Source organism: Cupressus sempervirens, chromosome 7 (genome assembly GCF_028749045.1).
Source record: "Cupressus sempervirens isolate cs-2001-9-10 chromosome 7, ASM2874904v1, whole genome shotgun sequence".
Taxonomy (NCBI): Eukaryota; Viridiplantae; Streptophyta; class Pinopsida; order Cupressales; family Cupressaceae; genus Cupressus; species Cupressus sempervirens.
In genome coordinates this window covers 889,646,181-889,718,269 of record NC_143124.1, presented here as the reverse complement: position 1 = coordinate 889,718,269, position 72,089 = coordinate 889,646,181, and the positions used below count along the sequence as shown (strand labels likewise).

General features: G+C 35.6%; 1 protein-coding gene across 2 annotated transcripts; it reads left to right on the top strand.

Annotated features, from left to right (window-relative positions):
- Window positions 1–33,372: 33,372 nt before the first annotated feature.
- Window positions 33,373–62,958, top strand: LOC149550352 (uncharacterized). Of its 2 annotated transcripts, none has more exons than XM_089793387.1 (3): window positions 33,373–33,753; window positions 33,941–34,794; window positions 62,302–62,958. In XM_089793387.1, the coding sequence occupies exons 2-3, from the start codon at window positions 34,304–34,306 to the stop codon at window positions 62,510–62,512; spliced, it is 702 nt and encodes a 233-aa protein (XP_089649513.1). In that variant the 5' UTR covers window positions 33,373–33,753; window positions 33,941–34,303; the 3' UTR covers window positions 62,513–62,958. The 2 variants fall into 2 exon arrangements, with proteins under 2 accessions (XP_089649513.1, XP_089649514.1); XM_089793388.1 differs by having other exon boundaries at window positions 33,387–33,770.
- The last annotated feature ends 9,131 nt before the right edge of the window (window positions 62,959–72,089 follow it).

The following is a 72,089-nucleotide window of genomic DNA, read 5'->3' as shown; positions in this document are numbered from 1 at the left end:
CCCTTTTTAAATAAATTTTGTTTATTTAATCCTCACATCCCATTAATTCCTCTAAACCCATGATTAAATTAAATCTCATTTAATTTAATCTTAAGCATAACCTAGAGCCTAGCCTATAACCATCATTTTCATCCTCCTTAGCCTACTTCTTCTCTAATCCCACTTAATCATTCCTAATTATCTCCCTAATCCCCCTCATTAGCCTAAGAGTGTGCTCACACATGTGTGGGATAGCATGCCTACACACTCTTGTCTCCCACTCTTCTTCTCAAGTTTGCCCACACATGTGTGAGAAAACTTTGAATTCTTAACCATTTGCATGGCTTGCATGTCACCTTATGTGGCATCTACATGGATGCCACCTCACCAAGCCCTCTCTTGAGTTTATAAATAAAGGGCTTGTCTCAAGCATTTGACATCTCCCATTATTGCATTGTTACCATGCCATTTTGAGTTTTGAGTTTTCATGCTTAGAGTTTTGCATTGTAACTTGATTTGCATAGAGATTTCTAAGATCATACTAATCATTTGGTAGTTGATTTAGTTTGCATCTTGCATTGTTCATTTAGTTTTTTTCATACATTTGCATTTCCATTCCATAGCTTACATTCTTAGTTAGTTTCCTTTATTACATATCATCTTCATTATTGAATGCTTTCAAGAATGGCTTTCTCCATAGCCATTTCTTGAAGTGTTCTTCATCCCACATAGCTTAGGATCTTAGTGCATTTTCATTCACATTTGCATTCACACTTGCACTCACACACTCAAGAGATTCATTTATTGCTATGTTTGAGAGAGCACACTAAACATAACCCCATCTTAACACACCAACAAGGCCTCTTATGGGTTCCTTTGTTGAGTTGTAGAGGTGGTTGGAAGATTGGGTTTGTTAGCTTCTTAGAGTTGCAAAACTCAAGCAAGCATTAGTTAGTGTTTGTTCCTTTCATTTTGATGAATCTTTGATGCAATTTCAAGGTTTTTAGCTAATGTTTGTTTGTTAACCCATGCTCCTAATAGGTCACATTTTCTAGCACACATTTTGGCACGCCCGATGGGACCCACATTCCTGGTTTCATTTTAGAAATTCACAAACAAGCCTAGTTCAGTCATAAAACATCACATTATCATCTATGCAGGCTGTAGCGTCATCTGAGATTGTCGTCTACGCAGACTAGCATCTCTGCAAACTAACGTCTCTGCATTTTAGCATCTCTTCCACTGTCATTTTAAAATCAACCTATTTTCGCATTAAATTTGGGTTTAGCATCTCTGCATTTTATTTTGTCATCTTCGCTTCTTAGATTGTCATTTACGTTGTGGGCGCTCTAAACTATCATCTGCGCATAGTAGATTATTGTCTCCATGACCTTCTATTCTATCGTCTGTGCTATTATGTCATCTTTGCTATTTTGTCGGCTGTGCTCTTTTGCCATCTGTGCATTTTGGCGTCTCTGCCTGCATTCTATCATCTGCAATTTTTTTATTTTTTTTAAGTATAAATCAAATTTTGACGTTTGGTGGTTCCATGGAATTGAGGTCATTTTAAGCCTATTCATGTATAGAAAAAATTACAAAAAAAGTTAAAATAAAATTTTCCCATAGTTAGCCTTCATTTTTGAGATTTTGTTGAAGCTAATTAACTTGTTTATTGCAGCATTGTAGATGGGAGCATTTTAAACACTTAACCATATTTTCTTGCAAGTTTTTCTTAATATTTTATTGCTCTTAGGAATTAAGCTTGAAAGACTTAAAACAAACAATAGTTATTTTCATCACTAAGGGATTTTATAGTGATCTTTATCACTTAAACTTAAGGGTTAATGAACTTGCATGTTTAATCAATTTCATTTGAATGTATGATGCAAGTTAATAAGTAAACCCTAAACACACTCTTGAATGCCTAAAAGAAAAATTTTGTGAATGATCACACCTTTGTTGGAATGCATGTTTAGGGTAGCAAACATTTAGATGTGGTGCATAAAAAGAACTCACACTATCTTGAATGCATTAAGGGATAATGGACATGTATGTCTAGGCTAGATCACATTTGGGTTTGGTGCTTAAAATGAAGTCGCACACTCTTGAATGCCTTAAAGTAAATTGATTTTATTTTTAGCATCTTTCATTTTCAACATTTTATTTACGCACGCCCGCTTTACTTTCTTGTTAACGAATCCACATTTTTCATTTACGTTGGCACCATTTCAAGTTGGAAAGAACCTTGCATGTTTTAATCACGTGTGTCTTCAAAGTATATTACAAAACCTAAAGCTTCATTGAGAAATAATGCATGTCTTTTAAACCCCAAGGCCACTTACGTATTCTCTCCCCTTGAACCTTCAAGTGATCTTGGGTGCACAAGAAATAAGTGGTCTTGTTTTTCTCTTTTTTAGGAGGTCTGCTTGGGGATTTCATTACCCCTTGGGACGCCCTCAACTCCAGTGTTCTGACAGAGTATAAATAGCAGGAGGTGAATCGAAAGACACTTCTTTTGGAAGCAAAATATTGTCACTCTTGGCTAAGCCCCAAATAACTTTATACCTTTGGAAAGTGAAGGAGGAGATTTGGGTTACCATCTCCCCCTGGTTGTGTGGCAGTATTTTCTTCCATCTACAAATTTGGGCCTCACGTACCTTGCGTATATCGAGGATACCCTCTAGTTGATCCTTGTACATCCTAATCAAAACCTCATAGGATTGTTGGCATGTTTGACATTCTTGAGTGTTTGAAACCTCCCCATTTGAAGGGGACAAACACCATCTAAACCCACCTTGTATATATTTCATTGTTTGATTTTGCATCTCAAAATTGAAAAATCCAAAAACATCATAAAACTTAAAAACCAAAAAAAAATCATAAAACTTCAAAAATCCAAAAAAATCAAGAAATTTTTCAAAAATAACAAAAAGAAGCTCATGTTTTCTCCATCACTTCTTCTATCCATCAATCCCATCATCATCATGCATCTCTTGTCTTAATCACATTCTTAATCATTCAAATCTTTCCTCAAAACCTTAATCATCTCTATTCATCCAAATCATTTCCTCATTTTCTTAATCATTCAATCAAATCCCTAATCTTCATCCTAATCATGGTTCATAATCCACATCAAGATCCAATTCCATCATTCAATGACTCATCATCATGATTCTTAATCCAATCCCTTGTCAAATCATTCTTTTCTAATCAATTTCTAATTCAATCCATTTACATCTTCAATTCAAAATCAATCAATCTTTCTTCATCTATTCAAATATTCTTCTAATTTAATCTTCATAAAATATTTTTCTTTGGACATAGGAGCATTATCATCACCATTGGACTTTCATTCAAATATCGCATTCACTTATTTCCAATCTCATAGGGTTTTTATCAAATCAAATCAAACCCTTATCAAATCATATCAAATCAAATCAAATTCAATCAAATCAATATCAAGTCCAATCCATTTCAAATAAAATCAAGTCAAAGTCCAAACTTTCTCCTAGTTCCAAGTTCGTATTCCATCCATCATCAAATCTTTCATCTCTTCGTCTAACATCTATGGATCCAAGTTTGCTTAATCAAATGGTTGACAATCTTCAAAGACAATATGGAGTTATACCTCCTGTTCAACCTGCATATCAAATTCATCCTCAAAACTTCATATCCAATTCTCATCCATCTCATGTTCATTATTATTCTACCTTTGACAAGGGAAATCCACCTCATTATCCTTCAACCCCATACGATTCCATTCATAGTCCACACAATGCCTCAAATAGCAATGACTTTGCCAAGGAAATGGAACAATTAAAGAATTATCTCTTAGCAAGCCAACAACAAGAGGCCACCTTCCATGCCATGTGTCCTCTTCCCTCATGTTTCAAAGACCATAGTCTTCATGTCCCATCCAACCTCAACCCTCCATGCAATCCCCTACCCATAGTTACACCTTCACACAATCCTAATCCTCCAAAATCCACATCATCCCCACCTCGCAAGGGGTATTTCTCATCATTCTTGGCAAAGTGTAAAATACAAAATGAAGTAGGCCAATCACATAAAGTGATACCTCCAATTCCATCTCAAGATCTTCCTCTAAAGCATGACATTATAGATTCCTCTTCTCCTCTAGATCCAAGCATTTCTTCATCCGATCGTTCCCCTATCCCTCAAGATCCATTTATCCCCCCTAGTCCATCTCATGATTCCCTTCCTAATCTAGATCAAGGCATTCCATGTACCACATACATTACTAATTCCACTCTATCTCCAGACTTAGCATCCGGCAATCCTACACTTCACAAAGATTCTCCTTCCACTCCATCCACTAGCTCTCCTCCATGTCAAGATCAAATCACCCCATCTCATGGTCCCATTCCCTCCACTCCATCTCATAATCCTATTCCATCTCATGATCTACTTGTTCCACTACATGATGACCTTGTAATTCAAGATCAAAGCACCCATTCCTTTTCCTTTCATGATCCCACCCCATCTCCAAATCCTATTATCCCACACAATCCCCTTCATGATCCTAATCCTCCACATGATCCAATCACACCTATCCAATCCCCTCATGAACCCCATACACCTAGACTCACATCTTGTATTAAAAATGATAAGTATCCCATTAAAGAAATAATGTCTCAAGATGTTGGTATACCTTCCACTTCTTCCAACTCCAAATTTCCTCCATCCACACCCAAAGCTTCCCATCATTCCTCTTCCAATTCCATTTTGGGACCTTATATCCATATTCCCATTCCTTCCTCATGTCCATTTATTCTAGGTCCTTATGTTCCACATCCAAATCCTTCATCCCTTCCCTCCATTTTAGGTCCTTACATACATCCATCTACCATATCCATGTTTTCCACTTCATCCCTCATGGCCCTATTACAGATCAACAAAGGCACACATCCCTGAATTCCTTCCAATGTTCACCATCCATACGCTCTCCTTCATGCACCCCTACCATGGCCAATGGAAGCACATTGGATGCTAAAGAAAAAGAGAATAAAGCCAAAAATCCACAAAAATCTAAGGATCAACATGTCCCTTCTAAACGACATGTTCAAGAAAAGAAAAATATGATCCAAAGCAACATCAAAAGGCTACAAAGGCTAAAAATAAAAAATGCAAAACTTTTGTGGATACCAAAGCTACTTAATGTAGCAATGAATCTCAAAGAAAGATTCCAAATGACATCCAATTTGGCTACTCCAAAGGCTTCTCTCATGCATCAATCCACCTTCCCAAATCCATCATCTCCCTCATCCATTTTGGGTCCCTATATCCCAAAATCCAAACTTTCTCCTACCTATTCCCCACAATTTCCTCCTTTCCATCACCTTTCAAGGTGTGTGCCAATGAAGATCTTTCCACTTCCTTCACAAGTCTTCTAACCTAGCATCCATCACCCATGTCTTCCTCCCACCCACTCCACCCCCTTAATCCAAACTTTTTCATAGGCCCCCCTCCATTTACCAATCCACTTCATCCTTCTTTTTCACTATCATACCAACATCTATGAGCAAATAGCAAAAATTCCTTGAAAATAAAAAATAAAAGAGACAAAAATATCAAGGGATACCATCCACATAACTAGATGCTTGATTCCTCCCTTCATTTCCCTATCATGTATTCATCACCTTCCACTTCCACTTATCCTTCCATCTATTCACTTTTCCTCTTCCACTTGCACTCTACACTTGGAGCAAGCTCCATCCATACCAAACTTCCATACATATCTTCCATACTTTCATCTCCTGTTCATCATCCTCTTCCATCTTTGATATTTAATTTCACTTTCCTTTCATCCATCCACATGTACTTTCCATATCCCTTGCACATCCTCCATCCATTAGCCTACATATTTTCATCCATTTTCACATCTTTGATCTTGACATGCTATCCATATCTTGCATCCCATAGTCATTGTCATGTTCATCCATTTTCCATCCATGCTCCTACATATTTTCATCCCCCTTTCATATGTCCTTGATCTTGGTTATCCCCTCCATTTCATCCACTTCATATCCCACATTGCATCGATACCCTTCATATCATTACCCATCTCATATTCATACCCTCCCTCCCCTATCCCTTATGCATTACCCTTTCATGCCCATGCTCATGATCACTATTAGAGGCACAGTACCAAAATGTTCATACATGCTTTGGAAGAAGACATGCCTTCTTGTCCTCCACATGCTAGCCTTCGTACCATCTTTCCCTTTTCATGCATCCTTTCCCACCATATTTTCTTCCATTTTCCTATCCTTTGTATGCGGTATTTGGACTCCTTCCAAACATGGTTCTTAGCTTTGCATTTTCCCTCATATCCTTTCACCATTCCTTTCATCCACCAGCTCACATTGTTTTTCCTCCATTTACCATTCCTTGGTTTTGCCTTGTCATTGGTCTCCATCTCTTATATCATGCCTCCTTTCATATCAAATTCAATCCAAGTCTTCCAATCCATTCAATCAATTCATTTCTCCTCTAATTTAATCATATTCCCTTCTTCTAATTATTTCATTCAAATCAATTCCTTCATTTTTCCATCTATTTGCATATACCTTGATCATATTTCTAGTCTTCCATTCAACATGCTTTCCTCTATCAAACATTTATCACTTGCTCTCTCACATTCCCCTTCCATTACAATTCAATTCATCACTTATCTTATCATATCTTATCCAAATTCTTCTATTTATCTCATGACACTAAGCTTATCAAAATAGTGATTGCAAACAAACTTACACAAATTCACACTTAGACTAAGTGATTTAAGAACATTGTTCCTTTCACACTATTGCCAATGAAAAATCACATACATTTCAATAAAATTCAATCAAACAATCAAATTTTTCCTTACAGGATGAATCCTTCCTACACTTGCTTAACAAATTTCACTATCAAAATCAAGTTCATGGCAAGAACTGTGGACTGAATGACTACTTGGTCATAAGGTCTTTGGTAATTTTATCTTTGTGTGTCAGCGATAGCCTCTCCATGTGTGCCTCAATCTTAAATATCTTGGTATCATTTGAATGGCTTAACCTAATTACACATGTCATTTTGCAATATGATCTATTTTCATGATTCTTTAGCACATCTCTGTCGATTTTTGAGTTATGCTTATGCATTGCTCACTAGGGGCAATGGGTTAGCACACTTTCCACCAAGATCCCTAACAAGACTTTGGGTGTGCCCAGACCTCTCTAGTGTGTATATGTCATTTGTTCCGTCATGACTCTAAAACCTACATCTATTGTGTTGAGAGTCTAGTCCATGCAAAGGAATCTTGGCATCTATGCTACTATAGCATTTGATGCATAACTCCCTTTGAAAAATTAAAATAAGGTGTGCTCTCCATATGAACACAACTGAATCTCATGCATTCATGTAGTTAAGTTTCATTTAGATTAATCATTATCCACTTCACCCCGCTTCATGTCAAGCTTACCAACAAGTCATGCAAGGTCATCTTTTAAGCCTTTTCTCTTTCCCTTTTCCTTCCCATGGCTATTTTTAAGAAAATGGGGCAAAATATACTCATTTTCACCCCATTTCCTCGAGGGGGAACCCTCCTCCCATGTTGTCACTTTGACACAACTCCTAGGACTCCTATCCTTCTCTGGGGCAACCTATATTTTCTTTTCTTTGATATGATGTCATCTCGACATCACATCAAAGAGGAGCAAAATGTAGATGCTTAAAATCATCCCTAAACACTATATTAATTAATTTTAATATTTCCCATGACATTGTAATTAATTATTAATTAGTTAATTATATTGCTCACATTCCTCTACTTATTTAATTAAATTATTTTAATTAAATGAGTTCATTCTCTTAAGTATTTAAATCTAATTTAAATACTTCTAGCCTTAATGTATTAAATTAATTTAACACATGATCCTCCATCTTTCCCCCTTTTTAAATAAATTTTATTTATTTAATCCTCACATCCCATTAATTCCTCTAAACCCATGATTAAATTAAATCTCATTTAATTTATTCTTAAGCATAACCTAGAGCCTAGCCTATAACCATTATTTTCATCCTCTTTAGCCTACTTCTTCTCTAATCCCACTTAATCATTCCTAATTATCTCCCTAATCCCCCTCATTAGCCTAAGAGTGTGCTCACACATGTGTGAGATGGCATGCCTACACACTCTTGTCTCCCACTCTTCTTCTCAAGTTTGCCCACACATGTGTGAGCAAACTTTGAATTCTTGACCATTTGCATGGCTTGCATGTCACCTTATGTGGCATCTACATGGATGCCACCTCACCAAGCCCTCTCTTGAGCCTATAAATAGAGGGCTTGTCTCAAGCATTTGACATCTCCCATTATTGCATTGTTACCATGCCATTTTGAGTTTTGAGTTTTCATGCTTAGAGTTTTGCATTGTAACTTTATTTGCATAGAGATTTTTAAGATCATACTAATCATTTGGTAGCTGATTTAGTTTGCATCTTGCATTGTTCATTTAGTTTTCTTAATACATTTGCATTTCCATTCCATAGCTTACATTCTTAGTTAGTTTCCTTTATTACATATCATCTTCATTATTGAATCCTTTCAAGAATGGCTTTCTCCATAGCCATTTCTTGAAGTGTTCTTCATCCCACATAGCTTAGGATCTTAGTGCATTTTTATTCACATTTGTATTCACACTTGCACTTACACACTCAAGAGATTCGTTTATTGTTGTGTTTGGGAGAGCACACCAAACATACCCCCATCTTAACACACCAACAAGGCCTCTTATGGGTGCCTTTGTTGGGTTGTAGAGATGGCTGGAAGATTGGGTTTGTTAGCTGCCTAGGGTTGCAAAACTCAAGCAAGCATTAGTTAGTGTTTGTTCCTTTCATTTTGATGAATCTTTGATGAAATTTCAAGATTTTTAGCTTATGTTTGTTTGTTAACCCATGCTCCTAACAGGTCACATTTTCTAGCACATAGAATGCTATGAGAAGATTTATAGAGGTAATGTCAGATCTCTCACTGGCCATTATTTTTCAACCAGAAGAACCCTAGTTTCAAAACTAGCTCCATTTAATGTTAGCAATGTTACATCTCTAAAAGGGGCTTTTCACTACTATTTGTTTGTGTTCCACTGACTATAGGTGTCGAAGAAGCCAAAAATGTCTTCAATGTTCTCATTTTTTTAAAGAAAAATAGGATATGGCTGGAAACCTTCTCGTTCTCTACCACATTTTTATTTGAATAACAACATTACTATTAAAGTGGTTTTAATTTAATAGAAGAGCTATTTAAAATTTTAATTAAAAAATTTTGTGCTAAAGTCATTACAATTTTAATGATCATTGAATAGAAATTTTCTTACATATCAATAAAATAACAATTTAAGAGATATACTATTTTTCAAAATAATCATTTTAAAATATTAAGAAAAATATAATGATCAATATTAAATAGATGTATAATATATTTTTAATTATTTGTAAATATTATTATTAATGAGTCAAATAAAAATAGAATTTTAAAAGAACACAAATTTTATAAAGGAATTCAATATAGTAGTATAAGAATGGGGGACCTCCCAGAAGTCTTTATGCTTCACCTCTATGAACATCACCTAGATCCAATGAGTGCTAAGTGATCCATTTATTCTTATGAGAGATAAATTCATCTAATCACTACTCATGAAACATGAGTCAATGAGTTTGTCTCAAAAACTACATAGGTAAATCCTTATAGTAATATCACAATTTAATTTGTTGTGGAAAAATATCTCTCACTTATCAATCTATCAACTTAAGGGGCTTTCTAATGAATGGTTTATAAGGCACAACACTTGGTGAAGGTTTTGAAAATGAAGTTACAAGTAGACTAGTTTTAACCATGGGAAAAATTATGTAGTTAAGCATGCTCAAGTTGTAGTAGTACTTGGATAGGTGACCTCATAGGAATTCTTAGTGGTTTACCTTTATGAGCATCACCTAGATCCAATAAGTGCTACGTGTTCCACTTATTCTCATGAGAGATGCATTTGTGTGAGTAACTACTCCTGAACATGGGTCAATGAGTTTGACTCAAAAAAATATGCAACTAAATCCTAATATATAACAATATTACAATTTGACTTGCTATGGAGAATATCTCTTACTAATAAATTAATGAGCTTAAGGGGCTCTCTAATGATTGGTTCATAAGGCACAAAATTTGATGCAAGTTTTGGAAATGAGGTTGCATGAAGAGTGGGTTTAACCATGAAGGAAATCCATAGTTAAGTGTGCTCAAGCTGGAGCAGTAGTGGGATGGGTCAATGAGTTTGACTCAAAAACTACATAATTAAATTCAAATAACAATATCACTATTTCACTTCATGTGGAATTTATCTCCTACTTAACAACAATACTATCACAAACAAAATTTTATCATGTCAAATTTTAATAATCATTGACTAAATTGTTTGCTACATATCACTATAATAACAATTTAAGAGATATATTATTTTTCAAAATGATAATTTTAAAAATATTTTTAAAAAATGATCAATACTATGAAAATGTATAATGTATTTCCAATTATTTGTAAAACATTTTTATTAAAATCATGGATCAAATCAGAATAGATTTTTAAAAGAACTTAAATCATATACAATAATTGTATCACAAACAATATTTTATCATCTTAAAGACTAATTAAACATAGTTATGAAATGACAAAAGTCACTAATGAGCACTATCAAAGAATCATTTGATGGTGCAATAAGGCTACTACCTCTTTGAATTTACATTATCCTTATTTCATGATCAATAAATATTTAATTTGTCAAATATTTACCCCCATTTTAATCATTGTGTAGATTATTATTCACATTTATTTTATTAAAATTAGTCTCTTTAACTTTTTAAAGGAATTATATTCTTTGTGCATTCTTCTATAACTTTTGTACATGTCTTATATAATATTAATATTACAATTAATTAATTATTTTATTTTTAATTAAATTTATTATAATTTTTACTTCAAAAAATAGTTAGTCTACAATATTTGTGTTTTATTTATATTTTAAAAAAATATAAGTATCTCAATATATTAATAGTTAAATTTATATTTAAAATTTTAATAACAATTTTTGTGTTTAATTTTTAAAAATTTATTCTTTATTGTAATAATAATTATGTTATGAAATATATAACATATAATAAAATGTTTGAAGAATGTACTATATAATCTTTTTGAAAACTTATTTCTTATTTAATTTAATAATAATTATAGAATAACATATAATATATATTTAATGATCTTAGAATGTATTATTGAAATAACAAGTTTGTCCTTTTTGTTATGTATCACATTCCAAATAAAGTCATCTTGACATTTCAAAATTATATTTGAATAATCTTGATAGATAATTTATTTCACAAACTAACTTATAAAACCTTTAAAATATGAATATTTCATATCATAATATTAACCACTCTACATGCATTCAAGTTTTTTAATGTAAAAGAAACATTAAATTCAACTTTTAAAAGATCTAACTTTTATAGAGGATGCGACTTATTGCATTTCTATCTTTTAATATAGTTATACTAAGTCTAAAAACTTTTTTAAAAAATAAAGCATATACATATCTTATTTCTATCTTTCAATATAATTTTACAAGTATAAAAAGTTAAAAAAATTTAAAAGAAAAATCAACATCAATACAAATCTCTTCTAAAATGCATTATTCTTAGTAATAGTGATCATACTCCCCTCAAGTTGACAGATAGGAAAACACTATGCATGTCATGGCATCAAATGTGGCATGCAACATTTGATTTGAATGAGTGCAAATACATTTCACTATAGTCAATGCATTTCCTCTATTCTTGTTTTAATCACATGTGGTATAATTTGTATGTCATGTTGATGTGGTTGATCCATAATTGGCAACTTCAATTTGGCGTTCCTCTATTTTTATTGTATTAATGGATAACCACTACTAAGGGGAATGGATGATCATAAAATGAAAATATTAATGGATAGGACATTTGAGGAAGTTAACAAATAATGATGTATTTATAGAACAAAAAATCCATATTATTGAATAATAAAAGTTATTAAAAAGTAAAAATAATAAGTTAGTATGATAAAAAAAATTATCAATCATTCATTTAGTTATTTGTTTAGGTGACTAATTATTAGTGACCAATTGCTTAGTCATTTTGTTGATCATTTATTTAGTCACTTATCTATGTGTAACCTTGTGGTTTTCCTAATGACCAAATTAGTCATCTATTTAGTCACTTATAACTTACAAAACATTACCAAAATTTGATCAATTTTGGTCACTTGACTAAAAAATTTAGTGTTGTGACTAAAATTTTTAGTCACGTGGTCATTTATTTGCCAAAATTCTACTAGTGAAGTTTTCTGCAGGTAAAAAGGCTTTACATAATAAATGGATTTATAGTTAAAAGAAGAGGATGGAGGTAAGAAAATATTTAAAGCTAAGTTAGTTGTAAAAGGATTTGCACAGAAAAAGGGCATTGATTTTGATGAGATATTTTCTCCTATTGTTAAAATGACTTCTATTTGCATTGTTTTAAGTATTGCGGCTGCTGAAAATTTGCATTTGGAGTAGCTTGATTTTAAAACAACCTTCCTTCATGGTGATTTGGATGAAGAGATATATATGACACAACCACAAGGATTTGAGATCAAAGGTAAGGAGACCTTAGTGTGTAGATTGAAGAAAATTTTATATGGCTTGAAGCAAGCACCTCGGCAATGGTATTTGAAATTTGGCAAGTTTATGCATGAGCATGGTAAATTAGGTGTCATTCAGATCATTATGTTTATTTTAAAATGTTAGATGATGACAACTACATTATTTCATATTTATATGTTGATGATGTTAGAGTAATTATTTGTTCGCACTTATTAATTAAATCACTTTGATTTAATTAATTAAGTTGCCTATTACTCTAGTTTTCTTAAGCTATCTTGTAGGTGCATACAATTAATATTTTATTAATTATATTGTGCAACCTAGCTTTTTTAGACTTTAGGTTACCCTTTTCAGGTTTTGATCTCCTTTTATAAGGATTGATCTCTTTGTATTTTTCATTTTTATCAAGAATCCGTTGAATAATATTTTTTTTCTTCGTCTGAGTTTTTCAGATCAAACCCTTGCCTCTTCTTGTCTTTTTCTTCTCCATGACAGGTTTTCTACATTCAGGTTTTCTTGTGCTTCGTGGATTTTTTATGTGCTTTTGCTCATATCCTACATGGTATTAGAGCTAGATCTATTGTAGCTTGTTCGGTGTTTCAAGAAAAAGGGAGAACAAGGGTTTGGTGGATCAGATCTGGTGTTTTTTTGATTTTTTTCTAAGAAAATACAGGGGTCACTAATTTTTAGAGCAGTTTGAGGTTGAACAGACCTCACGGATGGATTCAGAAGGTGTCAAAACTCTCATTTTGATATAAAATTTATTTGATTTGGACAATGTTGATCTGGGAGGCAAATTTTTTTGTTGAATGGGGCCATACAACCTTGGCACGTAGATCGAGATGCAAAAAATAAAAAAAAAGTGCACCGTTAGGTGGCCACCACCACACCACCTAGCAGCCTTTGCCGTACCACCCTCGCCCGGCTTGCAGGCTGCCACAGCCGGTCGCGCTGCCACAGTGCAACTCGGACCCAGCTACCGCTGGTGGGCCACCAGCCCACCGCCCTACCAGTGGAGACACTAGCAACCGCCACCACTACAACCACCGCTGCCAATGATCGCCACCCACCTGTAGCCCCGCCAGCTCACCTCTGCCCACGTGGACATAGTCAGCTCTTTTCTACACAGTTGGCGAGTTTCCTAAGTGCCACGTGGCATGGGTGCCACATTGGCATCTACCACGTGGACCCTGCCACATCATCAGCCACCTCAGCAACCTACTATGTGGCACTGCCACATGGCCTTCTTTTTTGCTACGATGGCCCCTAGGCTGTCAAATTTAAGTTAAAGTTTTGCTGATGTCATCCTACATCAGCACCCTTGCCAACACTCCAAGTCCTTTTTTGACCTACTCATGATTTTTTGGCCATATCTTGAGCATACAGAGGTCTTTTTCCTATCCAAAAGAAGCGTTGGAAAGCTAGTTCTAAGATGGAGATAGTGGTGAAAGAGTTTTTTGGTTTTGATGTAGTTTTGTTGCCTATTTTTGCAGTTAAAGTCTGAAGTTCTTTTTTTGACTCCTGCGAGTGTTTCTTGTGCATCCCATCTTTCGTTTTTTGAAAACGTGATATTTTTGGAAAACTAGTTTGTCTACTTTTTAGAAATGATGTAATTTCTTCTAGATTCTACCCCATGCTCTTTCTATCATTTTTTGGTGTTTTTTCTCTATGGTGGATATCTTGGGTGTTTCAGGTCCGAGGATCATTTTCTTGGCATGGGATCTTTTGTTTTGGGTTGTACTATCTTTTGTAGTAGCTTTTTTCCTATTATGATCATTGTTGATATTCATTGTAAGCATCTTTATGCAAATGCACTGAGATAAAGTGTCACTCTTGCATTTCGAGATCCTTTTCATCATTGTGATTCGTTGTACTTGCACTATTTTATAAAGTGCCATGGGTGGGGGGGGGGGGGGGGGGGTAGTTGTTTTCCACTTATAGGCCCTCTTCCTTTTTTGCCTCATGCAGTGTCAATGACATGTGCCTTTATAGGTGTTTGTACCTCACTCTCAATGTGTCTGGTTCCTATGTTGTAGTAGATTTTTTGGCCCAACTTTTCAACTACTTGTCACCTCACCTGCATTAAGGGGAGGTTATATTGTTGTTCTATGCTTCCTTGGTTGATGGTACGTTAGTGTGAGCTATGTATTTAGTACCTGATCCTACATACTAGGTGATTGTAGTGGCTAGCTACCTATGCATTTTAGTGAGATGGATCATCTACCATATAGACACACTTGGTTTGTGCCTTCTATTTCCATGGTGGTTCTACACATTAGCATCTTCGACAAAGTTTTGTGACTTTTCATGCTTCAGTGGTTCTCTTCATGATCTTTCTTTGCTCCTTCTAGAACACTCTTTGCTACCTCTTTTTGGAGTAGGGTTTTTCCCATGTGGTTTTCTCTATTTCTCCTCTTTATAGAGATTTTGTTGTGATTGGGTACTTGATCAGGCTTTGTTGCTGAGACCCAATTTTTTGCTTTCATAGCTGTGCTAGATTAGCTTATCTCCTGAGCTTCACTTAAGGGGGGGTGTTAGAGTAATTATTTGTTCACACTTATTAATTAAATCACTTTGATTTAATTAATTAAGTTACCTACTACTCTAGTTTTCTTAAGTTATCTTGTAGGTGCATATAATTAATATTTTATTAATTATATTGTGCAACCTACCTTTTTTAGGCTTTAAGTTACCCTTTTCAGGTTTTGATCTCCTTTTATAGGGATTGATCTCTTTGTATTTTTCATTTTTATCAAGAATCTGTTGAATAATATTTTTCTTCTTCTTCTAAGTTTTTTAGATCAAACCCTTGCCTCTTCTTGTCTTTTTCTTCTCTGTGACAAGTTTTCTGCATGCAGGTTTTCTTGGGCTTCGTGGATTTGTTATGCACTTTTTCTCAAATCCTACTGATGATATGCTTCTAGCAAGGTCTAACATGGACCACATTAAGGGGCTAAAATGCCAATTAACACATGTATTTGCTATGAAGGATTTGTGGGTAGCAAAACAAATCCTTGGTATGAAGATTGTAGAGATAGGAAGAACAAGAAATTGACTTTATCTCATGCTAATTATATTGAGAAGGTGTTGTAATGTTTCTCTATGGAGAATGCTAAAGTTGTTAGCACACCTTTACCTGGTCATTTGAAGTTGACTAAGGAGATGTGTCCCAAGACACAAGAAGATGAGGACAAGATGTCTAAGGTACCTTATGGTTGAGCTATTGGAAGCTTGATGTATGGTATGGTATGTACTAGGCTAGATATTACACATGAAATGGGATTTGTTAGCAGGTTTTGGGACTAAAAATTGCATAGTCAATTTTGAGAACTATTGAAAAAATAAGCCCTTAAACGCTTTTAAAGTGCATTTGTACTTGGCTACCCATTTGAGGCCTAACAGGTGTTCAATGCTTCTAGTACCTTTCACTCATCATGTTTAAGTGTTTCATAATGATAAATTGACATTTCAAGCCATTTTGTGAAGTCTCTTTTTGAGCATCCATCAAATCTGTATTTTATCCTAAGTGTCAAAAAGTGACAGGAGGCTCAGTTTGTCTTTGAATATCTTTTACCCAGCAATGTGTCATGGCCCACCACTTTGGGAGTGTCTAATATCCATACCTAAGAGCCTATGTTTCAAATTTTGAGTCATTTTGAGTTCATCTAATTAGGTTTGAACCCCTCAAAGTTGGTTAGTTATTGTTTTCATGCTTTTGCAATTAACACATATTTCTGGGAGGCTCTATTTGACGAGTTATAACTTTTGACCAGTTGACCCAAATCCTAAAATTCCTTTTGCATTGTCTTGTAAACATCAGAGAGTTGTTATGTTTCAAGTTTCAGCCTATGAAAAATCTATTTGATTAGTTTTCAAACGTGATTCCAAATGGAATTTCTATCTTTTCATTGTTGTCATTATTTGCAGATTGATTGGAACCCCTGTTCGAGATGTCATATCTTTGTATCTGTAATTGGTAGGACTAAATGGTTTGTTCCCCTGTATTGTCCACTAAAAATACTACAAGTGTTCCAATTTTTAGAACTTGATGAATCCATCTTCACACTTTACCAGGGTCATTCCATTCACAAAAAAATGATATTGTACTGATGTCTTCTATCTTGCAAATCCAAGTAGCTTACTTTTAACGTCTGCCATTTGCACCCAGTTATTCGTCATGAGCCCAAATCACAAATCCATAATGTCGTCATGATAGAGAACTAGTGCCCTAGTTTTTGTTCTCCCAAGTATCCATTTGCCCAGTTTTCCAAGTCAAATATGAACCCAATTTGTTATTTTCTAACGTGTTTACTTGCAGGTAATTCTAAAAGGGTCACTTTGACAGTAAATATCTTTTGACCTCGAATTTGTCATGAGACGAGATTCAACAGGGTAGAAGTGTGTGGAACAGAGATTCAGTGTGCCAGTTTTCAGGGCCTAGTCAGAAGTTTGGATCAATTTTCAAAGGCAGTCAACAGACTTCCTGACATCAAATTGACAATTACCAGAAAGTGATAAATTAAGTTTTTTAATGATCAGTCAGTGATCAAATGTGATTCTAATTTGTTCAAGATGATCAGTAGATTAATTTGATGGTTCAGGTGTTTGGAAACAAAAAAAATTTAGCCGGACCCATTTTGCGGTCCGACTAATTGCTTTAGAATGATGGATTAATTTGAAGTTTGATGGGTATAACAGAGGCTAGTGAAATTGAGGATGTGTTGTATAGAGTGGAGAATGCAAATGGCTATGAAATTGAGGAAGATATTCTCTTTTGAGAGGATAATATAGATCCAGACAATTGGGATCTGGGAGATATCCTAAAAGAAATAGAGAAGTGTGGCAATAGCATGATTATAGACATTGCGAAGCAAGTACAAGAACTAGGAAACAACATAGATATGGGACCAGATGCAGAAGAAGCAAATAGCAATAAAGAGAAACAAGATTTATTCAATGAATTTGAAAGTGAATGGTTTAATAAAGAGCTACGAACCTTCTGTAGGAATGCTTCCAAAGCATTTTGATGAGTGGGAACTGATTAGCCATCAATTGAATTCATTCAACCACTTTATGACTCAAGGTTTGCAAAAGATGTTTGATGATCTTGGTATGTTTGATGTAGAACCAGATCATAAAAAAATGAGATCATCATTTTTCTTGAAATCATAAAAGCAGAACACTCAGCCGCTGAGAAGGAGAATCCACCAAGCATTAAAGAGAGCATCCTCATGCAAAGGAAAGAGTAGAAACCTCACCAACGAGCTAGGCCACACCAAGAAAAGTCAATGCATCCAAATAAGAAGGCATACCCATGTCAAAAGTAGGCCAGACAAATAAAAGGGATGTTCAAAATTTTACTGTGCAACTTTTTCTAATTCAAATAGAGCAAGTGTGAGCTTTCTATGCTTCTCAGAGGTCTGATGGATTGTACCCTTTGAACAGTTAAAGAAAAACTTGCTATCAGTGCTCTTGCTCTATCTGCTTCATGATTGGTAGCGCATGGTTAAAAGAGAAGCAAACCTCACGCAGTCAACACCAAAACCATTGATGAAGGTTAGGTCGTAGCAGATAGGGGGTGTCTAGCTCCAAGTCCACGCATTTAGGGGAGAATAAACCAGTAAAGGGGACATTGAACAAAGGAGGATTTAGTTGGGAAATTTCCCATGCATGCACATATTAAGGAAATCAACGCAGGGTGTGAACAAAGCAACAAGCACGAACCAGAATCTACCATTAATAGAGGAATGCCAAATTATCCCATGCATGAAGGTCAAAGCCAGAGGTCATTGGTTGTGGGCAGAGAGAACTATATTATTTTGTTTCACATCAAAAGCATGGAGGCTAAAGAGTGGACATTCATGCGTAGAAAGTAAACCGTAGTCAAGGGAAATATCCCACATTGCCTAAGCGGAAAGAGTTTTATAGTGTAAATACAATTCCACACTAAACACTTGATGTCTTAAAGAAAGTGCCTTTTGACCGAAAAGCTCATACTTGACGGCCCTAGTTGATGAGATGGAGATGATGTCAGTGAGATATAAGTATAATTTTATGTGAAGATCCAGGCGTGATGACATGGCACTCAGACTAGAGATGCAACAAAATTGTGACACATGTCCTGATCGAGAGGGTGTCGCTATCTCGCCAACTAGAAGTGCTCGCTAGTTAACCATGGCGACATAGCGAGGATAGAGGTGATGACGACAAGTGGCAGGGGGTCCCGACACGAGATGGTGTGGTGAGATCGTAGCATAAACGAGGAGATCACAACACGTGGAAAATCTAATGATAGTTGCTATCTCGCAATGGGAAAGTTGCATGAGAATTACCATAGCGAGATGGCAACGCTACCGTGGCATCGATGACGTGGTGTTGTGATGGTTAGAGCAAGTCAGAGGTTGACAAGTGGCATTGTCTGATTATTCGGAGGGTATAAAGGGAGATTTTTATTTTAAAAATATCCCATGTGCGCGCATTGAGTCAAATTTGAAAATTTTGATTTTAGTTGTTAAATATTCTATAGTTCAAACTATAGATTATTTTTAATTTTTCAATTTTGGTTTTTTAATGTGCCAACCTGTGAGCAAAGGTATGAACTTCAAAAGGCCATATTAGGGGTGTTTTTTAACCAAATTGGGCACTCCAATATACCATCGAAACTAGGAAGAGCCGAATTTTTCAAATCTAAGGTCAGTTTTTGCACAGGTACTTACTAGTTCATGCTATAGGTCATTTTGTGAAATTTGGGGTATTGGCAGTATAATAGGCAAAACTCATCGTTGATTATTAAGAGTGGTTAAAAGGTAGATGTGGAGGCTTGTTGAATCCTGGGTATGGTGGAAAACTAAGCCAAAAATTTTATTTTTCCTTTGAGGTCTTATAACTAATTTTCACCTTTCACTTTGAGTTAGAATTCGACATCAGAAGTTAGTTACCTTTCCAAATCAAAATATCCGAGATTCTTTATGCCTCTGAGAGAAAAAATGATGAGATTTGATTTTCAATTACAGAGAGAAGGTAGAGAGAGGTTTTTTCTACTTCTTGGAAGGAATTTTGAAGGGACACTTGTCATCTCTTGATCAGCTCTGGGATTCTCTTCTTCTTCCTATATCTATCTTTTTCTTTCTCTTTAGAAGGGTTCCAATTTTTTGTGACTAAGGAACCAGTTGGTTCCAGGCTTGGGAGAAAGACCAGTCATTACTGAGATACCAGGTTTTGGATCTAGTTTTGATGTGTTCCCATACTATGATACCACATACTTTTCAACAATTTCTTTCATGTGAATAGAAAAGTGCAGATAATACAACTAGTTTTGGTCTGTTAGGTGATTTGTGAGTTTATTTTTGTACATTTCATGTATTTGGTTTCAAGGAAAAAAAATAAAGCACAACAAAGGTTTTAAGTTTAGTTTGAATCTTGTCTCCTGATTATGGATCTGTTATTTCTTCTAATTTGTGATCGAAGAGCATAGGTTAGGTTGCATTTCATTTAGGAATGTATGTGATTAAAATGTCTTGTTGGTGGAGCAAAGAACCATGTAATTGCTTGATGTTTGTCATAGGGTTTGCAGATTTCATGATAGGATGTTATAAGTATGAGATTCATTCTGTAGTAGGTGTCAGTTCACAAAGTGAAGGATAGATCAGGGATCTTGATGTAGAGATATGTCTGAGATTTCCAGAAGATGTATGGTTATAATTCATTTAATTGCCAAATAGATAAGGCATTGATTAGAGATAGGATCATTAGGTTTTGTTTCTCATACCTGGGTCTTGCTGATATCAACATATTAAATCAATTTTCCCTTTTATGTTGAAAGCTATTCAATGTTAACCCACGCTTAGCTTGCTAGTTTCATGAGTTATGTTCTTAGCTATTTCATGCTTGTGATTCCTGGTTAAGTATAGAAGATTTAGGAGTTTTTATCTACTTTATATTAGGTTCAATGTATGCTTTGATAATTGGTACCATATAAAGAATCTATAGGTCCACTCGCCTAGGTCTTGTAGAGCCTGAAGAAGAAGAAGGGTCATGCTTTATAGTTGGCCTATTGTCAGAAATGACATGTTGAAAATGGGAGTTAGCTACCCCTAGATATGTCACTTTCTCAGTGGGATGATTGAAAACCTTCCAGCATTTTCAAACACCAATAGTAGGTATATGAGTCATCTAGGAATTGAGCATTGGAATGCAGTTAAATGGATTCTCGAATATTTGAGACGAATATCTAGTAAGTGTTTACATTTTGGGGGCTCTACTACTGATTTGCAGGGATATGTTGACTCTAATTTGACAGGGGATATTGATACCAGGAAAAGTACTATAGGTTATGTATTTACTATTTGTGGGGTAGTCGTGAGTTGGTTTTCTAGGTTATATCAGGTTAATGTTTTATCCACTATAGAGGTAGAGAATGTTTTTGCTACAGAGGTAGACAAGGAGATGATATGGCTTCAGTTCTTCATGGAAGAGTTGGGACATCCACAAAGGAATAACTATTTGTTCACAAATAGCCAGAGTGTCATTCATCTTGCAAAGAATTTAGCTCTACATTCAAAGACTAAGCACATATAGTTGTGGTACCATTTTATTCAATCAATTTTAGATGATAAAAATGTTGGAAGATTGGCAAGATTGGAGAGATTGGTTTGATGATGATATGTTACATTCATGACTGAGTTTTTCATTGATGTCAATATTGCATGTTTGATGTCTTCTATGGTATCTGACAAAAGAATAGTGGAAAGATTAAGTTGGTATGGATAGCTAGTTGATCATGATAACCATTCAAGGTTACAAGAGATACTTCTGAGTATCTAATATATGTAGTTAACATCAAAAGCAGAAAAGATAAGTTTAGAAGAAGTTTTGTAAGTTTTGGTGATATCTATTTTGAGATAGAGTTTACAAAGGCATGTTCTGGTAAACTTGTTATATCTCTTAGCAAAGTTGATATCTTGATAATCAAGGTTGAGGACATGAAGATGATATGCTGAGGATGATGAAGCTAAGCTCATTCATCATAATATTTATTGTATGGAAAGTTATTCAAGTTGCAAGGCAGAAGATTTGTGTTCTTGCTCAGTGTAACGTGTTATTAGTGAGGTCTGTAATAATTAATTTAGAAGGACTAATAGATGACTTAGGAATTTTTTTTATCAACTCAGTTTAAAGGAAGGATATTTTCCTTTATCATGACATGGTTATAAGTGACTTGTGAATGTTCATAAAGCAACAAAGTAGTATAGAATGCAAAGTTGAGCAGAGCAGTGCAAAAGTGAAGGAAACTTCATTGTCAAGGTTTTTCTAAGTGATCCAAGGTTTGGTTTTGGATCTGAGGTTCGTGACCTGGTCTACATGGTCTGTGTCTAGTTGACTAGATAGAGGAAAGTACAAAGGAAAGAAGAAGATACCAATAAATTATTTATTTGATCAGTGAGCTATTTTTGTAGTTGAAATTGCATGTTTGGGTAGTGGGATCTTCTTGCATACATTATACCACAACTCCTAACATGGTTGGAATCTCCTAATAGGGATTCAAAGTCTCCTAATAGGGACTCATTGTACTAAATGTTGTAATAGACTCCTAACAAGGTCTATCCTATAAAAAGGAATATTTATATTAGTACATCATTTTGTGGGCATCATTCCCACCAGGGTTTTCTCTCTAACCAAGGGTTTCCCTAGTCAACATATATGGTGTAATTATCTATGTGAATCTTTGCATGGTTGTTGTTTACTTTGATTGAATGGTTAAGTTTGTTTAATGAAGATAAGTGGTTTAATTATTGGATAATTGATTCACCCCCCCTCTTAGTTATCTTGGTGTACTATTGTTTCTAACAATTGGTATTAGAGCATTAGATCCTTAAAGGATAAGCTTAACAGATTTGGGAGATCAGTGGTGAGCAAAGATAGTCCTAAGTCTGATACTGTAAATTTTGACACAAAAGATAGAGACTCTTGGTGAGTTATCTAAAGAAGACATGAAGATCAAGGAAGGTATTGATCTGGTTATGAAAAGAGAATAAGAAGGTATGGAATTTTTTTCTTGTTGGATATGTAATGAGTTTGGTCATTATGCATTTGCATGCCCTAAGAGAATAAGGAAATCTACAAAGAGTTTACTTTCTAATGAAGATGAAGAATTTAAAGCAAGTATGGAAAGATTGTGATAATGAGCTTGAAATGGTTAAGAAAAAGGAAGTATTAGAAGAGATAGCTTTGGTAACTATTGTTGATCAAGAGGCTAACCATGAAAATGTGGAAGTTATCATTAACAATGATTTATAGAATGGGAATCAAATTGAAGAGTAGAGACATGATCATAGAGTAGAATAAAGAGTTGAGTTGAGAACCCCTAAACAAAATGGCATTGCAAAGAGAAGGAACAAGTCTGTTACAGAAGCAACTAGAGCTATGTTAGCAGAAAATGATGTATCCAAGACATTTTGGAGAGAAGCAATGAGTACAATAGTATAAACTATGAACAAAGTTCAAGTCAATAAAGACACAAACAAGGAAGCTTATGAACTATGGTTTGGTCACTCACCTACAGTTAAGTATTTCAGAATATTTGGAAGTAAGTGTTACATAAAAGATATGATGACATTGGTAAGTTTGATGCTAGAAGTGATGAAGGTATGTTTCTTGGTTACTTATTGAAAAGAAAGGCTTACAAATGTTATAATCAAAGAACTAAGATTATTATGAAAAGTGCTAATGTGAGAATTGATGAGAAATTCAGAGTACAAGAGAGAACAATTGATTACTTCAAATGATGATGTTGTTACTAAGCCAAGGAATGATGAGATATTTTTTGAGATTAACAATGATTTGCAGAATAAAGGAGAGAAAATGTAGGAACAAAGCTTGAAACCTTTAATAGAGCCAAGATTTGACATAACAACTCCTACTTCAAGAAAGAACATGATAAAGAATCACCCATCCAAACAAATCATCGGAAGCAAAGATAAGGTGTGATGAAAAGAAGTAGAGTTAATGAAGAACTATGCTTGATATCTCAAGTTGAGCCTAAGAATGTAAAGATGACTATTGGAAACAAGCTATGAAAGAGGAATTTGATCAAATTGTAAAGAATGAGACATGGGAATTGGTCCCCGGGCCAGCAGATAAGAATGTGATAGGAACCAAATGGGTATTCAAGAACAAGATGAATGAGCATGGAGAAGTTGAAAGAAACAAAGCAAGATTGGTATGTAAAGATTATTCACATCAAGAAGGAATAGATTATGAGGAGACTTATGCTCTAGTGGCTAGAATAGAAGCTGTAAGATTATTCTTAGCCTATGTAGCACAAAAGAAATTCAAAGTATATCAAATGGATGTCAAGTTAGCATTTCTGAATGGAGAACTTGAAGAAGAGGTATACATTGAGCAGCCTGAAGGATGTCCTTTCACAGATGAGAAAGACATAGTATGCAAACTAAGGAAAGCATTGTATGGATTGAAGCAAGCACCTAAAACCTGGTATGCGAGGTTGGAAAAGCATTTGACAAAGCTTGGATATAGAAAATGTGTGAAAAATAGTAATCTATATTGGAAAGAAACTGAAAATGGTTTGATGATTTTGGTAATATTTGTTGATGATATCATATTTGGAGGAAATGATGAAGAAAGTAAGAAGTTTGTAGAAGAAATGAAGAAACATTTTGAAATGAGTATGATAGGAGAGATGAAGTATTTCCTAGGATTGCAGATAGTATAGAATAAAGAAGGAATCTTTATTTCTTAGACTAAGTATTTGAAGGATTTACTAAAAATGTTTGGTTTGGAAACATGTAAATCTGTTGGAACACCTATGATAATTGGACACAAGTTATCTACAAAGAATGAGACACCTATAGTTGAGTAGAAGAAGTATAGATCTATGATCAGAGGTTTGCATTATCTGATTCACACAAGGCTGGATATAGCAAATGTAGTCGAAATTGTTGCAGGATTCCAGGTTGATCCCAGAGAAGCACATTATGCAGTAGTGAAAAGGATATTTAGATATTTGAAAGGAACTTTAGAATTTGGATTATGGTTTGACAGATCCAATGATTTTACTCTAAATGCTTATACTGATACAGATTGGTAAGCAGTATGGATGACCAATGGAGGAGCATTCTTTCTTGGAGGAAGCTTGGTTTCTTGGTTAAGCAAAAAGAAAGATTGTACATCTTAAAGTATAGTACAAGTAGAGTATGTTGCAACAAAAAATAATTGCAATCAAGTAATTTGGATGAAGCAGATGCTGAAGGATATAAGGATAGAAATTAGTGAACCTATTGTTATACATTGTGACAAGACAAGCACAATAAATATGTCTAAGAATCTAGTATTGCATTCAAAGACTAAGCACATTTCTATTAAGTATCATATGTTAAGAGAAAAAAATTTAGAAAAAGAAATTAGATTGGAGTATGTGAGCACTAAAGAGCAGGTTGCAGATATATTCACTAAGCCTCTTCCCAAAGATACTTTTGAGTATTTACGAGGTATGCTTGGGGTTATGCCCCTTCCTAAATCAGAGGAAGAAGATGCAAGAGTGCATCAGTCTAGGGTAACTGAGCACCATTGTTTGTCTGGACAAGATGTTGATGCTCCCTATATGGGGGAGTATCTGAGATGGACAGAGTCATTAATGAATCTTATTGATGTTGTTGATGTTGTTTTGAATAGTGTCTTTTGACACTCAAGCTAAGCAAATACTAGTTGCTGCAAAGTTTGATGCAGAGATGTTGGTTGCAGAAACCTTTGACATTGATGTCAATGGGGAAGAGTTTGGCATGAAAAGCATCATATTGTGGAGGAGAGTTTGGCATTATACTACGGGGGAAAAGTATTGTAGGAAAACAATATGCTAAGAAGATGTTTTTACATAATTATGTGAGAATGTGGCATGAATTTGAAATAACAGTTTAGTATAGAGCACATTGAGGTATATCAATGAGTATGATTGATGAAGAGGATTTGATGACTATTTATCTTTTGTCGATATTCTTGGAACTAGATGGTTCTTCATCTATGTTGCCATCAATGACAAATGGGAAGATTGTTGGAAGATTGGAAAGATTGGAGAGATTGGTTTGATGATGATATGTTACATTCATGACTGAGTTTTTCATTGATGTCAACATAGCATGTTTGATATCTTCTATGGTATCTAATAGAAGAACAACAGAAAGATTAAGTTGGTACAGACGACTAGTTGAGCATGATAGTATCTAAGGTTATGAGAGACACTTCTGAGTATCTGATATATGTAGTTAACATTGGACATATAAAAGACAAATCTAGAAGTTATGTAAGTTTTGGTGATATTTGTTTTGAGATTATAGAGTTTACAGAGGCATGTTCTAGTAAACTTGTTATATCTCTTAATAGAGTTGATATCTTGAGGTTGAGGACATGAAGATGACATGTTGAGGATGATGAAGCTAAGCTCGCTCATCATAATATTTAGTGTATGGAAAGTTATTCAAGTTGCAAGGAAAAAGATTTGTGTTATTGTTAAGTGTAACGTGTTCTTAGTGAGGTCCTATAATAATTAATTGAGAAGGACCAACAACTGAATCAGGAATTATTTTATGGACTTGGTATAAAGGAAGGATATTTTCCTTTATCATGGCATGGTGATATGTGACTTGTGAATGTTTGAAAAGTAGCAAAGCAATACGAAATGAAAAATTGAGTAGAGCAGTACAGAAGTGAAGGAAACTTCATTGCTAAGGTTTATCTGAGTGATCTAAGGTTTGGTATTTGGATCTAAGGTTTGTGACCTAGTCTACATGGTCTGACATTGATTGGTCTAATTGACAAGATAGAGAAAAATACAAAGGAAAGAAGAAGATACTAGTAAATTACTTGTTTGAGTAGTGAGCTCTTCTTGTAGTTGAAATTGCATGTTTGGGTAGTGGGCTCTTCTTGCATACATTATACCACAACTCCTAACAGAGACTCATTATACTAAATGTTGTAACAAACTCTTAATAGGGTCTATCCTCTAACAAGGAACATTTATATTAGTACATCATTTTGTGGGCATCATTCCCATTGGGGTTTTCTATCTGATCAAGGGTTTCCCTAGTCAACATATCTGGTGCAATTGTCTATATGCATCTTTGTATGGTTGTTGTTTACTTTGATTGAATGGTTAAGTTTTTTTAATGAAGATAAGTGGTTTAATTATTGGAAAACTAATTCACCCCCTACCCCTCTTAGTTATCTTGGTGGAGTATTATTTCTAACAATATAGTTAAAACTGGAGAAGATACATACAAATGATAATCCAACATATATGTTTACCAAGGTAGTAACAAGGAAGCTAAACTCCTCTTTAGCTTTAGTTGGTCCTTTAGACTAAACAAAATAAAAGAACAACAAAGTTTAGGGTGGTTTGATATTCTAGTGGGAGTTACATGTTTAGCAGTGCTATGATCAGTCTCCAAGAGGGAGGTTATTGTTGTGGAGCCTAATTAGTATCCAAGTGGGAGATTGTTGTGATGTGGAGCCTAATTAGGCTTGGAGGTTTATTTGGTGTAGTTTTCTCCCCATATTATTTCTATGGGGGTTTGGGGGGTGATGGGGTCAAGGGGCAACACCCCTGTAGGGTCAAAGGGTAGCCCCTTTGCGAGGTCTTCGAGTAGCACCCTAGGTGCGCTCCTTGTTGCAGTATAAGGTGGGGTTGCGGGGCAATGCCCCTGTGGGGGTTTTCAGGGGTAGCACCCCTGAAGTAAAAAATGACCTTATATTGTAAAAGTTGTCGGCTATTATTTTTCTATTATTCTAGCCCTAATTTTGTAAGTGGCAAAAAGCTTGTATAAAAGGCTTAGGATTAGGGATTTTCATAATGTGTGATGCGAAAAATGGTTCTTGCGACAATAGTGACCTATAAGGGATTACAGATTGTAATTAGGTTGTAATCACTATATAATAATAAAATTGGACTTGTTGGTGGACGTAGCCCAAGGATTGGGTGAACCACATTAAATTTTGGTGTCTTGTGTTCTCTTATGTGCGATCTATTATTTTTTGATATTGGTTATATTTGCATGTAACTGTTGTTCATGTCTGAGGTTAATCTTAACAATAATTGTGTGGAGTAAGCTACTTAATAGAGGAAGGGTTTGCTACATCAACCAAAGGGAAATATTCCCCCTCCCCCTCTCTCCCATAATACAAAAACCCAAATCACATCACAAATATGAAAGTTGAAAAGTTGAAAAAGTAAAAAGAAAAATTAAAAACATTCTTTGTGTACCCAATGCTTATGAAGTTGACTATAGATCTAGAAAGAACACTAAATAACTTTCCAACACTTATTTGTTTTTTGAGAAATGGAGTCCAGATACAAAAGTTATGTCAAAAAATAACTTCAAACTTTGACTAGAAAAAACGTAAAATAACCTACATTAAAAAGCTTCATCTTGGATTTAATTTTTTGGTGATATATTGTTTTCCAAAAAATGCCTCAATTTGCTCAAGATATGACCAAAAACCTATTATAGATCAAAAGACATGCAAAACTAGTACTGATTACTAGTGATTTAGGTTGCTAACTGCTAATGGTCCACACTTATCGCTAGTGCTCAGGTGACTCTCAGTCTAACTAATTGTTGGTGATTTAAGGCTAGTGGTTATCCTAACTGCTAGAGGTTAGAGGAAAACTGCAAACAGTTCTGATAAATGCCTTCCAAAAAAATGTTATTTTTTGAATTATAATTATTATTTTTGAATATCATGTCTCTGTATCTATATGAATATATAACTAGGAGTTATTTAGGATTGTCTTATCTTAATTTAATGATATCTTTGATGGATGATTTTTAATCTAGTCCAATTTATTTTGGTAATAATTAAATATATCTTAGTTCTCAGTATATCTTGGTAATCTTGTAAGGTGATTTTATCTATGTTTTTTATTATCGTTATCTAATCTTGTTGTTTGATTAGTCAAAAGGAGGGTTAATTATTTTTGATATAGAAGTTTGCAAGCACTTTGGTGGTTTATGATTCCAGTTCTTATGGCTCTGGACAATTGTATTTGTTAACTATAGCCAATCAAATGGTGATTGTTAGGGGTATGCCCCTCATGATGATGTAATTTCAATGATGTATTTAATAGAATAGGATCTCATTGGGGTATGTCCCTTTTAAGTTGCAACTATATTAGGATATTTGTCTCGGGCTAGATTGGAGGTTTTCTTCTCCATTCTTTCCTACTAGTGCCTGTTTGAATGGAGAAAAGCTAATGAACATATTTATTTAAATTAATAAAATTAATCAAGGCCTTTGGCCATTTATCAATTAAAATAAATAAATGATATATATATGTTTGCCCTAGGCACTCTAGTGACCAAAATAGGTCAGATTTTATATCAAAATTGTTGAATCAACCTTCCAAACCTGATGACAAGGTCCATTTGTGGATCCAAAGTGCTTCAAATTTTTGGGCACCCTTTGGAACAAAGAAAACCTTAAAACTTCAAACCTTTGTGAATTTGACCCTATATGTTCGATGTAGTGAAACAAAAGGTGATCTTGACTATCTTGAACCTTCTTGATCCAATTATGAGATCCAAATTGACCCAAGATACACAAAAACCTTGTTGTAAGAAAAATCTCAAAATTGACAAACATGAAGTGTTAGGTTTGGAGCTTTGATACCATGTTAGAATTCAAGATTAGTGATCACTTGCATGCAAATAACTTGCAACATACAAGCTAAAATCCTCAAACAAGAAAGTTCATGAACATTTGGAATCAAAGGAATCAATGAGAATTGAATTAATCAAAATGAGTTATTACAATGTGATTGAGTTATTAAAATGCGATCAAACCTTAATAATGGAGATTAAAAAAAAACCTAATGCAAACCCTAAAAGATGCACAAATAAAATGAAAGAATTATTAAATGCCTAGAAAAGCTTTCTAGATTTAGCTAAAGTGACAACATGAAAACAAGGATTTAATTTATTTATTAATATGATTAAATTAATAATGTTAAATAACCTTTTTACTCCAACACCAAAACATCTATATTCTAAAGACAGTGGTGAGAGAAATATGCTAAAAACTTATTGATTATAATATGTATTATATGTAACGAGTCTCCTCTACAAGTCCTTATATCTTGCCCAAAGAGAGCAAGTCTTTGTAGCAAGTCATTTGTGTCTTGCCCTAAGACAATGAGTCTTGGCTACAAATCCAATAATGAACCACTTGTAATGCTTTTCATATATATTGTGAGATATTTTCACTTTGGTTTTTTCATCATTGGATTTTCAACATTAAACTGGTGTTCTCTTTTGTTTAGATGTTGATTGCCCTCTCTTTCATGTCGTTAATTGTAGCTCCATATTTTTGAATTCAATTAAAAGTTAAAGATCAATAAAGATTAATTCATAAAACCCTCTTGGTCTTCATGTATATTCATTAGTTTCATGTGGCTATTTGAATTTAAAATTTAGGCCATCATTATACTCTCAAAAACTTTGGGCATATGATACTATGCAGATTTGTATTATTGGTGAAGGGTGCTTCACTTAACACCACAAACACATAACCTAAACATAGAAATAACAACAATTGGCGAGAACAAAATATGAGCTTTCTATTATCTTTTCGAATGCAGAATTATAGATTTCAGAATTACAATATGAAAAGCCACATGGGCAATTTCTTTATAGTACTCTTCAACATAGAGCCACAAACTACCACCGATAACTTCCTAAACATCACTACGAGCCTTTCTTATATAGGCAAATCTTCACCACCTGGGAAGATTCTAGACATCAACCCTAGCCCTTGAGACCAACAAAATCCCAATTAAAAATGATTTCCTAAATTATTACATACGGTTGGCCCTAATTATATTTTTAGGTACCCCAACTTCTCGAGACCATAACTTTCAAATTGTACGTTCGATTTTCAACTATAAATACTTTTTGGAATCGTCCGCTCCTGATCTACAACACTTAATATGCACCAACACTAGTTAGCCCAGGCACAACCCCATTTCGGAGCCTCTAAAGCCTTCAAATCTGAGTTCAAAGGTTTTGTACCCAAAAACCTCAATAACTTCTGCAATACATATGGTATGGCAATGCAACTCCACTAACAGGCTGATATGACTAAGATGAACCTCCACCTATGAAATCTGAACATTCTAAGACCGTATGACCCACTTACTAAAAATAGTAAGTTTCCATAAATAGTAACTCTTTACTAAAATGACCCTGATTGAAGATGACAAAACAAAATTATTTTTGGGTGATGCAAGATTGCCCTTACACCTAGGATGCTCTTATGAAGATTGGTTTTAGATGAATTTGAATAGTCATACAAATTTCCATTCTTCTTTGTAGGATTTTATTGAAGTGCACATCTTCAATATACTTTTGCATATAAATTTTTGCATTATTTATTATATCAAGATTAAGATTTAAAATGGACTATTGTGAATGGTGAATTGCTATCTTTTTAGAGGCTTCTAGTCACCATGGATCATTTACAATCCAAAATAAAGTGCATACATAAAGCTTTTAGAAAGAAAAGATTAATTTTAATTAAACATTTAATTGAAAGCCTAGTTAGGCTGGGTCCCATGGAGGGGGGCTTCCTTCAAAATAGAGTGGGTGGACACTGAGATTTTTTAGGGTGGGGTTCTATGGATGGGGGTTTCATAATTTTTTTGAGTACTACAATTTTTTTTATAGGAATATTTTAAACCTAGTGGCCCCATGAATTTCTAATGGAGTTGCCTAAAAATTTAAGCTCCAAAATTGAAGGAAGTTTGGGGTTTATGAATTTTCCTTCTAAAATTTTATTGGATTACGAAATTAATATTTAGAAGTATTTTCCTAAAGTGGTGGAGCTAATTCTAGCCCCACCATTATTTTTCTACTCATATAACACCAAGGCCCTATTGCCTAGCAGCCAATGCATAGTATTTTTAGGAGTATTTCGAGGAGCTTATGGTCCCATGTAGCTACTAATGTTGCTACTAACCATTTTAGTATTAATTTTAAATATTAAAATTGGAGATAAAATTTAGTGATAATAATAATAATTTAGAAACAAAAAAAGGAGGGAAGTAAATTTATGATGACAAATGGAGTTTCCTCAATAAGGGCGTGGTCCCATGAGGGGGTTGTAGGATCTATTTTTGTGGAGTGGGTGGTCTTATGAAGTCAAAAAAAAGTTTTCTAGGGGATTAATTAGAATCTTCTCCTCAAAAGTACCAGCCTCTACTTTTAAGGGTGCAAATTTTGTGCCACTTGTCAATCATATAGCGATTTCCAATTTTTACTAATAATTTTTTCAAACATATTTATTTATTTAGTAAATGAATTGAATATGTTAAAATTTAAAAAAAGTAATGAGACCACTTGGTTCCATAAATTATGGGGCTTAAACTTTTTAAGAATAACTCCACTACAAAATTCGTAGGACCTCCCACTTTAAAATAATCCTAAAAAATCTCTAGTGTGCTTGCTGAATTTTTTTAGGAAACCCCCCTCCATTGGACCGCACCCTAACTATCCACTCTTATTTTAAGCCCTTCCTTTTCCTTCATAGCTTATTTTCATCCCCTAAATAATAGCCGCTCCAAAAAAAGAGGAAAAGATTCAATATTATCTCTTTTCCACAAATCTGATTCTCTATAAGAACACTCCCACTACCTAAATTAAGTCGAATATAGAGTTAAGCAACCCCATGAGAACATGGTATAAGCAATTTTATTTCAACTTAAATTTTTTAGCTCCTAGATTTAAGGAAGCTGTTGCAAGTGAAGGTCAATGCAAGATTTTGAATTTAACATTTCATTTTATTTAAAAATAATGAACAATTGTTGACAAGTGACAAAATAATTCCCTGCGTTGGTGGGGCTATTTCAAATCCCACCCCATTTCCACCCTCTCAAATTGAAAGGGCTAAAAAGTTTGAACTCCTATTTTGTAATGAGATTCCAAATAAACCTTTAGCCCCCTCAAAAGTTATAATGAGACCTCTGGCTCCACAAAAATAGAGCCCAAGGCCCCCTCATAGAACCCCCTTATAATATGTTGTCTTTTTAAATTGATGAATGTGAAAAAACATATGAATATCCATATTTTACATAGATTTTTTTAACTATAAGTAAGTGAATTACAATATAATAAATAACTCTTCTAATAAATAATTGAATAAAATAATATCTTCATAATTAGAGTTATCATATTTCCACAATCCATCATTATATTAATTTTTTTTGGTGAATAATTTTTTATCATCAACATTTCGGATCACACTACATGATCCATCATAAGATCACACTATATGATCCATCATAAAAAGAAAAAAAAACCAATATATCTTCATAATAATATTTGTTACATAGATTTTTAAAATTTTTAAACATAAAAATACATTATGTTTGAAAAAAAACAGTCGTATGACCATATAAAATTTAGACCATTATTCTATAAACACTTAAATTACAGTGTTAATTAATTTTTTATAATATTTTAATTCATATTTTTAATTTTAGATAATAGATAATTACAATAAATAGTACAGTTTGGGTGCAGCGAAGAGGTTGCCTCAAATCTAGCACATGCTCATGACTTTCCTGCGGCTTTGACTGAGCACAGCTGATAACTAAAAAGGAATTTAGCAGACCTTCCAAAGATAGACATTGACTTCAACCTTCGTGGAAGGAGGGAAGGCAATTTCTGAAGGGGAGTTCAAGGTCATACGTATGCCTATATTCCACATGTGAAAGCAATGCCTTCAAGAAAATGTGGGTACACTAACTTAGTTTTGCAAGTGTGAACGGAATAAGGCAATAAAATTTTCCTCTACCAAAACATTGAATAAAAAATAACAGGCACAGCTGGCTTGGTTGCATGACGAAGACGCGTATATCATGAATTGATTTAAGCAAAACAGATCTCTTTGAGATACCCGCAAACCATTCACAGAGTTGGATTGCTCCCTGTCAATCGCAATCGTGAACATATACTTTACGCTGGGAAAACTGGGGAAGGGTCTTCTACCAATCAGTGGTAGGTTGGTTTGATAGGTACACTTTTATCAGCAATCTGGTCAGAGCTTTTTGTGGGGTCTTATGAGGTTAAATTGTAGTCAATCACTACCTATAAATTTATGCATGAGAAATTCATTTTTTATCATGCTAACTAAAGGGACTTGAGATTTTTCCGGCCTGCTGATTGTGTAAGTGGGGTTTTCCAGATTTTCGTGGCGTTGGATCGAAATTAGGGCAATATAGAATGCGAATGAGCTCGAGTGGATTATGCATGCAAAGCAGGTAAAGCCCTCAGATAGTGCTTTGCGTGTAGGGCCCGGCATTGAAAGCGGGTTCATTTGGGTGTAAACAAGGAATCGATCAAAATTATCCTTGTATGGATGACTACAATGCGTACGCGAGTGACCAACCTGATTAATTCTCAGATGCCCTACAGTGAAAAATTGATGAATTAGTCTACAAGCATATGACTTCGTCCCCAGTCATTTGATTTAGCTAATAAACACTTGTTGTATGCTATGTTTGAGATGCTTCTGGGGTATACAAGCATGGTTTAGTAGATCTCAGAGATGGCATGCTCGGTTGATGTGCCTTCCAATTTCATTGTGGACGAGAAGGAGAAATCCGAGACAACTGAGACGCACAACCCAACTGTCTCAGTTGCAGATTCATCTGCCCCAGTTGTGGAATCAGCTGAACCAGCGGTTGCAGTTGATTTGGGTATGAGTGGTCCTGCGGTCGATTCCCCGGAGCTTGTGGATGACAGGTTGAATACTCCTGATAAGCCCAAGGTGAAAAAGGTCACTTTCTTTGCAGTCAAGCAAGTGGACAGTAGTGTGGATTTGGAAAAAGGAGTAGATGTTAAGGACGTTGGAGAACCGACAAGAGATGGGAAGTGTGGAGAGGATGATGGTGAGAAAGTCTGCAGAGTGTGCCATTTGATCTCCGATTGCAGATCAGAGTTGGGAGACCTGATTCAGATTGGATGTGGGTGTAAGGATGATTTGGGTATCGCTCATCGGCATTGTGCGGAGGCCTGGTTCAGAATTAGAGGCAACAGGTACACCTTCTTAGAGGAATGACTATGTGAGATGAAGAATACTTGTGCTTATATTATTTGTAAACGTGTAGCGAATTCATGTGATTTTTCCTCCTGAATTGAATTCCACACCATTAGACAAAACTGGCATTGCCTGAGGCATTTATGTTCATCTGACTTTGTTGCTTTCCTCAAGCAGAGGCTTAATTTGTATTGATCTAAAACATGCCACTCGTGAGGAATTGAGCAATGCCTATTGCTCTAGGGCATGTTTGGTTTAGTGACACAAATAACTTAGAAAATTTCAGTTCTATGAAATATATCGATCTACTCGACAAAGTGGTTTCTTTATACAAGATCCCTTGTTATGCTTTCATTGCATGGGATTATATATACTCCCTGCAAGTTTCATTGAAGCCTTAAATTCCTATGCATAATAGGGACCTTAGTGCAGGGGTCTATAAGTTGTAGTTGGATTTCTTTTCTCTTAAAATATACAATTCTTAGACGGTAGTGCTAAAGGGATATCTTTGGTCAGTGATGAGATTTTAGGCACGAATTCCCATGAACATGTGAGCTTTTCTCGCAGTTGCTCCTCAGATAAATCAGGAGGCTTTTGCTGAAATTAAACATTAAAATAATTCTTTTGGTTGGAAAAATTAGGTTTGGTATATGTGGGAATAGTCTAGGGACCCCGCTCTCCCTTACTCTCCCTACTCTAGAGCCCGCTTCCTTGGAGCCTGTTGAAACTGTACAAGGGAAAGAAATAGCCGCTTGTTATGGTAGTTTAAGGCAATGGTCCCACTGGTCCAATGGGATAGTTTAGCGACTTGGCAGAATAATTTGTTGAATTACTTGCAGTGCCATAAAATACAAGATTTATCTTGCAAGACCAAAATCTTCAGCACTATAGTTTAAAAGTTACTATTTGAGGAAGATCTCACCTCATGTTTCTTGTTAATTGGCAACAAGGCTCCCAAACATTCTCAGTGTGCGATGTTAGTTAAATTCCTAGTCTAAGCTTGGCACTGCACCTCGGATAGAGCAGAGAAGACAAATAAAAAATGAAATATTGAGAATTAAACCATCATTATGCCTCCTTCATGTATTGATTTGCTCCTTGGATGTGGATGAAGGATTTACAGGTATGGAATGTAGGTTGCTTGTGAGAGACCCTCAATTTACTGCATGTACCTATGATCTGTGAAGGACCTCTCCACACATGGAAAATGGCCTTCAATTTTGGGTTTATACAGATATTTAGTTTAAGATATGGATGCTTGAGTTATGTTCTAGATTGAATGGTTAGGATGAATTTGCATGTAAGGAGTGTTGAAAAGGATGCAAGTGGGTCGTAGGATTAGATCAAGGGGATGGAGGGCTATCATTGCTTTAGTTTGCATAAGAAAAGGAGATGCAAGCAAGTGGAGGCTTGAGGAGAATGCAAATGAATGGTCAAGATTGAACTTGACTGGAAGGATAAGATGCACACATGGATGTTTCAAGGGAGTGTGAGTTGATGATCAAGATTGAACTATAGTAGAGGATGGAGATGTAAAGGGTTTTTGGATTCTAGTAGTGACAGGGAAATGATTTATTTTATTTCTAAATGAGAAGAGGAATACACATTAGCCTAATTAATTAGATAAGCATTGATTTAATTAATTAGTGATGGAGGAAAGTTGGAGTTATTAATTCCATCACTAATGAATTAAATATGATATAATTTATTAAATAAATAATTAACAATTGGAGGAAATGTGGCCTTATTAATTAAATAATCTTTTGATTAATTAGTGAAATTTGGTTGTAGGATAAATGATGTGGATTGATGAAAGTGTGATGATGTTAAGTTAAAATGTGGAAGTGGATTTTGAGTACAATGCCCGATGTGGGAGCTTGCACAATATCTTCAAATTTTGAAAAAAATATGGACCATTTGTTTTGCATATAGTTTCTTATTCCACTTTTTTCATGCCAAAATAATTTAAAAATCCATGGGACTATTTGCACTTGGAAAAGGGTCCAATTTTTCTTAACATTTGCTGAACATGTTTAGTTAGCTCCCCTCCATGGGACCATAACCTTCTATGACCCTCCGTGAATTCAATTCTTAAAAAGGATATGAAAAAGGAAAAGCAAGACGTCTCTTAAGACAATGATTTTTTTTTCTTTTTATCTACTAAGCTTCTAGATGGGGGCTTTTGAACTGTAGTTTGCATGTTTTCTTGACAGATATAGAAATAACAGCAGTTACATTGTCTGAATCAATTCCAACTATGATGCTCTGTTCAAGAAACTTCAAAATTTACCTGGAAAACTGCCATGGGGAACTTGATAGATAATTTATCTAATTTTCAGGATTACATGTCGTTGCCTTGTCTTTATAAAAATTATAAAACCTGTTAAGCCAGAGCTGCAAACTTTAGCATTCTTTTTTCTAATTTAAAAAAAACTAGTTTCCCTAGGATTTTAGGTAAAGATTCCATTTTTCTTTAGTCCCTACTATCCACTTTCCATGATTGGTCTGCACAATGAACATTGCAGTAGTAACCATGTTCATGGGATCTTGGCCCCCCACCATATATTTGCTATAGATCTATAACTATACTTTCTCAAATTGCAAGTAAAAAATGTAAATCTTTTACTGAGGTATTGTTGGTTATTGATAGAACCATAAAGCCTGTGCGAGGCAGAAGCGGGTATATATAGCATAATCTTGATATTTAAATCAAGGCAATTAATAATGTCTCTTCAAATATCCATGCCTATAAATTTGGGTATTTGGTCTTAAAATTCTATTAAGTGATCATAATGAAATTTCCTGGTCTAAACGCTTGTACAAATCTGTTTTTAAAACCTTATACAAATAATTATTATTTGCGACAACAATATCAGAATCCAATATTTGAGTCAGATCTTAAATTAATCAGATTTAATTCACTGTTCACACATTATCATTATTGTCACATTCTAATCAGCAAACAACAACAGATACATCTCCTGATCTTTCTCTCAGTACTAATAAAGACTGGATTGCATTCAAATGGTTTGCAACACTGGCAATTACAATATTATCACAATTTCATGTTCATGCCCATGGAAAAATTGAATTTTGAAATCCACAATCAATGAAGCTCCAATGCAACCTTTGAAGGCAATTGCTTTCCAACCAAAGGGTTTTTTCCTCTTGACTATCAAAATCAAAGGGTTTTCATACTTTAATCTCCACACTCAAACATAAGCGCTAAATCAGTTTCTAGATAAGGGTTTTGTGTAAAGTAATGGATGATGATTTTTGATATGATGCTTTTGCTTTTTTATTATCAACCCCAAAAATAACAGGGTGGCCACAATGTAAATCCATATTTCCAAATTGAATAATGATCTAGGTGGCAAAATCCTACTTGGGAAACTTATGGCACCAAAACATGACGAACAATGACATTATGATACAAGTTGGGGATTTTAAAAGAGAACAAAATTAAATGTGGAATAATTGGAGTTTGGGTTAGAAATATCATGACTCATAACTATAGGTCAAGACATAGAAGGTTGAGCAACATGCATGTTGGTAAGGACAGGTTTGAAAGTTTTTCAAAAACAAAGGAAAAGTAGGGGAAGGAAGGAAGGTGTGACAAGATGGAGAAGTCCCAAACTCCAATAGAAAGGAAGGAAAGAAGAAAATTTGGATGGAAATACATACTCGAAAGGGGAACTTTGACAAGTAATGCAATCTTAGAAGAATGGATCTTAGGTTGAATCATTGGAAAAGAACGGGAAGAGCACACGACAAAACAAAATTGGGAGGGACACAAAACGATTGTTGGCCTAATATTTGTAGACAAATTAATTAAAAATGGGACATGACATGTATCTTCTTGATATCCCAGGACTGAAAGTTTGCGAAGTAATTTTGTTGTTAGTGTAGCTTGACAATAGAAGTGATTAAATGGGAGTTGAATTGCCACCCAGTACTGTAAACTTATCCAGTACTGTAAACTTATCATTTAACCTATTAGCTACTCAAGAATTGTTTTTATCAAGGTAGAAACCACATGATAATGGGGTGTTGAGATGTCTTTGTTGTGTTGAAATCTGATACAAACTTGTTAGATTAATTAGAATCCACCTTGTCCACAATTATTACTTTTAATTTTTTTTTCATAGAAAATCACATGGAGAAAGTTGTGACGTAGACAAAGAATGGACAAAATGTATTGCAATGCCAAAACTACAGTAGTCAATAAGAGTTATTGTACAATTCCATCCTCTGTATATTATAATGAGGAGATAAAGGTGGAAAAATATTCCCTTCTTGTCAAACTCAGAAAACAAAAACTAGGAGAATACCATACAAAAAGGAGGGAAACATGCATACAAATGGATGCATGTGATAAGACAACTAAGACTAACTTTAGTCCAGTTAAAACTGTGGATATTTACATAATTGTCTACTATTACATTATTAATTGGATGCTTTGAAATAAACTAGTAAAATTAAATTTATTTCGAGTCTAATACGCATGGATTTAGAAGTCATATACATCATCACCTCTCCTTAAGATTTGACTTGGGAACTTGGGAGGCTAAGAATTGTAGACATCCTCCCTTCCTCCTCCCTCCCAAGTGGCAACTCGCTTCACCATTAGCATTCTCCACAACAGAGCATATTTAATTGTTGCTAGCAGTTTTGTGAGGATGTCTGCAACCTAATCTTTGTTGTGTGAGTTTTGTAGTTTGAACCCTTGTTCCTGGATAAGATTTCAAATGAAATGCATGTTGGTGCTTGATTGTGCTACAAGATATATGGATGGCACCTTGATTGTCACACTGAATGGTGTTCTTGATGAATACCAAACTCAGTCAATAGCTAAACTATATGCAGAGCCTCCTGCCTGCAAAGAATGACTCCTTTATACTCCTTTTGTATGAAAGATAATGCAACAATCTACCGTTTCATGCATGACCAAGTGGTAGTATTGTAGCAACAATGATAGACATAGATCAATGTGGACCTGAGATTTCAGCTTTGCATTCCCAATGCGATTTTGTGCAGCCCACGATCTGAACTAGCCAAATTGAATAGCAACCAACTGTATTGAAGTATCACTTTGTTGCTTTCCAGTGGCTCTCACGGAGGTCATGCGTGAAATAAGAGACAAGGCAAACAACAAAAAGAAAGATCAGAGTGGAAATGAGTCAAATATAAAGGTTTTTACCAGTTGGAGTATAAAGTGGCATTAACTGTTAGTCTACAACATTTGGCAAAAAATGTGACTCTTTTGATAAGGAGTCAAGGCTAGAGTCAAACATATGATATTGACGAAGTGGGTTCAAGATTGAGTTTGGTTGTGAAGTATACCTAGTCTCAAATTGAGTCACATGAAGACTAGAGAAACTAGCAAGGTAGACACAAAAAACACATCTCAAATTGACACACGAGGCTTAACTTGACTTGCTAAGTGTCGACTCTTTGTGATGATGTTATCAACATAAAGCACAAGAATTAATCATCCAGCCTATTTGTGTGAATTGTGAAAATTTAGCGGTGCTCGGAAAGTCCTAAGGCAAGCAAGAAATTATCAATTGAATAGAAAACTGAAGGGGCCTAATTGAGTTCATAAAGGGATCAGTGAATCTGGTAGACAAGTGAAGGGTCTTGACAGATCCCTATGGTTGTGCTATGAATTTCTTCCTAAAGATCTTCATGCACCAAGTGTTGAAAGCTACACACTTAATCCTATAGTGGGCATGTGGATGTGCAGTTGGCTTGAGTGGCATTGATGACATTAATATGCTATATGGGGGTAGTGGTTAGTATTTTTTATTGCCATATTGTGCATTTTGTTCTTACTGAAGACTTATGGAGGTTCGCCCCCTCAAAGTGGCTTATTATTCTCAGTTATTATCAATTGTTTCTAGCAAATGTGTGATTGTATCCTTCTTTTGTTCAAGTCATGTCATTACAAGTGGTATGGCATGTTCTTGGCATCTGGGGCAAATAAACAAGGGAATTTTTTTTTTTCCAATTTTGGAGGCTAGATTGTGAAGTTCATATCTCTCAATTCGGTGATTTTTATTTTTATTTTTGAGAGTTATGGGCATATTGAAGTTTCTACAGTCCCCTTTTGAGATTGGTTGAAATAGATTTGAAGGAGTTAAGTGAAATTATGGTTTCCACCAAATTTGCACCAAGGCTGCAAAAAGGCAAGGTTGCATGGGACAAGGGTACTTGTGTACTTAGGGTACAAGTACGACTATTTTTCAAAATAGGGGATGTGGGTACTTGGGCATATTTTTTTTTTTAATACAATTTAATATTTATAGAAAATTTGAAAATATGAGTCACAACAATGATTTTTCAAAACAAGAGTAGCGATAAAGTTTGCAAAATGTAATGTATTGGTTTTGAGTTTCAGATTTGCAATATGTTTGTAATAATAATATATGTAAAATGTTTAGGTGCATAACAAATTAGGCAGACTTTAAACATGAACAAGATCATGTCATATAAAATGATTATTACAAATCATAAACTTCAGACTTGAGCATTGATAAGGTCATAGATGGACTACTGGTAGAGTACTCCAAGTTGCAAAAACTAGCTGAGTTCGTTTGGCTTGGTGAGTTTTTACGACTTTTACTGGCGCGAAAAACTTGTCGAGTACTTTTTGAGTTTTTGTTAAAAACTTGGTTGTACTTTTATAACAACAATTAAAGGCAAAAACCGACCCAAATCAGTTTCATTTCTCATTTCTTCACTTGTATTTTGCTGAGAGGGGAAAAGTCTTCCAAACACTTGCAAACTAAATTCGATCGATTTGAAGAGGAACAGAGGTGGGTTTGAAGCACATTTGCAGCGGGGTTGGAGTGGAGCTTTTGAAGAGGATTACATCAATGATTTGAAGAGGCAGGCTATGGAGGAAGGCGTGGATTTGGTTTCACGTTGGATGAAATTGAGTTGAATTAGTAGTCACTACTAGTGCCAGGAGAAGCTAGAAGCAGAGCTATATCTAGGATTAAGGACAAGCCACAAACTGAGTTGGACATACGGAGCAAGAAGGCAGTCATGGCCAGTGCAGACTTCTAAGATTAAACCCTCCAGTTCTACCTCTCCCTTAGTTTTTATTAGAATTAAGAAGAGGAAGATGTAATTGGAATGATGTATTTACTTTTAGGTTTACATAAATTATTTACTATTTTGTTTCCAGCCATGAGTCTTCCTCAGGAGAATCATATCTAGACTAAGCTTGTTTGTTTTGTGTTTTCATTCATTGACTCATTGGATGCATCTTCTCATTGAATTTTGCAAAAAAATGCATTTCTAATTAAATTTAAGGAATTTTTCAAGTTGCCGAGTTTTTTCTGAAAACTGGCTCTTAGTGTTCCCCAAATTTACTTTTCACACCTTGGTGAGATTTTGGCTTTGATGAGTTTTCCAACAATGGATAAGGTTACTGTTAATCAGTATTGTATCAAAGTTTCAAGGCTACTGCCCCCCTACTATTATATTATTGTGCCCCTCTTTTCCATTATTTTAGAGTGTAGGAAAACCCTAGTTGGGTTGGGGGTGGCCCCTAGCACCATACTGTTAATCAGTATTTTATTAAAGTCTCAAACTGATTGCATATTGAATTAAGCTTGATAAACAGAAAGCTGATACGCAAACAAATCAAAACAAAAATCAGAAATCTTAATCAAGGTCCTTAGCTGTGATGCTCTGGTACCCCATACTTGGGTACATGTACCGGTACCCAATACACATCCCATGGGTGTGGGTATGCGTACCCATTCAACATAGAAAAATGTCATTTTTTTTTCATTTTGGGGTTTGCTCAAGAATATATTACTGTATTTACAGTCCAAATTGGAGCTCAATTGACGTTTTGAAGAAGTCACCACTAAATTAAGGATTTCACCAATTTTTCTTCTTAGTTTCTAAATCAAGAAATATCTTGAAGATTTCTTCAGAGAAGTGAATTCTAGTTACGGTTATTTTTAAAATTTCAGCATATTTTGATTTGTTTTGAATAGGTAATTGTCAAAACTATTTTGGGAGGCATCAGATGAGGCCATATACTAGAGATCAAGGCAAGACTTCCCACATGCTAGGAATGTCTTAACAAAGAGGATCAGAGTTAGAATCAAGTGTAGCTTTGGATTTGATGTGGTTTTCAATAGATGAAGAAGTGCAAAAGTTAGAAGAAAGTATCTAGAAAATGTAATTTCAAATAGGAAAAGCCACTAGTATGATAGAAGACATGGCTTACATCAAGGAAATAATGTCCAAACACCAAGGATCGATATAGATGATAAGGGTACAACATGATTTTAAAGCAATCAAGGGTTATGTTTTAATTCTAATTAAAAATATAGTAGAGGACATAAATGTGTTGTGAAGAATTTTTTCTACGTCGAGGGTGCCTGTGATTAAGATAAAAGATGAAGAAGAGCTAGCTGTGGTTGTATAAGAATTAGAAGAGGTGCAACCATCTCTTACCTCATGCTATTAGAGTTTTAGGTAATGACCATAGATAGAGGTATAGTAATGCCACAATATTAAACTTACTGTGTGAGACTACATGCTCGATGTCCTGCATTTTCTATTGCCATGACTGGAGTAGACATTGTTTTTGAAGTCCAATGGCTATCTTAGGAACATAATTGAGATGAACATCTTGGAACTTTTGATGCATTTTCACTTAGGATGAAACATTTGAACTAATGGTTTTGCATGCAAAAGTGTCCTCAAATGGTATGCTCACATCAAGTGCAAAAGATTTGAATGAGGGGGTATAGATAGGTGTTTGGCTCAATTATTGTCATTGGAAATGCAAGATTCAAATTGCTACATCAATAAATTTGCAAGCTATTTTGAGGGATAGACCAAAAGGATCACCTCGTAAAAGAGATCTTGATCAAGCTATCAAATAAGAGCTAGGGTACTATATTACAATCCTTCATCTTTTCTTTGAAGGTACATCAAATGCTACTCTAGTCTCAAGAAGGACAAGGTAAAGATGCAAAATAAATCGAGGGAGCAAGGAAATTACTTGTAGGATTTGACAATGCTACTTGAGTTGGATGTAGAGGGAAGAACCATCTTGGAGCTTGACTTAATTTTCCAAACACGCTTAAAGAAGCCAAGGACTAGGACAATCACAAATTACCTCATTAAGTGGAACAATTTTCTTGTCAAAGATGCCCTAAGGGAATATGAAGATTTTGTGCAAAAGCATCCGCAATTGATAAGCATCGAGGACAACACTTGTTCTATAATCCTATAGTATCAATATGGATATATGTAGATGATGTGTGGCTAGCTGTAATATGCTAAAGCTAACTACTAGATATTAGTAACAATTAATGAACAATACATAGGAATTATAAAATTTCTTCTAATCCTTATCAATATAAAAAAATTGTATCCTTTTCACATGAACATGAATAACTGATAAGTTCGTTAACCAACTGCAAGTAAAAGATATAGCTACATGATTTTCTACCTTCACATGAAAATGAACTTAACTAACTACTCAATTGCAGTTATGCTGAAAGGAAGAATTCAATAACCAAATTAACTAATAATGCTTGAAACCATAGTCCCTGATAAGCTTGAAGGTTTTCTTCTGGTTTTCGCTTCTGCAAGTGCTCCTAAATTTCTTCCAAGAGAGGGAGAGTATAATAAAAGGTTCTACCTCGTAACCATTGATCTTTCAATCTTGACCTAACAGTCTCCTGAACGGCTTTCTTTCAGAAGTGGCCCAGCCCTACACAAGAGGTGCAAAAACAAAATTCAATCTTTCTTCCCATCCAAGACTTGGTGTTTAAAACTCACAACTGTCTTAGTCTGTCACGCCCTAGAGACTTCTTTGCCTGAGTATGATGTTCCTAGCTAGGCAATACCCTACTGGTTCAAGTGACTCATGATTACTACACCATTGCATAGCACAACCTTGGCCAAGGTTTTATAGATATAAGCACTGTACTTCATGCTGTCAATGTCACCACCTACCTTGTATGGGAGTTCAATGGCACTTTTGGTTGCTCCTGACCTGGAGAGCACTTGCTGTCTATGATGGTGAATACAATGTCTTACTGACCAAGGAATACTTACAATTGTAATCCCTTGGATAGCCTTTCTCAGCCCATTCCCAATACTAAGGATTAAGCATAAGGTTGAATAACTTACAACAGACCTTGCTGGGATAATAATCCTTAACTAGTGTCCTTTGTAGATTACAAACAAGCAGATCACCCTTCCCAATGTTTCATGTCATCAAACCCTATTAGAACTTTTCAAGGGCTGCAAGCAAGATAATACATTAGAACAGATGAATTCCCACGGTTGGGCCAGGTACTTTGTATCAGTTCATTAAATCTTAGTTTGGCAGATCTACTTCTAAATTATAGTCATGGAAAATGCCAATCCTAAATTGTTCTATATTAACATGCAGAATTTATTAGATTTATTTCAATTTGATAGAGCCCTGTCTCCTTTATGTACCTGTAAATTGAATTGCCTTTTGATTATAATCTAGTCAAGTTTCGATTGGAGAGGAATAGAAACATCATTCATGTCAGTATGGCTAGCAATTCCATCTAGATTTCACATTCAGAATGTTGTAGAATATCATTGATTGCAAGAGAATGATAACTTGAAATGGTGTCCTGTGGACACGTAATAGGATTGAATGAGTATTTGTTGCTCTGGTGAATGAATGATTGGTTTAACCCCATTGGTGGATAGTAATGAAGGATTGCTACACAGAATTTGTAAATTTTTATCTTGATGAAAGACAGGCCTAGTACATGATGTTAAATCCTTTCATAGGATCAATAATGACGAGTGTAGATCCTTCCATTTATGTTTGAATGTGAATGTGTGGATATTTGATCATTCTTTTGAAAGTAACTTTATTTCATTCTTATTGAATGCAGAGATATATTCATCCTATTGAATGCAGAGATATAATCATTGTAGATGAATGCAGATTTGTGTTCTTTCTGATCAAGTGCAGTGATACTTTAGTTCTAATAAATGCAGAGATATATTGAGTCTTATCAAATGCAGAGATGCTTTCATTCTAATGATTGCAGAGATACATATTCATTCTACATGAATGTAGAGATATATATTCCTTTAATAATACATGATCTGATTTAACACGATGACGCAGATATAAGTCATATCAAGCACGATACCAATGTCCTTCATGGAACCTGATTATAATGAACGAGAAAATTCCTGGTGCACGTATTGTTTGGAGAAGACTCAGTCCAAGCAGCTCAAGATTAATACACTGCTTTAAATCAATTACAGCTTAGTTACAGAGCTCAGTAGATCACATGTACTGAATCAGTGATAGAGCAAATGTTTCTAAGAATTCACAAAACTGTCCAGCAAAATGATCTGATAGCATAGGTCAAAAACATCCAAGAAAACCTCTTATCACTAGCCCAGAGGAATGTAAGGGAGTGTAACTCTTATTGTCACCCGGGTGACAAAGAGGTACCTTCCCCAACCTCCAAGAGAGTTTAATTCTTGCACGATGATAAGATGATGAAATATTCCTCTGCAATATTATATATGTTTATTTATATAAGCTTATACATTTATGTATGGGTCTAGCACGTGCTTTCTTATATAACTTAGTGCCGTCATATATGCCTATGTATTCAGGTGTCCAAACTCATCGCAGACACATAACTATAGCTGTTACCATTTTATCAACTATATGTATGTGTGTAGTCCTTATCATCTGTCTATATTATGATGTTAGGCATGCGATGCACACATTATGCACACATATATACATATGCTCATACATGGCTATATATAGTATTGACATGATCATAATCATATTATATGAACATATTAAGGTTGTTCTATAAGATTGAGAGAGATCGCGAAGAATATTCTTGTACGAGGTCATTAATACTTTAATGAGAACAAGTATAATGGAATGACAACCAACCCACCAAAGACCAAGGAGACCAACACTAACAACCCTAACCCAATGATCTACTGACTAAGATATTTAAGGAAGGGTTCTTGCTCAGATGGCAATTCTGACCTCAACCTGATGTCTGCACCTTATCTCTCTGATGATACTCTCCCTTCCCTTCTTGGGGCGATCTTCTCCTGCATCCACTGCGACAAGAAAGAATAACCCATGTTCATATCTATATAATAATAGCAATCTAGGCTATCATCAAGTTGTCAATATACAACACTATTCTTCCTCTAAATATTAATTCCCATAAAACATTCATTTATTCAATAATGCTCATAATGAAACAAGACAACCTCATTAATCAATAATCCTCATAACTAAACATTGTAACTGCTTTAATAAAAAATCCATACAATTAACTAACTTCATACATCCCATGAAACAGTTATTGCAGTTATTTGATAGCCTTCAAAGAAGGGTATACTGTATAACACTAGCAAAAACTTTTAAATTAAGTTATATGATCATTAATATAGTGTTATAGTCATAATTAAGTTGACTTAGGTGGCATCCACGACATAAGTATGGCCTTTATGGAAGGTAGTGGCTAGTTTATTGTCATCATATGGTGAATTCTGTTCTTATTAAAGACTTGTGGAGGTTTTCACCCTCAGATTGACTTATGGTCTCAAGTATTATCAAGGATTTTCAACATATTTCTTATTATATTATTTTATGTGCAAGTTATTTCATTACATCGAACCCAGGGGTTGATTTCTTCTGTGAAGGATGCTAATGTCTTAATTTGAACTGAATGGACATATAAATCTGAGATATAATAACACAAACTGAAAAGCAATAGAAATTAGCAAGAAGATAAGAAGAAGAAGAGATGTGACATAGCATACACTCTTAGAAACCCTTATGGGAGAAACGTAGCATCAAAAGGAGATCTAAAACTAATTTTATCACAAGATGGGAAATACAATCTGTTGATAAAAAATAGCAGCAACCTCAAGTTGTCCAACCACACACCTGCAACTCGTGATATCAAAACTACCCGCTCAGCCTTCAATTTGTAGAATTTGGGTGCTTGAGTAAAATCACCAAGAGGTATTCAAGACCATGGAAGGGCCCAAAGGACACATGTTGAAATGCTCAACATGTAGAAATGAGTTGCATGCAAGAGGGATTCACTTCATGAAGTGTGCTATGCATGAAAAGATTTCTAACAACCATGCTGTAATTCACCTTTCCAAATTAGATTACCATTTCCTAAGGAGACAAGTCATATTTTTATCTATTGTTTTAATGCTCTTATAATACCATGCCTAGTGTTTGAAGGAATCTTGGTGGTTTCTAAAGGAGACATTATATGCTCAACATTAGAATATTATTTATGTGTAACTAGTATCTTGACATTGCAATTATATCTTAAGCATTGATCTTAGGATTTGCAAGGTGTACAACAATTGTAGTCCTAACATTCTTCCACTTGTATACATTGAAAAACATAAAACAATAAAGAAGTTAAGTGCCAATGGGAGAATACTCACAGCTTCCGTGCACCAAATAAACATTCTAGTGTTTCCTGGCTTAGTGGAAGAATCTAGTGCTCACCATAGGCTCAAATTTTTGTATCAACCATATCTCGAACAAGGTGATACTGAACATCAATATACTTCATGCAAGTACGGAAAGTTTGATTCGTGGCCAAGTTGATGACACTTTGTCACAATTAGCCGTTACTATTTTGTTTACCAAGTTAATCTTTGAGCACTATCTTCGAAACCAAAGCTTTCCTTTACAGATGTGTATGGAAGGAACCTTCATGCACCTCTTACACTTATAGCTAACAACTCCCCAAAATAGGGAGAATACAGTCACTGATAGATTTCTCGCCATCCAAGTCTCCAACCTAATTTGTATCAATAACGCCTTGTATGTCCAATAACTTGCTTACATTGCCCATTAATATAATAACTGAAAGTTTTATGTTTACACCTAAATATCTTTTTCACATAGGTCCAATGTTCTTTGCTTGGGTCAAAACATAAATCTGCTCAAAAATCCCATTGCTTGAGCCATATTTGGTGTAGCATGAGACTTCCTATAGCACTAGTATAAGGAACATTATACATGTCTTCAAAATCTTCCTTGTTCTTTCCTTCCAAGCATCCTGATTCTCTATTAACTAGACCCCCCATCTCGTGCACCCTTAGGTATAAGAATTCCTGATCCCCTAGCTTTGGATCTTTAGACTATTACTCTATTAATCCCTTTGTCCTGCATTTCCTTGGACTGCTGCCAACTGTATGAATAATTTCACCTACTGCCATGCACAACCAAGAATCCATTCATGATCTTGAGTAGATGCAATAAGATAGGGGATGGCTCTTCAAGGCCTTTCTATACTCAAGGACCCCTCAAGGACATGGTTTGTGTACAAAAGCAGATAGTTGCTGATATGAGCATATGGTTTCAAGTACTTGGCCATTTGAAGGTGATGCAAAAAACATGGATAATTGGCAAACTTGCTGGCTGTGCTTGCATTTCCGCCCAAGCAGCAAGACTCAATGAAGTGCTACTATGTATGCATATTTGAAGATGTAATCGAGGATGGTTGTTGAGCTGGTTTCTTGACTTCAAGTGTCTCAAGCATGTTCTTGGGTAATAAATGATGAATTTCCAGCTTTGTAAATGATGAAGCATGATTATCAATCATAGAAAGGAATAGTCTTCTAAGGTTCTATCTATAATTTAATAGCACTATGACATACTATGGCATTTTAGGAGGGGCTTTGGACCTAGTTGTCTTTTACTTGCAACACTTGCAAGCATGATTGTAAAAATATCAGATGAATGTGTGATACTGTTCTAATGCATTGGAAAGCTTTTGTAATGGTCTTATTTTGATGCATGGGGTTTTTTTATTTGTAAGGGATAACTAAGATTGCTGACTTGCAGGTTTCCTTAGTCTTTGTGGTTGTGAATACACAACCATTGTTCCATTGCTGATTTGCAGGCATGTTATCATTCTCTTTGTAAGCTGTGACTTTGTTGCTCAATCGGGTAGGCATTGGTCTGACTGGGGAAGGACCAAAGACATTTATTTTAACCATCTCCATTGTTAGTAGTAGGAGTAATTGTTAAGATTCACCACACTTACATGATTTAGTGTTATAAACCATGCCATATGTTGTGCTCTCTCTAAACTTAATAAATTATTGGAGGACCATGAAATTGTGATTCCGTCATGCCTATGTTGTATGACCAATGAAGGGGATTCACTTGTTGGGGTATAATTATGTCAACTTCGGGTGCACATACATGGATGTTTTATCTGCTTGAATGAGATCTAATATGTTTGTATACAATCAAAATTGATATAAGCCTCATGAAAAATCTTGGGGTTTATAAGATAAGTTAAATTTATTGATGGCCAACAAGAGACCACAAACGGGTCTAAGGGACTGAAGAGTGTACAACAAGGCCGCAACCAACAGTAGGAGCACCAAATGGTGTCTGTGGAAAGAACAAAATAGGAAGGCGAAAATCCAGAGCAAGAGAGACCTACAAACTCCTCATAGGTGAGTAGTCCAGAACCGAAGGTTATGGTCCGGGGCGAGGGGGAGCCCTAGGCTATCTCGAGGAGCTGTTGGAGATAGGATGATGTTGTTGAGAGTACCCTCTGCGATGCCTCATAGATCTGGCGTGCCTTGAAGAATGATGTCCAACTTCTTCGTCCCCTGGTCAAGAGGCTTAGGAGAGAAGGACGTGATGAGCTAGTCTGGAATTTGTCTCGGCCGAAACTAAAGTTGAAGAGTGTGGTCACGAAGCCACATGATCTCTTGTAGATAGAGCGCAAGACATTGTTGATCAATGTATTTGAAGAAAGAGGATAGGCCTCAAACACCCTCTAAACAAGCAATGGAACCTCCCTCGGATCTCATATTAGATAGGCAATGGAAAACAAAATGAGTCTCCAACTCCACCTTCCCAAGAGGGCAAAGGCAACAAAACTTGCCCCATTGTCAATTTGATGGCTTGTCTGAATGCTTAGCCGATGGGACCTCTCCCCCGAGGAGATGTGTAGGGCATGAGTCCAATGGCGGGTGAGGTACTGAGGGTGAACAATGATCTCATCTGGATATTCATGTAATGCCTCAGTGTAGGAGGCCATCCTCAAGCAGAGTCCTCCCAGAGGGTTACTCATGTCGTGATGATATACTGTCTGTAGATGTCCATCCAGACATGCTCATTCAGCACTTGCCAAGATGGAAGGAGGTGATTGAGGGCATCTAGGGAGAACTGGAAGGGGGGAGGCGATCAATCGCTATCTCAACCAGACCAAGTAGAGCAGAGGCTTGGGTGAACCAACAACAAGCTCTGCTAGCAAGGTTGGACCCTGCAACCAGTTCAGAAGAGCAATAGGCCAAGTAAGAATATATGTGGCAACTCTAAGAGGAGTTTGCGAAGCCTCAAAGAAAATGGAGAAACCAAACTAGATCAAAGGTAGTCCCAAGCTTGAAGGGATGGGCATCAAACTTGGCTAAGATGGTATTGTGTGGGGTGTACCGATGACTCTTGATAATGTGCCAAAGGAGGGTCGAGACATGCTCAACTGAAGCCTAGTTGGACTCCAAGAGAGAGGGCCCCAAACGATAGAGCTGTAGAGGAGAGTCGGTCTGACCAAAGAGTCCAAGAGGAACATCTTGGTTGTGGTATCTTGGAAATGATGTTTGAAGCACTGTCTCTCAGGCATAGCTAAGGAACTAAGCCCTTTGTTGGCCTGGGGTTGAATAGCAGGTTTGAAACTGAAATGGGGTCCAAAGAGCTTAACCCCCAAGTAATTTTAGGAGGTGATCTCTATCTCATTGCCTTGATGTTAGAAATGAAGAAGTGAAGTTTTCAATCAGTTGAAGACCATCACTTAGGTCTTGCCTACGTTTGTGACTAATTGCCACAAATCACAAAAGGAAGCCAAGCCATCAAATAGTTGCTGAAGCCCCTTCGGGGAAGAAACCAAAAGGACTATGTTGTCGACAAAGAGCAAAATGGATGTCAAAACTTGGTGTAAGTGGCAACTGTTACCAAGAAGTGAGAAATCTTGGAGGAAAGTTTTGACCTCATCAATGTAGATACTGAAGAGAGTGGGGGAATGATGGCACCCCTGCTTTACCCTGATGGTACTCTAAATGGGGTCCAACAAACCTTCTGGAGTTCTGAATTTCCCTCCACTCTTATATAACCTCATCATAGCCGTCAAAAGAGTCTTTGAAATCATGATGTCCCTAAGTCTTCGGAAGAGGGTTGTTCGAGGGATAGAATCAATAGCCTTGCGAAAGTCCACAAAGCAGCATTAATCTTTTGTTGAACAGTGCCAAGCCTCTTGGATAATCTAGGGAAGAGTCAGAATATGGTCCATGGTTTGAAAATCAGTACGAAAACTAGCGTGCCCTCTAGCATGATAGTGCCGGCGATCAAGCTCTTTGAATAATATAGTATTTAGCAGGGTGGCATAGAGTTTGGCAAATGCATGCCCAATCTTGATGGTCCTGTAGTTGCCGGGGTCCGAGGCCGACCCAGTCTTATAGACTCAAATAGATAATATGTGGTAATCAAGAGTTGGGAAAGGAAGTACACACCACTTTGTTAAAGAGCACTATGAGAAGGAAGTCCAAAACAGTAATACCAAGCTTGAAAAGCTCTGCTTAGAACCATTCCTCATCCACCATCTTGCTACTGTTCATGAATCTAACTGCCTCACAAGCATTTTGGTAATGGCTGCTTGAGGGCCTTTAGAGTGAGTGTTATTTCCCTTTAGCTATCCTAGGCCACTATCCACAAGAATCAGTCCATTCATGCCATTGGCTGAGCATAAATCTTCAGCATCACTTATGATGATATTCCATAGCCATAGGTATTGGTGCTTTTCTTTAGGATTTGTGGGATTACATGTTTGAGCACCAACAAACCCAACTACACCTCCAATTTGTCATACTAAAACTACCCACCAAGCTTTCAATTTATAAACGTTAAGCTTTAGTGAAACCATCAAGTGGTTTCCAAAATCATGGATGGGCCCAAGAGATACATGTCCTTGTGCTCAACATGTGGAAATGAATTTTATGTCAGAGTTATCTACCTCACAAAGGGAACCATGCATGAAAAGATTTGAAAGGCTAAATTGTGGCTTTTCACATTTCTACAATGGAACACCTTTTTATACCAAGGTTGGATAGTTTGTAACTCCTGGTTTTAATGCTCCTACAATATCATGTCTAGTGTCCTGAGGAATTTGATGGGTCCACAAAGGAGCCATTATACATACACCATTAGAATATTACTTATATCTATTTTACTGACATTAGTTATATTCCAACATAGTTCCTAGGATTTGAGAAGAATGCGACACACCTAGTCTTAACACTGAAGCTTTCTTTGCATCAATCTAATGTGATCTCTTCACACCATTCTAAGGCACTATGCACATATTGTCCCATTTGTGCAAAGAAGCTTTAATGAAAAGCTTGTTTCTCAACATAGGCTTTGAAGGCACTAAAATGTTTAAAGACTTTACTCTTGCACTTAAGAAAGTGCACCCCTGTGATCCTTGAGTAGTTACTAATGAAGATGAGCACATAACTGACCTCAAATGTGTTTTAGAAAGACATCTAGTCATCGTGTGTCAATTAAAGAGTTGTATAACTTTTCTCAATGATATTTGTAAGTACACAACTACAACAATCAAAACCTTTGATGCCATGTTGAAGATTTTTTCAATAGAATTGCACAGATCTTTGATATCGACAAACAGCAGTTGAAATCTATTGGAATGTCAAAATTTACAAAGTACATTAAACAACATTCTTTATTGTATATTATATAATGCCATCCTCCCAATCAAATTTAATGAGAAAGTAGAGGGGGCAAAATATTTCCCTAGTTAAACTTGAAAAAATGAACTAACAAGAACACTCGTTCAAAAATGGAGAACTTACATGCAAAAAGATGTCAAGTTCAACACTAACACTAACTATAGTTTAACTCAAGTTGTGGATGGTTATAGAATTATCCACAATTACAAATTATTAAATTAATTGCATGAAATGCAATAAACAACTGTAGGGATATGAAGTAAATCCTATATCTCACATGCTCAAGTCCTATAAGACCTATATGATAATATGATGCATCCTGTGATATAACTGATTTTAAGTTTTCTGAAGATGAAATTAATCTGTCAGGTGTATATTATTTAGTTGGCAATTACAGAAACCAGTTCTACATAGCAGATACCTTGTCTTGTGTGGACATGGCATTGATGGCTAAAGCTTTGTTATATTGATTTTTCCTTTTATTTTGCACCATCATTCCCTTTTCTGTAAGTAATTTATGTTGTTTGTTTCTTGTCATTTTCTGTAGAAAAACTGTAAAGTTTTTGCTATTTTCTGACCCTAACTCTTACACTATCTGATATCGCTCTTTCAGAAGATTCCAAGTACTTGTTTCATATTGTTGGTGGAACATAACTATATGTGAATTTTGTTTACATGTTATTGGAATTTCTACTTTTCTACAAGATAAGCTAGTATTCTATTCCTTTATAAATAACAAAAAATAACAGAAGTTGCTGATATAGGTGTATTATTAAGATAAGATAAATTTATTAATGTCCAACAAGAGACCACGAAAAGGGTCTAAGGGACTGAAAGCCTACAACCAAGGAGGCTAACAATAGGAGGACCATCAAATAGTGTCTAGAAAAGAGTAGAACAAAAGAAAACAAGAAAGTGAAAGAGAAGCAAGAACAAGAACGGGAACATGAACACTATGAAGGCAAGGGCTATGGATCCTTCCTTGGTGTAAAGAATTCTAGAACAGAAGGGTAAGGCCTAGGGCAACCAAGAATCCTAGTGTCTCTGAGTACTCCTAGAGGGGTGACACTGCCGAGTAAGCCTTTCGCAGGGTCTCACGGATTTGGAATTACCGATGGTAGAAGTGTCAACCGGACGCTTCACACCTCAAGCAGGAGGTGGGGGCGAGAAGAAGGCAGTGATAAGCTGATCCGAAGCTTGGCTCTGGGGAAAAAGGAGTTACAGAGTATGGTCGCGGAGCTGCATAGTCTCCCAAAGGTAAAGCACAAGACATTCCTGGTCCATATCATTGAAGAAGGTGGAGAGGGATCGACGATCTTTGCATAAGCAGTAATATCTCCCTCTAATCTCATAATAGGTGGGGCATCGAAATATGAAGTGGGTCTTAGTCTTTGCCTCTAGCAAGGTACATAACTGACAAATCTGGTCCTCCCTATCAATGTGGTGATCAGTCTGGATCCGAAGTCTGTGAGAACCAAATCGAAAGGAACTCAGGGAGATATGTAGAGCGTGTCTCCAAAGTCGTGACAAATTAGCTACACGTGTTATAATACCATCCTGAATATCTAGAAACTGCCCAATGTAGAAGGCCATCCGCGGACGTACCCAACTCGGGGGATTACTCCAAGTTGTGGCAATGTACCATCTATAGATGTCAAGTTTGACATCCCCGTTCAGCTCCTATTGTGAAGGAGGTGATCGGAGCATCTAACGAGAACTAGAAGGGGGGAAGGCTGTCAATCCCAATCCCAATCAAACCCAACAAAGTAGTGGCCTAAGCGTACCAACAAGCCTTGGTGGCACAGTTGGCATCGACAATGGCAACTGAAGAGTAATAGGCTAGATAAGAGTAGTGGTGCCAATTCGACGTGGATTCCGCAAAGCCACGGAGATGGTGGAGAAACCAAATCAAATCAAAGATAGCCCCTAGCCTGAAGGGGTGGGCACCAAACTCAGAAAGAATAATGTTGTTTGGAGTGGACCGATGGCATTTGATAATCCACCAGAGGAGAAGCGTCTGAACCCGCTCGATTGAGGCCCAATCCGAGTCGAGGAGGGAGGGGCTCCACACCACGGAGCCATAGAGAACAGTGGGTCTAACTAAGGAGTCCAGAAAGGACAACTTAGATGTAGTGCCCTGAAAATGATGTCTAAAGCACTGTCTCACCAGCATGGCAAGGGAACCCATTGCTTTGCCGATCCTGGGCTGAATGGTTGGTCTCAAGCTGAAGCGAGGTCCAGAGAATTTAACCTTGAGGTAAGTATAAGAGGAAGCAATCTCAACCTCTTGATCTTGAAAGTAAAAATGCAAATATAAAACTGTTCTGTATTTTCAACCTCCCTTTTCTGAAATCCATCTGTTATAATAATAAATGTAACATATGTATCTGTGCTTCATCGCAAATTACTTTTAATTCTGCCTCTCCTGCAAATTTTGGTGGGATTTCCTCAGTAGGAATGGGCTATGATGCTAGTTCCTTTGTATGTCGTGGTGCCAAGGTATCTTGTAAACTCAATGCTAAGGAGTCTAGACACCCATGAAAGGACCCGAGTCACCTGACTGAAGGAATTCTACTCCATGGATGTTAACAAGTGCACTGCTGCGAAAATCTCTGGAATTAGTTTGTAAGCAGGTCCATTTAAATGACTGAATGAAATGGAAGATTTTAATAATATCCACGGGGCCGAAGCAGCCTATTGGACCACTTAAGTAGCACCCACCTTAGAGTACGGTGCCAAGGTCCTAAGCACTTTGTAACCTCTTCTTTAGATGTCTTCTTTGACAATCTATTTTACCATAAGGTTTTCTGTTGTGTCTATCCGTGTTTCTCAAATGGAGTACTTAGATTGTCTGCTTCTAAAATATCCACAAAGCTGGAAAATATGTCACTTTATGCTGGGTGCTCCATGATTAAATGTCGCTGTCTCTACCACACCCTTGTTGCAGAATAGGCATATCCTTTTTCCCCATTCTTCCTTAGGTATTATCCATCTTCCCATTTCACTCCTCAAATGCTGAGAACTAGTAGCAAGTTGAACTACGATCACATTTGCTCTCCATTTGATATTTGCTCCTATGTATGCTTTTTCCTCGTGTTGCTCTCGTGGGGTTAACTTTTTTGATATAGTAGGCTTTTTCACATCCTTTTTCCTTTGACCATATGATATTCCTGAATTTATCCCCCACAAACTTTTTTATTTCCTCATTGGTATCCGGACACTCTTGTATGTTGACATCCCATTTTTTCATCCATTTGTCATTTTTCTTCCTCCAGGTGTTATTTCTTCTATCTAGTTTTTCCTCCATAATCAATTTTGCCCAGTGGTGTTTTTCCGTACATGTTTTCTTTAAGTAGCTTAACAATTGGACCATTGCCAAAGCCTCTAATGGGAAAATACCCTTTTCTGCCAATAAGAAAATATAAGGGACAGCATTATAATATACAACTAGCCTCTTGCAGATGTCATATGAAATTCAACTAATCCTGATTCTGATACTGGTAGCTGTTCATGATTTGCCATCAATTTTATATATACTGCTCAAAATATACATAACCATGATTACTTAGTTATTTAAAATTGAAGGCTTGAAACTGGGTTTTCAGTTAAATTAATTAAATTAAATTAACAAATCCAAAGGTCTAGAGAAGAGCAAACAATAACAAGTGCATTATGATTGTGACATGTTTCAAGATACTTGAGCAACATACAGCAATCATGACAGCTGAGTCCTTTTCCAAATAAACATGAGATTTGCCATGTGAATCTGTGCTAGAGGAAATATTCAAGGAAGATCCTCTGCAAACAATTACGTTCATCCCTTGCAGAAGTGTGAAGACTTTATTGTTTGATTCCATGGCATTCATTTGTCCTGCGATGAATTAAGCACATGGGTTTGAACTGTATCTTGATATGATGGTGCTTCTCTATTGGTGCTTGGTAATCATTCAATCTTCAACAGATTAAAATTATGATTGACATAACTTTGGTATCAGGGATGAGCATAGAGGTGATGGATGGTGATGCAACTTGCTGGGGCAGGGGGAAGATTGCAGTGCAGGTGTGACAAAGCTTTGGGAGATAGTGCTATTATCTTCTTTTCTCAAAGTTTTGAAAATGACAAAATGTCCTCAAACAGGGTGACATTGGCACTGGGATAGAGGGCTGAAATATATGGTTTTTAATTCTTAGAGCCCTATAGACACGTTTGAATCTTATGCTTAATCTCTATTGTACTTGTGAGCCATTTGTGGTTGTTCATTGTTTTACTTGTAGATAGAGAGTTACATGACTTGGGCTCAACCATTGGATGGTCCTGATAAATAACAATATTGTGACAAATCTGGATGTGTACATATTAAAGTCGCACCACTATGTCTAATCACCTGAATATTCCAGTATGGTACTCTAGCACTTCAATGCTTGGAAAATTTAGTAGTCACCCCTTTGGTGGGTGACATTGGGTGACATTGGCACTGGGACAGAGGGCTGACATATATTGTTCTTAATTCTCAGAGCCCTATAGAAACGTTTGAGCCTTATGCTTAATCTCTATTGTACTTGTCAGCCATTTGTGGTTGTTCATTGTTTTACATGTAAATAGAGAGTTGCATGACTTGGGCTCAACCATTGGATGGTGCTGATAAATAACAATATTGTGACAAATCTGGATGTGTACATATTGAAGTCGCACCACTATGCCTAATAACCTGAATATTCCAGTATGGTACTCTAGTACTCTAATGCTTGGAAAAATAATTAGTCACCCCTTTGGTGGGTTGTCGACAATTGTTTTCCCCCATCCTAATTTATTCTTCATCTTGTTTGCCTGTTCTTAAGTTCAAGTTGCAATCCTATGGTCCATAGGCATCAGATTAAAGTTAAAACATCAACATACATCCACTAGGTTACGCTCAGATGATGTAACTATTCAATTACATAACTTTCTGTTCCTTTGAAGTTTTAATGAAACACTCTCTTCAGTTAGATGGAGGGAAATACTTTTGTTGATGATACCTATTTGATTCTAATGTTGATTGCCTGTTTAACTACGCTTTTCTGTTAATTTTAATGGATATTGTTGGGATTCATCATATAACGTTAAACATTCTCTGTTGATCAATTTCAACTAATTTCACTTATCATAAACCAAACATTTTCTTAGTGTTGGTTAGCATGTGTTGTACACTTATGGTTTAGCATTGCCTGATAATTCTTGAATGAGTCGTGTGATCTGTTGCATATGCTACATTCTGTGGATTATGTGATAGCCATATATGTAGTATTATAACGTATCAGAACATTGCTAATTACCCAGGTTCAGTATTGAGCTTTAAATTTTAATGATATGCAATGTAGTATACTGGTGATCCACTTGCATGGCCGCTAAACATGTAAGCGGCAGAAGAAAAATATATAGGTTGAACTAATAAGCTCAAAGAAATTATATTAGTTATGAGATTTTATCATCATAGTGTGGCAACAGTTTGGTTGTTTCTTTTGTTTAGAATTCATATGGATATAACAAATTGGTTGATTCTTTTGTTTTACCTAATATGTATATGTTCGAATATTTTCTGTCATGGCTTGGAGAAGTCTAGTAGGTTTAGGGATGAGAATGGTGCAAGATTATACATTGCAAACGACCTGAGTCATATGACTTTTGTTTGGTATCATAACAACCTGTTTACTGGATGATTGCTTAAAATTTTCTTTTAAGAACTCAGACGATCAAGTAATTGGTCGTTTAATGACTGCTTTGACGCATGTATTGTTCTTGCCTCTGGTATTGTATGTTAATAGAGGGGGAGTTTGTGGAAGTCATTGTGGCCTGTTATGATTCGAATGCCATATATTCGTAAGAATATATTATATATTCCGAAGTACTAATAATTAAAGCACTTGTTGCATGGTCAACTCTAACTTTGAAGATGAAGTGTTATGTCCTTACATAGTCAAGTCTATAAATATGGATGAAAACAATGTCCTATATCATTACATCATCACATATTAATTTCACACATTATAATCTGATTATTGGAGGTTACTCCCTTTAAGTGATCAGAGCTTTCATTTGCGCAACTTTTTGGTTTCATCAAAACTTCCAAACCAGTGCAATTTTGGATCTATTTTTTTTGTTTTGGGGTTTGAGGTATGTATTTAAGTTTTTGAAATTTATTCTTAGACAATTAATTTCTTGATTTAGTGGTCAAAGTTGGTCAAAAGAGAAACGTCAAATTCTCTCTCACACCAAATACTTTCTCGCCTTGATAAATCTTAAAATAAAAACATAATTAAAGCCATACCATGTTTAGGATTAGAGCACCTTACTCCACATACAAAACATAAGGATCCAATATATTTTCCACCACCTAAAACTGAGGAAAGAATTCCACAAGGACATGAAGCAATGGCACATTTTATTTAAGGTACATTGTTTGACCTTTTGTAAAATCTTTAAATAAGAGCTTGGAGTAGTTTTTGAAGGAATTATTATCAGAATTGAAGCTCCAAAGAAACCGCCAAGGTGGATACAACCTTAATAAACCAAATCAAGAGATAGGATAACCTTTTCAAGGCCAAGAATCATACCTACCTAGAATAAACTTCAATAAATTAATGGTACAAATAATATTTTTGTATGGATTAGACTATTAGAACAACAATTTGAACTTCACAATATATTAAATAATTCCATGATTGACATAGCTTTACTAATTTAGAATCAGGACCTTATCAATGGCACCATAGGAAGATGAGTGATAGACAAGGACAAATGTTCAATTGGCAAGAATTTAGAAAATAGTTAGCAACTTTGTATGAACAACCATGTGTTGGAAGCTAATATACCCGATAAAAAATAAGAAGCAGCTAAGGTCTATAGCTGAATACAATGTTGAACATTTCAGATTTGGCATTTTGAGCTCCTAAGGTGACACCTTACCAAAGACTATAATCGTACATTAGTTAACTTACAGACCAAATTTAACATGATGTTTGTTGGAACCTTATACAGTTAGGAAAGATTTGCAACAAGCTTTACATAGTAATGAAAAAAATACCAGAAAAGAGTAATTGACAGAAATGTGACTTGTCCTGCTAGCAAAAGCATGGGCAATTCTTCAACCTAAGAGAAAGTAGTCATTTCTCCCTTCAAGAAGAGATAGAGAAAATAAATAGAAGCGTATGTTGAATTGTGATAGCAAATGGTCAAGGATTCAGAACTGTTATACTAGTGTACGAACAAATGAGGTCGAAGAAAAGGGAGATGTAAAAGAATTCAATATAAAATTCAAGGATAAGGAATCCAAGGAAAATGGAAGCAATTCTATCTTCCTATATGCATTGACTGTAATATATTCTTAAGTCTAATAAGTTGTGCACTTTGGCATGCTTAAACCCTAACATATGTTTTTTAAACACATTAGTTCCACTTTATTAAAATGAAGGGGTACCTACCACATACTTAAGTTTATTTTTAAGGATGAGACCTCTCCCATATCATCAAACACTAAATTCATATATTATTATCAAATACTAAATTCATATATGAAAGGCTGACTATTGAAGGTTACCCTTCAAAGTGGTCTCATATATTTCTGATTTTTACAAATATTTCCAAAATATCATAACATTGTCATAGGTGAAGGCAATGGCACTGTTGAGTCATAGATGAACTGTAATAAATTGACCATTATTTACCTGGGTATTGCCTATCAATGAAGGGCCTTATTTAAGACATTTAAAAGTATCATGCCGCAGTGAAACAAACTGTGGATATTTTTTTAAAAATGATCAAGCTTTTTGCAGCATGTCCTTTTGCTGCTGATTTAGTATTGAGAGTTCTATCTTAGATTTCTACTCTTTTCGTGTCACATATTGTTTTCCATACCCTCCTTGTAACAGGGTGTAACTGCATTTGGTTTATTCAACTAATATTTTCATGGCCTACATGTCCGCATATTTGTCAAACCTGTAACTGAGATCACAGTTCATGCATCAAAAGTCCATCTTTAGTAAGGACTAGTACATGTGAAATCAGTCTGTCAAACACAAAATGCATGCACTCACAATCTGGAAAAAGTTAATCTGTGGTAGATAATTTTTGATTTTTGAAATCAGACTAAAACATAAGTATAGATAAAACATGGAATACGACCCTTGGATATGTAATAAATTGAAGGGCCTCTTCAATGAAGGACCTTTAGTCAGGCATTTAAAAGTATCATGCCACAGTGAAACAAACTGTGGAGATTTTTTTTTAATGATCGAGCTTTTTGCAGCATGTCCTTTTGCTGCTGATTTCGTATTGAGAGTTTCATCTTAGATTTCTACTCTTTTTGTGTCAAATTTTGTTTTCCATACCCCTCCTTGTAACAGGGTGCAACTGCATTTGGTTTATTCAACTAATATTTTCATGTCCTACATGTTCGCATATTTATCAAACCTGTAACTCAGATTACAGTTCATGCATCACAAGCCCATCTGTAGTAAGGACTAGTACATGGGAAATCAGTTTCTGTTAAACAAAAAATGCATACACTCACAATCTGGAAAAAGGTAATCTGTCATAGATGATTTTTTATTTTTGAAATGAGACTATAACATACGCCCCAGTTTAACTATAGATAAAACATGGAATAGGACTCTTGGATATGTAAACCTACTTCTTTCTTTTTTGAATGCAGAACATGTGAAATCTGTGGTGAGACTGCAAAGAATATTGTAGGTGCTCGAGATACAGACTTCATGGAAGATTGGAATGAGAGAGATGCTAGCGATTATTCTTCTGGTGAAACACCACGATGTTGGAGGGGTCGGCCTTTATGCAAATTCTTGATGGCATGCATGGTAGTTGCTTTTATACTTCCATGGTTCTTTCGCATCTCTATGTTCTAGGGGTACATCGATTGTTCTCTGCTACCAAGGTAATTTGCTGTACTTGCTCAGCAATGCAGTCTTATTTTGTGCAGTAAATGAAATTATTGAGGGTAGCTGCTTTAAGGAGAAAATTATGATGGGTGCAAAGCATGAGATATATATTTGTAATATGTATATTGTATTTCTGAATTCGAATTCAGACACAAAGATAGATCTCAAGGAAAAGCCTTCTAGTCATTAGGTCACAATTCTTGTACTGATGAGGCAATGAATGAATTGATTACTAGATGTTGGACACATTCTGTGGGCTTTCAGAATCTTAACATGATATGCCATATACAGAAATTAGAAGACATTGCAAGTATCTTGTGTGTAAATGGAAAATGTATCTTGTGAAATACTTGAGAGATATTCCAGTGGTTTATATTCTTAAGAGATTTTGGCTTTCAGACTTTTTCTTTGAATACATGTGCTCTTATGGTCATCAACAAATATCTGTTCTGATACTTTTTTGCATCGACTTCTAGTACTTGAAATAACTTGGCGGATCTGTAGTAAGAAGCACCTAATACTGTTACTTCCTTTTATTAATTTATGGTTAACTTTTTTCCAGAGTTTATGCCTTTCCAAATTCTTCTTTCTTATTGTGCCGCTATTGGGACTCTAATAGTCATACTACTTTCAACACAAATGTCACGCACCTGTATGATGATGCATATAATGCAATATATGCATAGTCCATTTTTGCTTAAAAAGAAGGGACAACTATTTTTTGATGGAACTGGTTTACTGAGAGCTTAATATTTATGGGGAGTATGCAAGTACAACCAGAAGAATAAACAATGTAGGTTGCTTTATACTTTAATTGCAACTATATTCACTCAGAGCTCTTCAAGATTCACAAAGTGTTTGGGTTTTTTAGCCATTTTGGTGCAGCAACCCCATAAAGAATGGTTAAACATGACACTTAGTTTCTACAATTCTCTTTTACCTTGTATGGGTAACTCTATTATTCAACATAAATCATATTTTATCTCGAGCAGCTACTATTTTCTACAACCTCTGTGAAACAGTGTCACTTTAGCACTTAAAGAAGAAAACCCTAACACAATCATAACATGAATTTTTTAATATGGTTAGATAGCTAATATAGAGCTTAATATAATCGTGGTATTTTTAAAAATTTGTATTGAATCACATGCAAGCTTGATGGAAAAGATGCCAGAACAATGTCTGGAATCTTTTATATTTTAAAAAACACATCTTTAGCACACAATGTTTGGCCAATCCTTTGGGTTGGATGCCCAAGGACCAATGCAAATAATATAGTGAGCACCAAATGAAAATGCATTTCTAGAGCCAAATTGCTCTCGTCCTCCTTCCCTCCTTCCCTTGTATATAGTTTAGGGACTATAGTGTTTAGGGTACAAGATTGATGGCACAAGGTTTAGGGTATATAAGGTTAAGGTATAGTCTATATTCATACTTCTCTCTTTCTCCCCCACCCCCCACCCACCACCCACCTCTCCCTCCCCTACTCTCTTTTTCTCTCTCGCTCTTTAATCCTCTCTTTCCATTGCTTTGGTTGTCACCTCTCCCTCCATCCTTCCCTCCCTCATTATCCACATCTCACAATCCGTCTCAATTCATCTCACCTTTCTCTTTCCCCATCTAGGTTTCTCACTTCTCTCCCGCTCTAGCCATCTCAACTCTTTTTTTGCCCCCTCTAGTTATTTGACTCCCTCTCCATCTCTTCTCCCTCCCTTCTCTAGGACACCCTCTCCTTTTTTTCTCTCTCCATCTCAATCTCCCTCCCTACGTACACCCTTATATAACTCCTCTATTTTCTTGTATCTATCTCACCACTTTAAGTATGAAATATAGGGTGTAGAATTTAGTGTTTAGGCTACAAGGCATAAGAATCATATTAAATTTATAAATCCTCTACGTAACCATCTAGACAATATAATTAGTTGTTGAAAAGAAATGAAAACATGAGAATCAATGACAACACATAAACCTGGAAAATTTATAGAGAGGATCAACTCCCAATATCTTATAACTAGTTGCAAAATATTATAGTTGCTCACTATCTATAGGAGTCTCACTACCAAAATTATGGGCTTTGTCCAAATTGCTGAAATGAACTATCATATTTGTATCTTAGCTATGTACGAGGTATGGCACCATTGGAATACAATATATAGAGTTTGCACACTTCATCTAATTACAGTCGCAAATAATTTTTTGTCACAAATTACATCATTCTGCGTACCAGAGCAATACCATTAGGGGTGTGCCAAATGCATGCGCGCACACACATGAAACTTGGATGAGTAATTGTTTTTGACTAAGTAAAATAGGTTTTGAAGGGTCCTTGAAATTCAAATACAAAGAAGGTGCAAAGCTAAACCACTTGCAAACCAAATTTGAAAGATATACAATATGCTCTACAAAGAGAAACGAGGCAGAGACCCAATAGAACATAGATAGAGGAGTGCTGCCAAACATCTCGTAACCCCCACAAACACAAATTCGTGGTCAAGGATAGGATAAGACCTTAATAAACTAACCACCCTATAAAAAGAAAAAGATAACAAAATTAAGAATTCCACTTAACCCCCAACTTGTGGGAGTCGGGAGAAGAATGAAATGGTGGTCTCTTTGAATGTTTAGCTTCAACCATAACCCATCCCTCCTCAATCTTGGCTGCCATAGAGTGTTAGTCCATCGAATCAGTAGAATTGTTAGAACCTAGCAGACCCAACACCATTAATGAAAGGGCCAACAACACCAGAGCCAACCTTCACAAAGCCATTTTGGATAGGGCCAACAACAATAGACTTTCCCACAAAAGTCACAAAACCATTACAGTATTCACTTCTAGCCATTACAGGCTCAACAACACCATGCTGGATTGAGCCAACAATATTATTCTGATCATCAACAACAACTAAAGTAACACTAGAGGCTCCATGAGCAGAGCCGACCATAGGAGGGATTGCAGGAACATCCTTTTGACCAAGACCAACATCCAACAAATGATCAGGAGAAGAGACATATCACCTTTCTAATGCTGAATAGCAACAACAGCATCTAAGGGAACTTCCCCTTAAGATGTAGGCTTTTTAACAACTGTACAATGTTGCAACAAAGCATCCTTCCACATTGAGGATGGTTTCTTATATTTGGCTTTGTTAACTTCACACTTTGCCACAACATGCTCGATATTGAAGCATTTTCCACATCTAAACAAAAGACCTTCATAATCTAAAGACAGGATCCAAGAGCCTATAGGACTACAGAGCTTACTTTAGGTCGGAAGGCATTTAGAAGCATCTATATCAAAAAGAGTCCGAGCATAGTTAGAATGGAATATATTGGAGGATTCTGAATTCACCATTAAGAAATTGCATAGAGCCTCATCAACTTCCTCAAGAAAAAAATCTTGCTAGAGATGGAGAGGGAGGTCAGGAAGTCGTACTCAGATAGGAATCTTGCAAAAAGATTTAGTGGTAGGGTTGAAGTCCTTATGCCAAGGTTTAATCATTAGAGGGAAACAATTTTCCCATGTGAAGAAATGGTCACATAGAATAGATCTCGTATCATCTACATTATCAAATCTCGCAATAAAAAGACCTTTTACTAGAGGAAAAATCTAGACAAAATTAGCAAGATATGGAGCCTAGTGGTCAACAATCCAAGCGTGGAGCTCCTTGAGAGAGGGCCAAAAGCCCCTAAATCAACAAATAATTGCATCCACCTCAAGGGCCACAACCCTTTGCTCAATCTCTAAAATTGTATCTTTATCCAAATTAATTGAAATAGGTCTACATGTAGGCAAGGGTTTAGAAATTGTCAAGTTAGTGACAACCCCAAAACCCCCATGTTTACACACAGATTGGGCATAAGAGGGCTCTTTTGTACCCCCAAAACCCCCACAACAATTTCCTTCTGCACCACAACTTCCTACAAGATCGCTTCATCAGTAGTAGAATGAGACAATAAAGACCCATTCAAAACCCCCCTCGCCAGAGATAAATTGAGCCCAAATACTAGAGGAACGATAGAGGATATACCCTTTCATACACCTCCCAATGTAGAAAGAACAAGGACCAGGCAACTGACACCAACAACAACTACCAGCGCCAAGGCAACTACAAAGGTGCACTTATTGGATGAGTATCTATTATTTTTTATTGATGACTACTTTTGTCATTGATGACAACATATTTTTGTATGTTCATGACAGACACAAATTCGGTATATAGAAAGATATTTATTTGATCAATGAAGTTGGTATGTGACAACATAATGTATGCAAGCTTAGATTTGTATAGTAGATTGAGTGTAGACATCATGTCTATGTTCGCTGGGTTTTATGTTATGTTTTAGATGAGTTACAATTTGTTTGGTGAAGACTGGTAGCATACTAGTAGACGAGAGATAATAACAGAGACACTTGGTAGCATTTGCCTTTATCTTATTGGCGAGTTGGAATTAATGTCAACGGGCTTGGGATATGATAGAAGATTTGTGCATGTGCCTATGCTTTAGATTGGGAAGCATTTGGGTTATTATGAAATTGTCACTATTGTGTAACATGTGGTATATTTTATTGGCAGTCGATTGTGTTGAGGAAGAGTTTATTTTATTATTGGCAAATGTGATGTTAATATTGTAACATGGGATCCTTATTTTAATGAATGAATAATGCTTGTAAAGGTGTGTGTGCCCTAGCATGGACCTATGCAATTAAATGTATGTTGAGGAAGCTCTAACATGATGACCTAATTAATTATTTGTAAAGGGTATAAAGGAAAGTTGTTTTCGTAGGTTGGTTATGGAGATGATTGTTAGCATGAATGCTAATGATATTCCTATAGGGGAGTATCCTAGCATTGTTGGAGAGATGATACAATAGTTGTATGTTGCATTCATGACTATGCTTGTCATTGATGTCAACATACATATTATTCTGTGAAGATTGACATAGTAGCACACATAGATTGAGGTCACAGGGTTTGAGGATTGAAGATGAGGTTATGCACAGTTGAAGACATGTTCTACAAAGTGTCTTGATGATGTGGCTAAGCGCTCATGCAAAAATATGAGGACAATGGACAATTATTCAAGATTTATTGAAGACGATGTTCAAATAGAGTTCCTTTGTAGTAGTTATTGATGTTTTGATTCTATCTCTTAATATGGTCAACCGAGGTTGTACATAGGTAGAAGACAAGCTGAAGATGATGTGGTTAAGGGAGCAAAGTTAGAGGTTACACATGTGAAGAGTTATGAAGACCACAATCCGATAGTTTGGTTGTAATTGTGAAAAGATGTAATATTGTAATGTAACTTTTTAAGATGGTCCTATACTATTAATGTAAATTGAGAAACCCCAAGGATGACACAATAACTTATTCTAGTACTTGGTATCAAGGAAAGATTGTTTCCTTGTGTTAGAGTGTGGTTTATGTGTAATGCGAGTATGTGAACTTGTATGTGAGATCCAATGAACCTGATATTGAATATCTTTTGATCAGAGAACTGTTTTGTGCAGTTGAGGCACAATGAGCTAACAAAGAGAGTGTATTTGGCAAAGAAGTTGATATGGACGATTGTTTACTTGTATTATTCTAAGAAGGATAGTACTAAGGCCAATTGGATAGTGAGTTCGGTGGTCTTTCCCTTGAAGGTGTTTGGACTATGGGTCCTTTTATCTTCCACAACTCCTAATAGGGTTGAAATCTCCTAACATGGATTCAAAGTCTCCTAATAGGGACTGATATGTACTGAATGCATTTCATTGACTCCTAACAGGGTCCATCCTCTTACAAGGAACTTATTTTTTAGTACATCATTTTGTGGGTACCATCTTTACTGGAGCTTTCACTCTAATCAAAGGTTTCCCTAGTTAACAAAATCTGGTGTTATTGTGTATGGTAATCTTTCTATGGCCGTTTCATCTATTGTTTACATGTTTTGGATTTAATAAGGCTATTAAAAGTTGTTTTAATCTGATAACTTACTCACCCCCCCCTCTTAGTTATCTTGGTGGAGTTTACTTTTTAGCAATTGTTATCAGAGCATTAGGCCATTTAAGGAAAAACTTCATAGCTTAAGGAGATCTATGGTGAGTCATCATTTCAGGAAAGAAAGTATGAAGTTTGACGGAGTTTACTATGACAGCTGGAAGGAGAAGATGAAGACACATTTTCTATGTATGGGTTTGAGATATTGGTTGATTACTACGAGAAAGAAGGAAGTGGTTGATGAAGATAAGCTTGAGTCTTGTACTGAAGGTCAGAGAGACATGCTTATGTGTAACATGCTTGATAGAGAAGCACTTTTGATAGCTCTTCCTGAAGATGAGTATAGTCAAGTAAAATCTTTAAATCTAGCTCATGAGATTTGGAAAGCTTTGGAATCTACATTTGAAGGTGATAAGCATGCTAGAAAGGTTAGATTACAGAATTGGATATGTTTATTTCAAGAAGCTAAAATGATGGAAGATGAATCTGTAAGAAGTTACTTTAGTAGAATGTCAGATATTGCTACAGGAATTAAGGCTTGTGTCGGGAAGAAGGATGAAGATGAAAGTATATGGAAGATTTTGAAAACCTTGAAAACTACATATAAGAAGACAACACAAATGATTGAACATGTTACACCTTGCACAAAAATCCTCACAAGAGAGACTCTTCTTGGGAGATTGGAATCAGTTGAGATAGGAATGAGACAAAGTGGAGAACTACCTAGAATTGAGACTACTTTCTATGCATTAAATGTTTGACCTATATTAACAAGAAGTGCAAGTATAAGTGGAGATTACGCTAGTGACAGTAGAGTTAAATTAGAAGAAGACAAGAAGGTTGAAGGTCTTGCCCTGCTTATTCAGAGAGAACCTAAAGGTACGCAAATCTTTAAATGTTGGACATGTAATGAGTATCATCATTATTCTTCTAAATGTCCTAAGAGAGAAATAAAGTATAAGAAAAATCCTTATAAGCCAAGGATATGTCTATTTGCTAATGATGGGGAATTAGATGCTTGTGTGGAAATATGTTTGAGTGAAAGTGATGAAATAGGATTTGTTGCTATTAAGGAAGAAAGTCCCAAAAAAGAAGTTAGAGAAGAAAGGGCATTAGTATTACAAGTTGAAAAGAAGAAATATGATTGGATTATTGATAGTGGTTGTTCTCATCATATGATTGGAGATATGGAGAAGTTCATTGAATTTAATAGCTATGATGGTGGAATTGTTAGAGTTGGAAATAATGCAACCTGTCATATTAAGGGAAAATGATCTATTACTTTTGATGGAAAGACTAACACTGATGATGTTAACTTTGTTGATGGTTTGAAACATAATCGTTTGAGTGTTGGACAACTAGTTGACAAGGGATATCAATTGCAATTCATAGACGAGATATGCATTATCAAAGATAAAAATGGTAAGTTGATTGGTACTGGTACAAGGACAACAGGTAGCATTTTTCAGTTGAATCCTATTGAGATGACATGTTTAGTTGCTAAGGTGGATGCCATTTGGTTATGACAAAAGAGGTTTTTTCATATAAACTTTGATAACATTGTGAAGATTAGTACTAAATTTGTTGTTAGAGATTTGCCTAAAATTACGAAACCTACTACCATAATATGCAAGGAATGTGTTATGACAAAGCAAAAGAAAAGTTCATTTCCAAGCAATAAGTTTACTACATTTGTGAAGTTGGAGATTGTACACAAATTTGAGTGGTTATACAAAGACGAGCTTTCTATGGTGAAAGGTATTTCATGATTCTTGTTGATGATTTCACTAAGATGATGTGGGTAGCATTTCTTAGAGAAAAATATGAAGCATTTAAAAAGTTTAAAATATTCAAGAATAGAGTTGAAAATGAATGTGGATTAAAGATTAAATATTTGAGATATGATAGAGGAAGAGAGTTTACTTCAAATGATTTTAATATTTTTTGTGAAGTAAATGACAGTAAGAGACACCTTTCAACCCTATGACACCTCAGCAGAATGATATAGCAGAGAGGAGAAACATATCTATAACAAAGACAATAAGAGCTATGATGTTTGAGAATAATCTGACAAAGATATTCTAGAGAGGAGAAAATACAATAGTTTACACTATGAACAAAGTATAAATTAGACAAGGTATTGGTAAAATCCCCTATGAACTTTGGTTTGGACATGCACCATCAGTTAAGTATTTCATAATTTTTGGAAGTAAGTGTTATATTAAAAGGGATTATGACATTGGAAAGTTTGATTCAAGGAGTGATGAATGTATGTTTCTTGGTTATTCATTAAAAATCAAGGCTTATAGATGTTTTAATCAAAGAACTAAAACTAATGTTGATAGCACAAATGTTAGAGTGGATGAGAAGTTCAGAATTTAGGAAAGAGTAATTGATTTAAATTCTAATGAAGAGACTAATCCAACGACCAACCAAGAGAATGTTGAGTTGTTTTATGAGACTAACATTGATTTGCAAAATGAGATACAAGTTGTGGAACAAAGAGAAGAACCGAAGATTGTATTTCACATAGCATGGAAGAAGTAGAGTATGTAGCAACAACAAATAATTATAATCATATCATTTGGATGAAACAAATGTTGAAGGACAATGGAATTGATTTTACAGAACCTATTATCATACATTATGATAACACAAGTACAATGAGTATGTCAAAGAATTTTGTTTTACATTCAAAGACAAAACATATATATTTATTAAGTATCACTTTTTGAGAAAGAAAGTTGTAGAGAAAGAGATAAGACTGGAGTATGTAAGTACAATGGAGTAGATATCAAACATATTTACAACACCTTTGCTAAAGGATTCTTTTGAGTACTCGAGAGGTATGCTTGGGGTTATGCCCTAGCCTATTTTTGAGTAGTTAATGCAGAGATTGCACTAGTCTAGTGGTAACATAGCACTATTTTTTATCTAGATTGGATGCTTGATGCTTCCTCTATGGGGGAGTATCTGTGTTGGGATGAGTCATGAAGGACTCTTGGTAATTTTTATTTAATAGTGTCTTTGGACACTTGAGCTTATTACATATATTATGTATTTGAATTGACATAGTGATGCCTTTGTCATTGATGTCTATGGGGGATAGTAGCACATTAAAACATCCTTTACATATGTATGTATGGGGGAGAGTAATACATGAAATTTCTTTGTATATTGACTAATATAAATTGGGGAGATTGATGTTCCTATGAGAGAGAGATTTGATTTATGAAGAGGACAATGACTACAATACAATGGAAATTCATGGTCAACATAAATGGGGAGCAAATGCAACATAGACATTTGGTATTCATGGAACTTAGATGTTTTTCATCTTTGTTTCCATCAATTCCACAGGGGGAGTATCTTAGCATTGTTGGAGAGATGATACAATGGTTGTGTATTGCATTCATGACTTTGTTTGTCATTGTTGTCAACATACATGTTATTCTATAAAAATTAACAAAGCAAAAAACAAAGATTGAGGTTGCACAGTTTGATGATTGAAGATGAGGTTATGGGAAATTGAGGACATGTTTATAGAGTGTCTTGATGAT

What these genes read in the sequence shown, in the direction of transcription:
- LOC149550352 (XM_089793387.1), top strand. Translation starts at nt 34,304, where the DNA reads ATGGCATGCTCGGTTGATGTGCCTTCCAATTTCATTGTGGACGAGAAG. An exon ending in TTCAGAATTAGAGGCAACAG is followed by an intron (nt 34,795 to 62,301) that starts GTACACCTTCTT and finishes TTTTGAATGCAG; the next exon opens with AACATGTGAAATCTGTGGTG.